This window comes from Dermochelys coriacea, chromosome 8, assembly GCF_009764565.3.
Source record: "Dermochelys coriacea isolate rDerCor1 chromosome 8, rDerCor1.pri.v4, whole genome shotgun sequence".
In the NCBI taxonomy this organism is placed as follows: domain Eukaryota; kingdom Metazoa; phylum Chordata; order Testudines; family Dermochelyidae; genus Dermochelys; species Dermochelys coriacea.
The window spans coordinates 11,394,503-11,466,591 of record NC_050075.1 but is presented as its reverse complement, the minus strand read 5'-3'; the positions used below and the strand labels follow the sequence as shown (position 1 = coordinate 11,466,591).

Here is a 72,089-nt window from a genome sequence, read left to right as displayed (position 1 = left end):
AATGCTGATAAATACCACTTATGTCTTAGGGCTTGGCTACACTTGTGAGTTACAGCGCAGTAAAGAAACAGGAGTACTTGTGGCACCTTAGAGACTAACAAATTTATTAGAGCATAAGCTTTCATGGGCTACAGCTCACTTCATCGGATGCATTAAATGGAACATATAGTAAGAAGATATATATATATATATATACGTACAGAGAAGGTGGAATTTGCCATACAAACTGTAAGAGGCTAATTAATTAAGATGAGCTATTATCAGCAGGAGAAAAAAAACTTTTGTAGTGATAATCAAGATGGCCCATTTAGACAGTTGACAAGAAGATGTGACGATATTTAACATGTGGAAATAGATTCAACATGTTTAATGACCCAGCCACTCCCAGTTGCTATTCAAACCCAAGTTAATGGTATCTAGTTTTCATATTAATTCCAGCTCAGCAGTTTCTCATTGGAGTCTGTTTTTGAAGCTTTTCTGTTGCAGAATTGCCAACCTTAAGTCTTTTACTGAGTGGTCAGAGAGCTTGAAGTGTTTTCCTACCAGTTTTTGAATGTTATGATTCCTGATGTCAGATTTGTGTCCATTTATTCTTTTACGTAAAGACTGTCCAGTTTGGCCAATGTACATAGCAGAGGGACATTGCTGCACATGATGGCATATATCACATTGGTAGATGTGCAGGTGAAAGAGCCCCTGATGGCATGGCTAATGTGATTAGGTCCTATGATGGTGTCACTAGATATGTGGACAGAGTTGGCATCGGGCTTTTTTGCAAGGATAGGTTCCTGTGTTAGTGATTTTGTTGTGTGGTGTGTAGTTGCTGGAGAGTATTTGCTTCAGGTTTGGGGGCTGTCTGTAAGCAAGGACTGGTCTGTCTCCCAAGATCTGGGAGAGTGAGGGATCATTTTTCAGGATAGGTTGTAGATCTTTGATGATGCGCTGGAGAGGTTTTAGTTGAGGGCTGAAGGTGATAGCTAATGAGGTTCTGTTATTTTCTTTGTTGGGCCTGTCCTGTAGTAGGTGATTTCTGGGTACTCTTCTAGCTCTGTCAATCTGTTTTTTCACTTCAGCAGGTGGGTATTGTAGTTTTAAGAATGCTTGATAGAGATCTTATAGGTGTTTGTCTCTGTCAGAGGGATTGGAGCAAATGCGGTTGTATCTTAGAGCTTGGCTGTAGACAATGAATCATGTGATGTGTCCTGGATGGAAGATGGAGACATGTAGGTAGGAATAGCGGTCAGTAGGTTTCCGGTATAGGGTGGTGTTTATGTGACCGTCACTTATTAGCACAGTAGTGTCCAGGAAATGGACCTCTTGTGTGGATTGGTCTAGGCTGAGGTTGATGGTGGGATGGAAATTGTTGAAATCATGGTGGAATTCCTCAAGGGCTTCTTTTCCAATAAAGGAGCCCCGGGCGCACTATCTCACTACCCGTCCACACTGGCAAGGCACATAAAGTGCTCTGACTCCACAGCTACAGCGCTGCTGGTACTCCACCTCGGCGAGTGGAATAACATTTGCTGCGCCCTCGCTGGAATGCCACGGCACCAGTGTGAACGAGCTGTTGCTTTACTGCGCTCTGATCAGCCTCTGGAAATGTTCCATAATTCCCTTAAGTCAAGTGGCCACTCTTGTCATTGTTTGGAATCGACTGTAGGAATGCGGAAATGCCCTTTGAAAGCTCAGTTTCTGACAGCCGGCTGCTTATCTGCTCTGAGACAAAGCAACCATTAGTGTGGAATGCAGTGCGAGAAAGAGCAAGGCAGAAGGGGCGTGGGGGTCTGCTGCTGTCTGAACTTACAAGACAGCATGCTGACATGCTCTCAGCCCCCAAAAACCCACTCTCTCTCTCCCACATACACACAACACACTCCCTGTCACACTCCACCCCCCCATTTAAAAAGCATGTTGCAGTCACTTGCATGCTGGGATAACTGCCCATAATGTGCCACTCCCAATGCCACTGCAAGTGCTGCAAATGTGGCCATGCCAATGTGCTTGAAGCTGTCAGCGTGGACACTGCACTCTCCGAAGGCTGGTTTAATTCAAAGCGCTTTACATCTGCAAGTATAGCCATGCCCTTAGCTTCAGATTTTCTTCTGTCATAGGTCCTTATTATCCTATGCAGAGGGCGTATGTACCCATTAAAACTCCTTAAGGGTGTAAGTGGGACTTAAGTAATACATAGACTTTGCATTGGCCCTTTCCACCAGAGTGATTTTTACATCTAAATATTAGAAAGCTGCCCTACAATAAATTTCTGTATACAATGCACATAGTCAGAGTAAAAGTCTGAGGGTATTAGCTTATTCAAACGGTATCTATGTCCTATAAGCTGGCAGGATGGGCTTTATTCCCAACCAAAATCTTGAAGTGTGTGCATAGGTCCTGGAACTAGGGGTGCTGGGGGTCCTGCTGCACCCCCTGGTTTGAAGTGGTTTCCATTTACAGTTTTGTTCAATGGCTTTCAGCACCCCCACTATAAAAATTGTTTGGGCATGACGGAGCATGTATCAGTGTTTGCTGTGTTCCCCTCTGTGCCTAATCTGGAGGGAATATAAAGAATTTTTAAACCTTTAACATCTTTTTCTAAAAAACACCTTTGCATTTTACCTTTAAGAACAGATGGTTCATCAGATTGCCAAAGGGCTGCAGCTACTTTCCTTGGTCCTGGAGACAGAGAGCATAACCCTGTTACAAAGATCAATGATTAGCCTGAGGTACTAGCTTTTGCTTCCAGTTCTTTCACTTAAGACTGGAGTGGAACCTAGCTCTATACAGAAAATGCAAGATGCTCTTTGACTTCATTGTATATTGTTTGCTTCTGTCAAACTATAAAATGATCATTCCTTTTCATTTACCTACTGAATCCTACCTATAGGTCTGATTCTTCTCTCATTCACACTGGTGTAACTCAGTTGACTTCATTTGAGTTACTTATGACTTGGCCTAGTGTAAATCAGATTAAAACCATGCCAGCATAAAACAGTGGACACTAAGGTAAAAAAAAAAAAAAAAAATTAAAAGCCCAGCAAATATAGTCACACTTCATGTCATGTTGTCTCTGTAGTATAAATATCGGCTTATGCAGTATAAGCTTTCTGCAGTCTCAGCAATAATCTTTGCTACTGTCTCTGCCGAGATCAGCAACAGCTGTGTCTTCAGTTTCATTAACCACATAATGTAGGCTTTAGAATGCTATGTAACCTTGATGTACAGTTACTAATTATGAGACTGATCCTGCAAAATGCTGAGTGCTTTGCCCCCAGTCCTGCAACACATTTCAACTTGTGCTTGACTCAGAGTACACTGAAGTCAACGGGGCTACTTATATGCTTACAATTAAGCATGTGCTTAAGTCATTTTCAGGATCAGGGCCAGAATGCTCAGTATTTTGTTGGGTGTAGCCCTATGCGCTGGGTGTGGCATATCCTGTGCTCAATTAAGTTCTTGAAGATCTGTGCTTGAAGGAGTCCCTGCTATGGCTTGGAGTATTTAGAAAGAGATTTTCCTCCCCCAGATTTTGTTGTACAAACTAGACTCTATCCTGGTCCATCTACTTAACCATGAGCCCTTATTTAGGTGTGTGACGCATAGGGAGGTGGGAGTGTTGACCTGGGAATGTGGCAGGGGAGTTTCACTCCCTGTGGATGGGATACCTGAGAGCCTGTAACCTGATCCAGGAGGGGGAGGGGGAGGTAACACCTCTGCCCTGGGAATGTGGACAAAAGGCTGCAGGAGAGAGCCTGCTGGGGCGGGGGGTGTTTAGTTTCAGTTTGGTGCTGGGTGGTGGAACTCAGGGAACCCCAGGGCTGGGGTCTAAGCTCCCTGCTCCCCCAGAAGGACTTGACTGAGGGGTCCTGGTGGTACCCCCAAGCTCTGTTTTAGACTGTGTTCCTATTGTCCAATAAACCTTCCACTTTACTGGCTGGCTGAGAGTCACAGTGAATCCCAGGAAGAGTGGTGCAGGCCCTGGACTCCCCCACACTCCGTGACAACTGGTGGCAGAGGTGGGATCTACTGCACCCCGTGAACGGTGCTTCCTGCAGTAAGTGACTGGGAAACAGTAAAACGAAGGGCAATTGACGGGGACCAGGCGTGCTGAAGATTCAGAGAGAGACGGTTTCAGGGGGTGGTTAATCCCTGGGAGTGTGTGACTAGAGAGAAAGACTTCTGCAGTAACAGGGTTTCCCGGGGGATTGCAGCAAGCGGTCCCAGGGGTGGAGGAGTCTGCAGCTCGACCCTGGCAAAGAGGTGGTGACCTCAAGAAGGACTGGCACCCTAGGGGTTCTTCCTGGAAACCGTGGAAAGCTTCCCTGGCCTGCGAGTGGCCAGCAGGGAGATGTATGCTAAACGCCTTAAGAGCGACCTGGTGGAGCTGTGCAGGCAGAGGGGGCTGCACATTGGGAGGTCCACCAAGGAACAGCTGATTGCCCAATTGGAGGAGAGGGATCGCTTGACCCAATCCCTGTCCCTGAGGGAAGTTGCCCGGTGGATGCAGCGTGGGCCCTGGGGCCTGACCCGGCTGGGAGGGGTCAGACTGCTGTCAAAGGCATCCTGAGACCCTGCCTACCTATGCCTGGGGGAGGAGTTGGGGGAAGCCAGTGAATACCGAGGGCACCCTGACCCTGCCAGCCAGCAGGAGATCCTCCCGGCGGAATTCCCCATCCCTGGAGTGGAGGCGGCTGGAATGGGAGAGGGAGATGAAAATGAGGGAGCTGGAGGATCATGAAAAACAGCATCAGCATGAGTGGGAAGAGAAAGAGAAACAGAGGCAGCATGAACTGGAAATGGCCAGGCTGAGGAGCAGTGGGGCCCTGTCTGCGGTGAGTGAGGGGGGACCCAAGACTGAAAGGAGTTTTGATAAGTGCTTCCTGGCCCAGCGTAAGGACGGGGAGGACATAGATAACTTCCTGACAGCCTTTGAGAATGCCTGCGAGATGCACAGGTTGACCCTGCAGACAGGCTCCGGTTTCTCACCACTTTACTGGACCCCAAAGCCATGGAGGTGTACAGCCGAATGAAAGGGGCGGAGGCAGGGGACTAAGAACTGTTCAAAAAGGCCCTGCTCCATGAGTTTGGGTTGACCCCGAGTTGTACCGGAAAAGGTTCCGGAGTCAGCATAAAATGCCTGAGGTCACATACCTACAACTGGTCAACCGAATGCAGGGATAGGCCCTCAAATGGACAGCTGGGGCCCAAGCTAAAGAGGACCTGCTTGACCTAATTGTACTGGAGCAACTGTATGAACAGTGCCCTTCCGACCTGAGGCTATGGTTGGTGGACAAAAAGCTAGAGAACCCACAGCATGCAGGGCAGCTGGCCAACGAGTTTGTGAACAGTCGGTCCGGGGGTAGCAGGGAGGAGTCCCAAAAGAAGAGGCCCCCCACAATGCAGAGAGAGAGTCATCATAGGATCTTCCAGTGGGGAAATATGGAGAACCCCCTCCCAAGGGAAACGCCTGGCATTGGGACCCTCCGACCCTCTAGAGGGGACCAATGTGACCTGAGCTGCTATCGCTGTGGCCAGAGAGGCCACGTACGGACCCAGTGCCCCAGGCTCAGGGACAGACTGAGCAGACCCAACCTACCCAGGGTTAACTGGGTAGGGACCCAGCTGGACAAGGAGCAGACGGCCCAGGCAAGGGGGGCTGCCAGCTTACCACCTGCTCAGGAGGGAAGAGTACCCCAGGCCAGCTCCGCCAGAGGGCTGGAGGCTCTGGACTCAGGGTTCTCGGTTTGCAGGGTGGGCACGGGGCTGTCCCTCCGGAGAGAGTGCCTTGTTCCCCTGGAGGTGGATGGGAGGAAGATCAATGGATACGGGCGCGGAGGTGATGCTGGCCCGGCCCGAGGTGGTGGCCCCAGATCAGGTGGTGCCCAACACCTACCTGACCCTGACGGGGGTGGGTGGGACCCCATTCAAGGTGCCCACTGAGGTTTCGATGGGGGGGACCTAGAGGACTGGCCAAGCAACCCTCAGAACACCCTGGTGGTGACCTGTAGCCAGAGCCGGTGAGGGGTACTGCACCCCGACCTTGGGGAGGGTACCACATCGGAAGCGCAGGACCCTACCCTGGTGGGGAGGGAGCGCCGAGGGGCACAGCTCAGAGAGGCTGTGGCCTCAGACCCAGCCAATGAGAGGGAACCGGGCCCCATCCCTTCCCCAGCCGCTGAGTTCCAGAAAGATCCCTCCTTACGCAAGCTCAGGGACCTGGCCGACCTCAGCGTGGGACGGACCATGAGGAGAGGTTGCCAGGAGAGGTTCCTGTGGGAGGAGGGGTGCCTGTACTGAGAATGGGCTCCCCCAGGGAAAGTGGAGTCCTGTGGGATCAGGAGGAAACTGGTGGTACCCAAGAAGTATTGCCACAAGCTACTGTACCTGGCCCATGACATCCCCCTCTCAGGGCACCAGGGAATCCGGCGCACCCGGCAGAGGCTGCTACAGAACTTTTACTGGCCTGGGGTCTTTACCACTGTCCGGCAGTATTGCCGATCCTGTGACCCCTGTCAGAGGGTGGGGAAGGCCCGGGACAAGGGGAAAGCGGCTTTGAGACCTTTGCGCATCATAGAGGAACCTTTCCAGAAGGTGACCATGGACATAGTGGGACCTCTCAGCAAGACAACCCGGTCGGGGAAGAAATACATTCTGGTGGTGGTAGATTTTGCCACCCACTACCCCAAGGCAGTGCCCTTAGCTTCCACTGAAGCAGACACCCTGGCAGATGCGCTGCTGACCATTTTCAGCCGAGTGGGGTTCCCCAAGGAAATCTTGACCAAGGAACCAACTTCATGTCGGCCCTGCTCCGGTGCTTGTGGGAGAAATGTGGGGTCTGGCACAACTGGGCCTCAGCGTATCACCCCCAGTCCAATGGGCTGGTGGAGAGGTTCAATGGGACGCTAAAGATGATGCTGAAAACCTTTATGAACCAGCACCTGCAGGATTGGGACAAGTACTTACCTCACCTGCTGTTCGCGTACAGGGAGGAACCCCAGGAGTCTACCGGATTTTCACCTTTCTAACATTATATGGAAGGAAGGTAAGGGGCCCCTGGCCCTGATGAGAGACGAATGGGAGGGGAAGGCCACTCCCAGTGGAGAGTCAGTGGTGGAGTATGTCCTGATCTTCTGTGAGAGACTTCCTGAACTCATGGGCCTGGCCAGGGAGAATCTGGCCAGAGCCCAGAAGAAGCAGAAGGTCTCGTATGACCGCACGGCGCGGGCCTGTGCCTACGCCACCGAGGATCAGGTGATGGTTCTCATCCCCGTGAGAAAGAACAAACCGCAGGCCACCTGGGAGGGCCCGTTCAAGGTTGTCAAGCAGCTAAATGAGGTAAACTATGTGGTGGAGCTGTCAAACCGGGCCCACCACCGCCAGGTGTACCATATGAATATGATGAAGCTATATTATGCCATGGGGAATGTGGTGTTGGCCAGGTGTGGACATTGGGAGGAGCAGGGAGATGACCCTTTAGTAGACCTATTCCCTGGGACCAGAGCTGGTTCCCCCCTGGAAACAATTCCCCTCTCGGATCAGCTAACCCCTGCCCAGCAAGCTGAGATCAGAGGGGTGCTGCATCCGTACCGACAGCTGTTTTCCGACCAGCCTGGACGCCCTAATCTGACTGTCCACTGGGTGCAGACAGGATTGCACCTGCCGATAAGATGCTCCCCCTTCTGAGTCACAGGGAAAACGGCTCAGGACCTGGAAAGAGAGGTCAGGGACATACTGGCTTTGGGGGTGATCCAACCATCTGCCAGCCATTGGGCCTCGCCGGTGGTGCTGGTTCCCAAAAAGGACGGGTCGATCCGGTTCTATGTGGACTATCGGAAGTTCAATGCCATCACTGTATCTGATGCCTACCCCATGCCCAGGCCTGATGAGCTCCTAGACAAATTGGGAGGAGCTCAATACCTTACCACCATGGACCTTTCAAAGGGCTATTGGCAAGTGCCGCTGGATGGAGATGCCTGGCTGAAATCGGCCTTTATCACCCCTCTGGGGCTCTATGAGTTCCTGACCCTGCCTTTTGGCCTCAAGGGAGTGCTGGCCACCTTCCAGCACCTGGTGGATCAGCTACTGAGGGGGATGGAGAGTTTTGCCATGGCATATATTGGTGACATCTGTGTCTTTAGCGAGACCTGGGAGGACTATGTGTCCCACGTTAGACAAGTGCTGGACCGACTCCAGGAGGCTGGGCTGACTGTAAAAGCGGAGAAGTGCAAGGTGGGGATGGCTGAAGTATCTTACCTGGGCCATCGGGTGGGGAGCGGCCGCCTAAAGCCAGAACCAGCTAAAGTGGAGATGATCAGAGACTGGCCCGCTTCCCATACCAAAAAGCAGGTCCAAGCCTTTATTGGGTTGGCAGGATACTACCGAAGGTTTGTGCCCTGCTTTAGTGCCATAGCCATCCCCATCACCGAGCTATGCAAGAAGGGGAAGCCAGACAAGGTGGTCTGGACTGAGCAGTGCCAGGAGGCTTTCCGGGTGCTGAAGGAGGTTCTGGCCAACCCAGACTTTGACAAGCCCTTTATGGTGTTCACAGACGCCTCGGACACGGGACTGGGGGCGGTGTTAATGCAGGAGGATGAAAAAGGGGAGAGACACCCCATCGTGTACCTGAGCAAGAAGTTGCTACCCCGGGAGCAACATTACATGGAGAACCATCGAGAAGGAGTGCCTGGCCATGGTGTGGGCCCTCAAGAAACTAGAGCCATATCTCTTCAGGCGACACTACACCGTGTACACTGACCACTCTCCCCTGACCTGGCTGCACCAGATGAAAGGAACCCACACCAAACTCCTGAGGTGGAGCTTGCTCCTGCAGGATTATGACATGGACATGGTCCATGTGAAGGGAAGTGCCAACATGATAGCGGATGCGTTGTCCCGGAAAGGGGGCCCTGAACTTCCCTAGGTCACTGGTCAGAGTGACCCCGCTCAGTTCAGTCTCGAAGGGGGGAGAGATGTGATGCAGCAGGGAGGGGGGAGTGTTGACCTGGGAATATGGCAGGGGAGTTTCACTCCCTATGGATGGGATACCTGAGAGCCTGTAACCTGATCCAGGAGGGGGAGGGGGAGGTAACACCTCTGCCCTGGGAATGTGGACAAAAGGCTGCAGGAGAGAGCCTGCAAGGGGGGGGTTTAGTTTCAGTTTGGTGCTGGGTGGTGGAACTCAGGGAACCCCAGGGCTGGGGTCTAAGCTCCCTGCTCCCCCAGAAGGACTTGACTGAGGGGTCCTGGTGGTACCCCCAAGCTCTGTTTTAGACTGTGTTCCTATTGTCCAATAAACCTTCCATTTTACTGGCTGGCTGAGAGTCACAGTGGATCTCAGGAAGAGTGGTGCAGGCCCCGGACTCCCCCACACTCCGTGACAAGGTGGTAAAGTGGTTTCAGAAGCACAATCCTCTCTGCATCCTATTGTGAGAATGCAGGTCTTGGAGCAGAGCCCTCTGTCCAAGTGTCCTTAGGAAGGACACCAAGCTGTAGCTCACGAAAGCTTATGCTCTAATAAATTTGTTAGTCTCTAAGGTGCCACAAGTACTCCTTTTCTTTTTGCGAATACAGACTAACACGGCTGCTACTCTGAAACCAATAAGTGTATGAGTGATCTGAATGATGTTTTTTGGAATTCACAGGCTGGGATCATGTAAACAGCTGCAGTCATAAGGTGAAATTCTGCTCTCTGATTCAGAAAGTAGATCTCAGCTCTACTCTGGTTCTCTTCTGACATGGCTGGGACTCCTGTGGTTGTCAGTGGGACTTCTGGAGAGGGGATTAGAGGACTCAAGTTCTGTCATGCTGATCTGGGAAAATAATTTTCCCCTATGGATCCAATTTTGCCTTGTCCGCACTGTTATATTTCTGTGGCTAGCTCTGTGAGTGAAACATTCACTTCTTTGAAGAAGCTCCCAGTCTTCTCTAATAACATAGTAATGTAGTGCTTACACTGCACTGAAATTTGCTTCTGAATGGGGAAATGGCATGGCGTACCCTGAGCTGTGCACTGTGCATTATTTGCTGTAGAAATGTTTCACTGGGATTGCAATCACAACTTGGAGCCTAGTTAATACCTTTGAACAAACTGCTCCATTTAAGCTCATTAATAGTATAGCCACATAATTCATTCCGTGCCCTTTGAGCCTTCTCTGCCAAAGAAACTTCCTGCTCATTGAGGATCTTATAAATCGCTATTATGTCTCAAATGTGGGGAAGAGAGGTGGAGAGAAACAGGCATCACTCACTGAGGGTGGCCTGGCCTTTATATTGCAATGTTTTGGAAAGAAGGGTCTTTTGAGCCATCTGCTTGTTAAAGCATTGCTCAGGCACACATCCCCTGGGAAATGTCTTCACCTTCATAGGTCACTGGGAGGCATTGATTTCAGTTTGTTTGGAGTTTGCAAGAGCATTCTAACTTGCTGGGTTCCTTTCAAGATGGCATCGCTTCTCTTGTTCTCTGATGAGAATCTTAGCACTGGGAAAGCCTTTGTCTGTGGAAAACGATCAAGTCCAGGATTTTTACGATGTCTCAAGACTTTTCCTACAGGCATTCTGGACAGAGCAGCTCCTATCGCTGAATGGATTGTCGGACACTGCGTGGGAATTTCTTGTGAGATACTTACGCTGACAGTTGGCTCATTGGTCAGCTGTACTCTGAATGTAAAAGATACTGTGGACCTAATTTTACACTGGTGTACACACTGCAAAATCAGTATGGCACTGTGGCAACCAAAGGCAGGATGTGGCTCCGTAGCTCTATTTCAGAATTGTACAAGTTTCTTTGTTGGAAGGGGAGAGTTATCAACATTTGTGGAAAGCGTGCTGTTCTCTGATGACCCTGGGTCAGCACTTGCCACTTTCATTAGAAACCTTAGATCTAGTGATGATGCTGATTCTCTGTGTCATTTCTTAATCCTGGTGCTGCTTAACAACAAGGAAAGATGCTTTCCCCACTCAACACATGATCAAAACAGCTGAGGTATGAAAACTGTACTCTGTCCAGAGGGAGCCAAATGCTACTGATGCAGGACATTACTACAGAAGGAATGAATGTTGTAATGATGGATGTTATGAAGCTAATGGATGTGCCTAGTTATGTAGAGGAATCATCTAATAATAAAGCAGTTGCAGGCTTGTATTACAGATAATAATGAATAATCTGGAGCCCTGACTGGCAATCAATTGGGAATGCAGGTGGCTTTCTCCCTGTGCCCGATTGTAACCTAGATATTCTGGACCTGATTCAATGGCTCTCTTGGCATTCTGTTGGCAGGAACATTGCTAGGAAGGATGCGAAATCTAGGGTGATGTGATTAGCACTAGTACATGTAAATAAGCTATTCAAAGGACAGCAGCTCTAGGCCTGCCCCTGCTCCTATTGAACTCAATGGCTACTCAGACACATTGCTGAATTCTAAGTTAACTGTACCCATCAGGGGAAAAAACCCAGGCATTCCCCTGTGGACAGCTCACTGCAAAACTCTGCTCAATGTGTAGCAGTCTAAAAAGCAAATGAATTGCTCGGTCACGTAAGGAATGGGGTAGAATGTTGTATGAAAAATACTGTAGTGCCATTTTATAAACCAATGGGACACCGTCCCCGAATAGGTTTCAGAGTAGCAGCCGTGTTAGTCTGTATTCGCAAAAAGAAAAGGAGTACTTGTGGCACCTTAGAGACTAACAAATTTATTAGAGCATAAGCTTTCGTGAGCTACAGCTCACTTCATCGGATGCATTTGGTGGAAAAAACAGAGGAGAGATTTATATACACACACACAGAGAACATGAAACAATGGGTTTATCATACACACTGTAAGGAGAGTGATCACTTAAGATAAGCCATTACCAGCAGCAGGAGGGGGAAAGGAGGAAAACCTTTCATGGTGACAAGCAAGGTAGGCTAATTCCAGCAGTTAACAAGAATATCAGAGGAACAGTGGGGGGTGGGGTGGGGTGGGGGGGAGAAATACCATGGGGAAATAGAAAAGGAGTACTTGTGGCACCTTAGAGACTAACAAATTTATTAGAGCATAAGCTTTTGTGAGCTACAGCTCACTTCATCGGATGCATTCCCGATGAAGTGAGCTGTAGCTCACGAAAGCTTATGCTCTAATAAATTTGTTAGTCTCTAAGGTGCCACAAGTACTCCTTTTCTTTTTGCGAATACAGACTAACACGGCTGCTACTCTGAAACATGGGGAAATAGTTTTACTTTGTGTAATGACTCATCCATTCCCAGTCTCTATTCAAGCCTAAGTTAATTGTATCCAGTTTGCAAATTAATTCCAATTCAGCAGTCTCTCGTTGGAGTCTGTTTTTGAAGCTTTTTTGTTGAAGGATAGCCACTCTTAGGTCTGTGATCGAGTGACCAGAGAGATTGAAGTGTTCTCCAGCTGGTTTTTGAATGTTATAATTCTTGACGTCTGATTTGTGTCCATTCATTCTTTTACGTAGAGACTGTCCAGTTTGGCCAATGTACATGGCAGAGGGGCATTGCTGGCACATGATGGCATATATCACATTGGTAGATGCGCAGGTGAACGAGCCTCTGATAGTGTGGCTGATGTGATTAGGCCTTATGATGGTATCCCCTGAATAGATATGTGGACAGAGTTGGCAACGGGCTTTGTTGCAAGGATAGGTTCCTGGGTTAGTGGTTCTGTTGTGTGGTGTGTGGTTGCTGGTGAGTATTTGCTTCAGATTGGGGGGCTGTCTGTAAGCAAGGACTGGTCTGTCTCCCAAGATCTGTGAGAGTGATGGCTCGTCCTTCAGGATAGGTTGTAGATCCTTGATGATGCGTTGGAGAGGTTTTAGTTGGGGGCTGAAGGTGATGGCTAGTGGCGTTCTGTTGTTTTCTTTGTTGGGCCTGTCCTGTAGTAGGTGACTTCTGGGTACTCTTCTGGCTCTGTCAATCTGTTTCTTCACTTCAGCAGGTGGGTATTGTAGTTGTAGGAATGCATGATAGAGATCTTGTAGGTGTTTGTCTCTGTCTGAGGGGTTGGAGCAAATGCGGTTATATCGTAGCGCTTGGCTGTAGACAATGGATCGAGTGGTATGATCTGGATGAAAGCTAGAGGCATGTAGGTAGGAATAGCGGTCAGTAGGTTTCCGATATAGGGTGGTGTTTATGTGACCATCGCTTATTAGCACCGTAGTCCCCCGAATAGTGTCTTCAGTTCTGGAAACCTTATCTCAAAAAGGACATAGGTTGGGATTGTCAGAAACTGTCTCAGTGATTTAGGCACACTGTGCCCATTAAAAGTTAATGGGACCTGTGTAACTGAATACCTTAGGCACTTTTGAAGATCCCTCACATAGAAATACATGAGTGACAAAAATAATTAGAGGCAGGGGAAAAATCTATATGAAGAGAGATTGGAAAGCCTGGAACTCTTTAGGTATTAGAGGCAACAAGTAAAAGGATCCCCTATAGCAATGTAATAAGTGGCAGAGTAAAGGTGAATCTTGCACTCCCATGTACCATCTCTCATAAAGCAAGAACCAGGGGACATGCAGTGAAATTGAAAGGCAGCAAACTGAAAACTGATGACACATTGGGATCCATATCTCAAGACATTACTGAGACCAAGAACTCAGCAGGGTTTTAAAAAGGAGTTGGCATCTATATGGGGAACGAGTCATGTGCGATAGGATGAACTGAATTATAAGGGGCATAAAGCCTCCTTCAGGGCAGAAGTCAACCTCTGATTGAGGGAGCAAGGCAGTAGGAAGAACAGCTGCCTCCTCTCGTCAGTACCAAAGGGGCATTGATTGGGCTCCTGTACGTACATGCCAGTAATTTTAATAGCTTCCACCAAGCATTCCCAATTGATCCTGTGTCTTCTCTGAAAAATGTAATGCCCCAATGGAGCATGTGTAGCAGGCACTAGGTTTTCTTTTTAGTGAAAGGCAGAATCAGGATCTGCTGCTGCTTCTTTCAGCAGATGGCAGTGTCCTAGTACCCCTGGCTGCAATGCTTTGTTCGATTAAATATTCTCCCCTACTGTTTGAGCTTTTTAAGGAGTCAAACTCTGTAATGGCATCTTTACCACTGAAACTGCAGAGCCTCAAAATGATGCAGTTATTAGGACCATTCCCCATATAACTTCCTATGGTTAGTGATGCATCACTACATCTTCAGCCACAGGTCTCCATGCACCATCCAAGTATCGCAATAAGTTTTTTTGACCATGCAAGGGATTTAATATGTTCCTGGAAGCCCCTGTACCATTCCACTGGGGTGAACTCTTCCCCCAGGTAACTGATATGCCCTGAGAACAATAGTGTCTTTCAATGCAACTGATGTGTGTCAAGTCTCACAAGCTTCCTGACCCAGGTTGATAAATCTTAGTTGATGCTTAAGCAAAACACCATCGTTTATCCATATTGCTGATCCTGAAAAGAAAATGTGCATTTGGATCCTAGTCTGAACCCATTAAGGGTGGAGCAGGTAAAGGACTGAGGCCATAGTGTCAGGCAGTGCAGCTGAGATGGCAAAGGGGGACTTGTAATGGGCCATAGAAGATTAGGAGCCCTTGGAGTCAAGGGGTGGTCCAGAAGGAATCAGAGCTTCCTCTGAGGTATAATGCTATAGTGGTGCAGCCCTTACTCTGGGCAGATGGCTAATACCCAACCCAGCCCTTTATTTTCAGTTCATCTTTTGTTTAGGTTGAATATGTCTTTTCAATTTTCCTCCCATGTTTGGCTGGTGTCATTACATCTCTCTTCATAAACTGAGGGCTAATCTACCTACCGCGGCCAAGGACTTGAGGACTACTCTTGGGGTTTCATAAACCACACCGTCTCCCACTCTCAGGCTGGAGGCACAGGAACATTTTGGAGTAAACAGGGTTTCATAAAACAGCTGCTTGTAAAATCAGTTTGCCTGGCTAGTGAATTTCACTGTACGTCAAAGAGGCTAAATGGGTAGCCCTCAAGACTGTTTATTCACAGCCCAGGTACAGCACAGGCAGGTGTCTACCCCTGCCACTGTGCATCAAGGATACCATGGAGGCACCACCTCTGAGAGTGAGAGGATAGTTCAGGTTCCATGCCTGTTTGGTCCTTGGCCCTTTGCAGAGACTGTTAAAAGTGGTGCCTAGATTGTAAATGAAGAATGATCATGGAGCAGGTGTGTGTCTAGTGGTGTCCCACAGGAATCACTTCTGGGCCCTACACTATTTAGCATTTTTAAGACAGATCTGGAAGAAACCATAAACTCATCACTGATAAACGGTGCTGATGACAAAGCAGTTGCGGGGGGGGGGGGGGAATAACGAAGAGAACTGATACAGGTTACTGATACAGAGTGATTTGGATCAGTTGATACACTGGGTGCAAGCAAACAATATCCATTTTAATGTGGTTAAATGTAAATATAGACATTGGGGAACAAAGAATATAGGCTACACTGACAGGATGGAGGCTAACAACTGTGGCACACTTTTGCACCACAGTTCCATGGTCGCTGGTGTATCTTCATACAGTCTGGATTTAGCTGGCAGTCTTTGCATATGATGCTGTCTGGTTTACTTCATTTACACATTGGTTAAATTCATTTTTAGTCATTTTGTAGCTTCATATCATTTTTTTTAATCTACTGGCCTTGATCAATTTTTTTAGGTCCCAGTCATGCAAAGAGACGCAATGCTGTAGACCCTGGGAGGGCTGAATGCTTTGCACCAGTGTATCTGTTTGCAGTATTGGGGTTGCAGTTGTGCTTTTATAAAGAGGTTAACAAAAAAAGAGGAATTAATCCTGGACCAGCATATCTGAAATGTAATGGATCATAATAAAGAAATATTGTACACTTGCCCAATCAATGTTTAACCTGTATTGTAAGCCTGGGAACCCATGCTGCACTTGTTGATGTGCCCCCATCATGATTAAAGCATGGGCCAGGACTGAAGTATCCAGTCTGTTTGGGCACATACAGTACAGAGATGACCTCCATAGAAAACATATGGATCCTTCCAGGGCTGGAAGGAGACTTCTTCACATCCCACAAAATCCCACAAATCTCCTAGTCATATAAATGAAGGCTCTTCCAAGTTCCCATGACTCTCCCAGTGAATCCCTTCCTAACTTTTTGCTGATAGATAACCACTTTACAAGTCTTTATAATTAGCTCCTTGTCAGGTATCTCAGCCCTTTTCCAGCGCTGGTTTGAAATAGTAAAGTGAAGTATCTGATTCATTGTTGGGAGCTAGTTATTCCAAGTGCTGTCAACTGCCCAGCTCATTGCAAATAGATTGGCACCCACTATGTTCAGAGATACATTTCCAGAAATTGAGCTCATCCATTTCAATTCTAGCTTACCAACTCCTTCTGAACTATATCCAAGTTATTTACAGTAAAGTCTGAATAACTGCTGGCTGCAATTCTATTTTACAGTAACATGAAAATCATTTAAAAATATTTCACACTTAATGGGATACTATTCAAAATGTGGTGGGGGAATTTAACTGTGTGACTCCTTTAAGTTAAATTGAAGACGTGGCGAATCCACCATACATCGGTCCTTCTGAATAGTTATCCCACTTGGACAGATTTTTCAATGGTCTTCATGAAAATAATACACACAAAGTCCATGTGCATCCATTTATATATTATTATTATTATTATTTTTATTTTATTATTTATTTTATTTATTATTAGAGCTGGTTGAAAAATTGGGGGGGGTGTCAGAGAAAATTTAAATATTGAAAATTTTTGGCTGAAAGCCACAATATTTTGGTTTTCAGGCATTCTGTTTTAATTAATTTAGTCCAAAACATTTTTTTTTGTCAAAACAGTTTTGATGGAAAACTTCCAGTCAGCCCTAGTCCCAGTGGAAATTTAACCCATTAAAGTATCTCATTGTGTGGAATACTTTTGATGGTGGGGGAGGAATAATCCTTTGGGAAATTCCCTTTTTTCTCATTTTTTTGTCCCTCTCCACCAACGGCATGGCGCACCCACTAGACCATCTGGCTGGCTCATGGTGTGCTTTCTTGAGAAAACGTCCCACGGACTTAATAGCAGTACATGAAGGGTCACTTTGTTTTTGTCATCTCTTTAGATCTCACTTGTGCAGAGTCAAGCAGAACGGTATGATAGCTCAGGGTGCCTTAGTTTAAGTTTAGGTTTAAGTAGGGGCCCTATCCTACAAACCCTTACTCACAGAGGTATTCCTTATGCAAGGGCATTAACGGCTGGTCTCTATAGAGACAGCCAGGAAAATTAATCCACATGAATTAAAGGTGTGAATTTCAAGTAGATTAGTTAAGTGATATTAAACCCCTGTGTGAACATTCTCACTGAGAATTAAGGCCACTTTAATTCTGATTAACAGTGTCCACACAGGGATTTAATGAAGTTTAAGTAAGTAATTTTCCTGGATGTCCCAATGTAGACAAATCTTAAAGTGTGAATGGTCCCATTGGCTTCATGTAGGAATATCGAAGTCAACAGGGCTACTCATGTGGATAAGGTCCACTTATATGAGTAAAAGTTGGCAAGATTAGGCCCTAGATGTACAACTTCCCCCAGGATAGCTGTACTATGTGCCTTTGTCTGTACTTAGAGGACCAGATTCTCAGCATAGCTGTGTTAACTCAATAGAGCTACTCTTATTTACATCAGTTGACATTCTGGACCACAGTCATTTTCCCTAGCATTCAAGGGCCACAATATGAACCCTTTACTCATATTGTGATAGCATATGCTGCTATGTATCACATGAGAGGCAGTGTTGCCTAGTGGATAGCGCAGAGGGTTGCGACTGAGGAGACTTATGTTCTGTTTCCAGCGGATGACCTGGGCAGATCTCTCAGCCTCAGTTTCCCCATCTGCAAAATGGGAATAATGATACTGACTTTTCTTTGAGATCTACTGACTAAAACACTATATAAGAGCTAGGTATTGTTGTTGTTATTATATTGTGACTTGTGTGAGTATCTGCTCACCGACATAAGTAGTTCATACTATGGCCCTAACTCCATGCATGCCATACCTGGAATTTCATATTAATTCATGTTTTTAAAATATTATGCCTATGGAAAAAACCTACCTTTTCAAATGCAATTTTCATCAACTATCATTATTGCCAGTAACATAAAATCCCTTTTACTGATGCTTCTTTCAAAAGGAACAATTAGAACACAAAGTAATTTGACCTGCAATAAATGCATGGTTTGTACTTAGTCAGTAACCTTCCCCATTTGTCTCTAAAAGAAAAAAAAAGTGTGAAAATTCCTATGCTCTGGTTGTACTGTGCCTTTAAGGTTTGGGGGAATGATGTCACAGTGGGCTTTGGAGGCACTTTGAGACAGGCTGTGTGAGAGGTTAGAGTCAGAGTTGTTGCAGTTTTAATTCTGTTGAAACATGTGAAAGACACAAACTCTTACTACAATCCCTTTGGGACACCCCATGGTGTTGGATTCACTTTTCTACATAACAGAGTCAAAGAGACACATTCAAGCTGTCCTCAACAGCACATGCTGAAGAAATTGATTGTGAATTGCAAACTTCCATGAAACTATTTGAATAGGAATTGTCCAGCAGTTTTAAAATATGGGCAGTCTTCAGTTAGAAGATTTTGTAGCTGGTTGGATAGGAGGTAAGTAACGCTGGTGGGATATTTTGGGACAGTAACACCAGAATGCTATAAAAATAGGAAAGTGTTTGTGCATTTTTTAAAATGAAGTCTAGTGATGGATGCATTTATCAAGTTGCGTGCATTTATTCCTGTCTGTGTTTGTATGTGTCATTTGCCACATTTGTACAGAGAGGATAGTTTCAATTAAGCAGTAATAAAACATCACACAGTTTTATCTGTCTGTTCTAAGACTATCAATATGCAATGAGCTGTGGGATATGACATTATGGTGTCATCTTGTACATTACACATTCCTGAGGTAAGTGCATGATCTACAAGGCTGAATGTCTCTAGGTGAGAAATATGTAAAATGATATTGTAACCCAACACTTAAGACTATGGTTTTATAAAGGCATTCTAGTGTTTGCCTATTGAGTTCAGATCCCTATGCATACAGCCTCATATTTAAACAGCTGGAAATCCTCACCAGCCAATCAGATGGCTCCATTAATCCATACCCTTTTATGAAAGGCACAGATCTGGTTCTCAGTGGATCGTCGTGATAAGGATATAAGATTATTATCAGGACAATTCTCACTATCAGACTAGAATTATTGATCAGGCAGTTTTCTGAAAGAATTGATTCTGGCCTTCTGTAAAATAGGTGCTATCTCAATTAGAAAGTGTAGGAAGAAGTATCTTACACTTCTAGAGAGCTCCTTTTATCTAGAAAGATCCCAAAGTGCACCACTAAAATGCAGCTATCACTGGGTTGGAAGATATCTGGCAGGTGGACAACACAGCAGAGTAGAGAAGGAAATTTTGGCTAAGAGCAGGTGGCTACTGTTAAAAAGTGCTAGTGTCATGGATTTTTAATGTCCACACAGAGCACATGAGGCTTTTGTATTGGCACCACACAAGGGTGTGAGACCACTGAATAGTTCAGGTCAATGTCCTCATTTATTTGGGAAAAACTGGAATCTTTTCCAAATTACTGCAAGAAAGGGTGAGGCTTGATTTCCAAAGCTTGAGGAGACTGGAGTGTCTGTTGTGATGTTATTCTGGCTAATTTTCCCATGTCTCCTACTGCAAAAACATACATATATGGGGCAGGAAAACTGGGTGAGCAAATAGCCAGTTAGGGATAAAATTTGCCAGTTGTGTGTGCAATTTTTATGCACAATTGTACTAAATACTCACATAAATCAAATTCATGAATGCATGTGATCCTGAGCTAAGCTTCTGGAGCAGTTTTAAAAAGATTCTCATTCTCTACCCCCCACTTTGCTTCTCTCCTCTCACTTCTTGTTGTTCTCCCTTTGATGGGCCATAATTGAAATGTTTCTCCTGGGCATTGCAGGGCAGTGGCTGATTTCCCACAACTGAGTAATGTGATAATATTCCAATTCTCAACAGAGCTGTCAATTAACTATGAAGCCATTTGTCAGGAGCCAGGGCTTGCACCATAGCTAGTCTCCAGGCGGCCTCATGAGTACAGCTGGCCTGCAGCAGGCTGCCTGATTGGCCTTGCCACCATTGGTCAGGCCAACTGATTGACTGCTGGAGCTAGCAAGTCCGCTCTTAAGCCAGCAGTAGCAGCAACTTGCTGGCTGCTCAGTGTTCATGGCTACCACTGTGTCACCTTGTTCCTGCTGCTCCTGCCTTCCACCCAGCCTAGCTTTTGTCCTCCCCTTGCTTTGGACCCCCTTTGGACTGCCTGCTACCCTGCTTGCTCCAGTTACTGACCCTGAGCTTGAGCCATGGCTTTGGCTTCTGACTACTTACTCTTGACCCTTGGCTCTGGTATCCAATTCCTAGCATCCGGTTTGACCCATGCCTCTGGTTTCTGACTACGGCTTGATCCTCAGCTCTGGTTTCCAGTAACTGTCCTCTGGTTTGATCCATGGCTCTGCCTTCTGACTGCTGACTCTGGTTTACCCCTCAGCTCCAGCATTGAGTCCTTGACCTTCAGCTTGACTCTTGGTTCCACCTTCCAACTACTGACTCCAGTTCTGACCCTAATTGCTGGTTCATGACATCTGCTCCAGCCATGAAGTCTTACACCTGCTCTGATCACTAGGCTAGACTGCCCTTGTCCCACCGTTGAATGACAGAGATTTTCACAAGCAGCCTCAAACGCACGCACACAAAACCTGGTTAAGAGAAAATAGGTTTTGTATGGGGAACAGTGCAGAGGTTGAGTATAAAAATCTGTCCTCCCTGTTGCAGACAGTGCATGGGACAGCAACACAGCCCCTCCACATATGCTATTCCAGCCCCTGGTCTGCAATATCCTCCATAAATCATGCATAGAGCCCTTCATGTCAACTGGTCTCACCACTACCACCTCTCTGGGTTGGCTCTTGGGGATCTGGAGCAGATTATTAGCTCCATCTCACAAAGGTAATGTTGATTCTCCCTGTGCATCTGCTCTGCAACTGACATTGCTTCAAGGTGTACCCTCAGTTTGCATGGTTCTATTGATGTGTAAATTTTCATCAACTAATTAATGAGCAGAATGATGGCTAGTGCTCTGATTGGCTGAGGGGAGCACCTGTGCAACAGGGCATGGATTTGAGTTTCATTGGGTAAATGTTACAAAAGTCTCTCCTTTTAGTTGACTCATCCAAATGTGTTTTGTCTAATGGCCTTATTTTAATCCCCAGGAGCTGCAAGTGTAATTGTGGGACATCCTCTGGACACAGTAAAGGTAAAATATTTTAAGCTGCACTTTCACTTACACAGATTGTGAGATTCATCCCTTTGCAGACAGACAGCAAACAACCCACACACTAGCTTCCTGCTCAGGGATAAATTTAACCCCTAAGGAAAATGCATCCACATTTAGTCATATTTTCTTTGTATGTTTCTTTCTTTGTCTCACCTCTGATTTTAACACAGAAAAAATTATTGAAAGACCTTTCAAAAGGAAGATATGAAAATATGATTATCAGATAAATTCCCTGGATGGGATCAAAACTGAAAGCGAAAACTACCCATTATATAATGTTCCGCTTACTTAAAAGGTCAGGATATCCTTTATCAATGTGCAATGGTTGAGTTTACAAAGGGCAAAAGGCAAGCTGTATTTGTCTTTGCTGAAGAGGTATTTTTAAAGGGTTTTCCTAAAGTTGGCAGTACTGTAAGGACAAAGTACAAATATAGCTATCCCGAAGCTAGGAGCTGCAGTTATTCAATAGCCATTCCTATCCTCCTCTTTCCTACAAGAGAAATCTGTTTTTTTTTCTAGATGGATTTACAGGTGTGATGTTAGAAGATGTTTAACAGGTCCTTATACTGCAGTGCAGACAAGGCAGCATAGTCTTTAACACGGATAAAGCTGGTTGAGTTGAACGTACAACTATTGGGGCACGTTAGTATTTTACTCTAGTCATTTGAAGCTTTAGAAGAACATACCACTCCCTCTCCTCCTCCACTGGAAAAGTGTGTTATACATCCCACTCTGAGGCTGGCCTGCAGGGAATAGTCATCTGCTACTGCAGCTAGCTAGTGGATTTACTACTTCAACTCAAGTGGAAGAGACCTGTGCTTTAGCATCACCCTGCTGTTGACCCCTAATGGAGGTCATTATACTTGTATCTCAGTGCAAGGCCCAGTAGCCAGTAGAAATACCATGGCTCTGCAGCGGGGATGATCAGACCACAAAGATTCTGAAGCCCTTTCATCAAATGTTCCATGGTGGCTATCTCCACAACTGCATGGAGGAGTTGTGGATGGGCCGGGGAGGGTTGTGTCAAGAATCCAAAATGAACTGCCTGGATCAGGCACTCATGAAGCACCACAGTTACTGCTGTAGCCCAATGATCTGCAGAGCAGTTACTGAGGTGCACCATTGGCTGAGAGAGGATTACACAGCTTGTTGGGCAAGAACAGTGGCTCTGAGAACGCTGAGGGAAGTGTAGACCAAAGTGGCCTATGCGATGCCCTTTCTACAGGTTGAAGAAGATTCTCCCTCTCACACATGCTGCAATGAGAAGTGGGGCCAGGGTTCCTCTTTTGCAGGGAAGCTAATGCTGATATCACTATTATCCTGGAGCAATCACAGTGCTGTGTAATAAGAATCTAGCCCCTATGCATGGACCCGGGAGTGATGGTGGTGGGGAAGTAGGGTGGGTAGGAAGGCTTCTTGCATCATCTTCCCAGCCCCTGCAAACCTGTGCAGGGACCTGTGCAACATGTGGCTACATGATGGCACATTTTATTATACTTTCCTGCTATTTTCAAAGCCAGCTAAGAGATTTGGTAGCCAAATTGCAATGAAAATGAACAAGAATAGGGCTTTAAGAATCTCAGCTTATAGTCCTTGTGCTCTTGCTCCAGGAGAGCTGATCTTGTGTTTATTAAGAAGTTAGATACCATCAGACTGAGGATCATTGTTGCTTGAGGTACTTGGGTTTCTTCAGGGACACATGGTGCTGACTACTGAACTGTGTCTGACTGCAGAAGCAGTGCCAGTGCATTAACAAATGACATTGGGAAGCCAATATTCAGAGCTGAGTATGTTCAGCAGGAATTGTGTATTGGCTATGTTGGCTATGAATTCCTCTGGAAATACTGTTTGCTTACATCCCAGAGAGGTGTCTTCCTTTAAGTCCAGGAATATATGGCTTTGATGTCATCATAATGTGTGGGTGATGGACATTGGCAATGTATGTTGTTGGGAGCGTTTGAGTTATGTTTGTTCAGGAACTGCCAAGTAACAAGTAATGCATTTTTCAGTGCTTATAAAGACAACTGTCAAGCTGACACCTCTGTTGCATTTGGTTCTGGATGTCGTTTGGGAATACCAAGTAGGCAGTTTTGTTACTTTTCCAAATTGGAGGGGAAGGAATCTAACCAATATTGAACTACAAAGTGAGCATCTGAACAGTGTTTACCTATGAACATAGTGTCCAGTGGAATAAGGAATGAAAGTTCCCTTTTTCTGGGAGATGAGAAACTTGGGTAAATACATGCGTTATTTCATGTATATTAAGTTACCAGCATGGCAAGTCTCAACAAACAAACCAAACATTTGGTTCAGCAGTTTCTTTCCCTTCCCCATCCCCTAAAATCCAGGCAAGTTTTTTCCCTTGCATTATGAGGTCATGTCTATAAATGGTCTTAGCTTCATTCACCTTTCACTCCACATCTTTCATTTTACCCTTTATACACCAGAACCTTCTTGAGTAGTGTTTAGGCGCTGTTGCTGTTCTCAGCTTTTGATGTGATTCAAGATGCTGGGTCTTCTCCAAGACAAAAGCCAATTTCACTAATGAAACCAGAGAATAAACTAGAAAGCTGCTCCTATGCTCATGTCAGGGGAGGACTCCACATGCACCTTCAAATTAGCAATGATCCCCTTTTGGTCTGTTCACTTTGTTTATTCTAACCAATGGCTTCACATCCTTCTCCATGCTGGCAGGAGCAGCTTATACGAGCTATCTCCATATGGTTGTCCAAAGTCAGGGTTCTAAACTAGAACCCAAAGAAAAGACCATTCTAAGGTTCTGTTAAAGAGAGAGCCCTCCCTAGTCATTTGCTGGGACATTCCCTTTCACTTGTGTCACCTCTATTGGGCCACTGTTTGCTTTTCCTTGCCTCTGCTTACTTTTAGTGACTGTTTCTTTTGTCAATTTTAGGTGGCTTTCATTTCTAATAAGCCACTATATGCATTATAGCAGTAGAACACACTTATCCAGATTCTTCAAGGGCATGCCATCAGTGTCATTTTGAACTGGAGTCTATTTCAATTCAGAATAAGGTTTAACTTCTATGCCTACAATACTTTCACGGCTCACTCATGTGGAGAGAAGGACATTGAATGTTGTATTCACTTGCCACTGCAGTTACCCAAGTCAGACTAACATTTTGAGGAATGCTTTAATTAATGAATTTATTTATTCACAGATATTAGTTTGCATTCTTCTCTCTTATATATCACAAGCCAGTTTCACACACTGGCTATGCAGGTAAGAGTCCTCCAAGTGAAAATATGATTTTTTGCATTCATGCACCATGATGAACCTTTAGCGTGCATAAAAACAGTTCTACATTTTAAGCATACAATGATGATGGCCCTGATCCTCAAGTCTGGCTGACCTGCACTCAAGAGCAGGTGTTATAGTGGTGTGGGACAATGGGATCTTTATACCAGCTATGTGCTCCCAGATCTTGGGATCAGTCAGAGAAGCATCAGTGTAACAAGATGCTTTGCTGAATATTTTTATCCCTCCTTATTTCCAGAAGCAAATCTCAGTACACTGTGGGAGGTTTCACATTCTACCTCCCCTGCAGATTTCCTGCACTGCAGAGTGACTGCTATTGAATGACACTGAGTTTCTGTAAGGAACAACGGTGGAATTTTAAGGCTCCGGGATAGGAGATACCATACTGTAAACCTGGAATAGAGAAATCTAAGAGGTATTGTTGGTGTTAGGGTAGCAAGGCTACTCAAGTCTGAAATCCTTGTTGTGCCATAAATTAAAATGTAATATGGAGGAATAAGTTCCAAAGGAAACTGGTGTAATAAATTCAGGACCAAATTGTCCACTAGTGTAAATCCATTGACTTCAATAGAATTATATCAGCAGAAAATTCAACCCTCACTGTTAGTACACAGAGGACAGTTTAGTTAAAGAATACTCTCTGTGATGAGAAAAGATTATCCTTTGTTACTCCAAAATGCATTAACTTTAACCTTTAGGAACCTGGTTAGTGTGTAAAAGAAAAGAAAACAAACCTGAGGAGATGAAATGGAAAAACCCCATGTTAAGTACGCAAATCCGTACAAGAAAGAATTCAAAGTCACAGTAAGCAATAACCATGATTGCAAGGGCAAGGCTTACCCTTGCAAATAGCCATTCAGGCCCATATCTGTGCAAATATCTGAATTACTCATGTCATAATGGTAACTGGATGCACAAATCAGGTATGCCACTATACACTCATAAAGAAAAGGAGTACTTGTGGCACCTTAGAGACTAACAAATTTATTAGAGCATAAGCTTTCGTGCTGTAGCTCACAAAAACTTATGCTCTAATAAATTTGTTAGTCTCTAAGGTGCCACAAGTACTCCTTTTCTTTTTGCGAATACAGACTAACACGGCTGCTACTCTGAAACCTATACACACATAATTGCAGTTGCAATTCTGTGCCTGACTTTTTGAAATCGAGACTTAATATATGCTGTATATGAACAGCAGCTGCCACCTGCCTATAGAATTGCAAGTGTTTAAAAAAGGCTGGTGAAAATATTTCTCTTTGATTGCACATTTTTTAAAAAATTATGGACCATTCCTCCATGGACTCATTTTGTTACATGAAGAGTTATGTGCATCATGTCCCATACATCAAGACGACAGCATATGGCAATGGCACTCCTCTCAGTATTATAGATAAACCTGCAAAGCTTGGGTTTAGTCTCTCACTCCTCTGAGGCTAGGATCCTAGTAATGATTCCTGCAGGAGCTCATTCAGTGCTTTCAACGTGAAAACTCCTCTCCATGGTTCGTCTGTGGCATGTCCTTTAGTGAGTTCTCAATATTCATCTTAAATATATAGCACAGATAGCTATTGATATAGCGAGAGTAAAATATCTGAGGACTTTTGCTTGCTAAAGCAATTGTGTGCAATATGAAATGTCCCATTCATTCTTGGAGGGAGAGATTGCTGTTGCCAACTATGCTGATTTTGGAGCAACTGGAATGATGCAGACGTTGAGTAGGGATATGGTTGTGTATACGTATTTCATAAGCAACTTTTATCCTGATGTGGAGAAAATTGCATGCGTTCCTTTCTCAGCTGTTAGTGAGGTGCCATAGTGTGGTGGTGATCAGAGGAAGAGGGAGTGGGGAGATGAAGCAGTAGGTAACGAGGGAGAAGGGTTTGAATTGGAGGAAAATGGATAATAGTCTGCAGAAGGGGAAAGGAGTTTTGCCAAATCTGGGGTTCCTGTATATGAAAAAAACGTAATTAAATAATGGAAATCGAAGGCTGGGATGAGGGAAATCACCGTTTGCAACAGAGAGGTCAGAGAGCATTAGTGATGGTTAAATCTTGATCCTACTAAGGCCAATCGCAAAATTCCTTATGTTTCATGTAAGCCTTTGTTTCTTGTTTTTTCAAACCTCCTTCCTTGCCAGTGTCGCACATTCCAATTTTCTATATGTTGTAAATAACTATTGGGCCAGATCTTTAGCTGGTGTAAAATGGTGTAGCTCCACTAAAACCAGTTATATGTAGCTGGCTGTTCTTTTCTGAAATACAGTTTGGAAACTGTTCTGTTATTCAGAGATATCATACCAAACCACCTACTGATGTGTCCATTCTAAAGACTACAGCACTGTGACTATATGCAGGGGGCAAGATATGGTGATTCAGATAGCTAGAGATAGGGCATGCTGTGCAGAGGGGTCATGACAAGGGGGAAAAATGTCATTGCAGATTTAAGGGATGGATGCAAACACTACAGGGCATTTAGGCCATCATTCTGTGCAGCCACTTACGGAGGGAGTAAAGGGGTCAGTGCTCTTGATATTAGTATAAAAAACAGAGACTGAATTTCCCCTAAAATAAACCTGCAAGCTAAGAAAATTTGTCAGTTGATTGCAATGACTTTTTTCTATTAAAAACATGAAAGCAGCTTGATGGATGAGCTATATATGTGAGAGGTGAAATGTCTGTTAAACAATACAGGGTTTGTCATGGTTAATGTGCTGGGTTTCATTACTGCTGTTGGTCCTTTTAGAAAACATATAAATATCTCTTTCCAGAAACAAATCCTCTTGGCTTGGAGCAATGTCTAAAACACCTTTTTTTGCATTAGAAGTTAGATATTTCTGAGGCTTGGAATGATTGCCTTGGCTCCACTTAATGTTTAGACATCTAGCGTGAAATTCACCTAGCACTGTCAGGGCCATGGAAGGCACCCTATGCAACAGAACTGCTGCAGGTCTGATCTGCAGGGTTGGGCAGCTAAAGAGCAGGTAGGTGAGGTACTCTGCACGCCCTGCATAAAGTGACACCAGCTCCACCAGCAATGAGAGTTAGGTTGCAGATGGGGCAAGGCCATTGGATCTATGATCTAGTGGCCACAATCTCCGGTGGAGGGGGTTTAAGGTTTGTGGCACCGATTCAAGCACATATGCTGATGTAGAAGCCATGGAGCCATGACCTAACACATGTTGAGAGTCTGAATTCCAGAAACCTAGCACTCATTTTCTTCTCCTGCCATTTACTTGGACTTTGGGGGAGAGGGTAAATTTTTCTGCTATTCAAGGTTTCTTTCAGGCATATCAACTAACTTAAAGGAGAACACATGATAAATGATGAACTACCTGCTACACTCCCTGAAGTCTAATAACAAAAGGCTTAAAATCATAGGCAAGCTTCCACTTACATTAAATTAATAGAATTTAAGGCCAGAAGGGACGATTATGATCTAGTCTGTCCTTCTGCCATAGAATTTTAACCAGTGATTCCCGCATAAAAGCTATAACTTCTGCTTGACGTAGAGTATATCTTTCAGAAAGCTATCTGATGTTGATTTAAAGACTTCAGGTAACAGAGAATCCACTGCATTCCTTGGTAGCTAATAGTCTCCTTTGCAAATGATATTATTCTGCATAACACATGTGCTAATGATTCTATGCAGAGTTGGGAGGTCTTGCCTTTCCATAATTCAAACCAGTGTGACAATCACGGATTCTGCATGAAGCAAAGAGCCCCGAACTTCTGAGGTTCTGTTTGGATCTGCCACTTTATTGTCCCGTTTGTCCTAGGAACAAAGCCATAATTTACTGTCAAATCAAAATGTGCATTGTTTGCATAGCATGAGCTTTCACTGAATTGAAAATGTATTGTTTCAATTACATTTCATCAATACATCTTGCAGACTCGCTTACAAGCTGGACAAGGATATGGAAATACACTTAATTGTATCCTTACCGTGTACAGAAATGAAAGTGTAAGTACCTTGGTTTGTCTATAACGTGCCAGAATAGAAAATGAAAAAGATATTAAAAGTGATTACAAAACAGGATGCATTCAGTGCAATAGCATTCAAAGCCCTTATGTGAAGAACTGCTAGCATCCATCCATCTCCTCTGCCCCAACTAACCCTGACCCTTGAGGAGGAGGAGTCTCTCTAGCAGAAGTGCCTAAGGATTTTTGGCCCCTTTGAGTGGGCAGGACACAGGCATGTATGACTTTCAATTTCCTTTTTATTTCTGGAACAGTGTTTTTCCCAGAATAAACCTGCTTGTGAGTGGGAGGACAAACAACCTCTTTCAACACAGGTCTGACCTAGAGCCTAAACTTCGGAAGTACAGAAGTGGACTTTATGCCCAATCCTCCTCCTACTGACCTCTGTCACAGAGCTTCCCTGGACTTCACTGGGAGCAGACTAATCTTCTTTCTTGTTACTCTTACTGAGAAATCCAAAGTTGTTCCTAAACCAAATGCTTTTCTACATGGGGAGCTAATGCACACCTGGGAGGCATGAATTCTAATGCACACCAACATGTTGCACATTCACTGGCTCATGCAGACCCATCTGACATACACTAAAAGTTCCCTAGTGCACTTTTCAAACAATACTAGGTTTAATGCACGATAGAGAGCTTTTAGTTTGTGCCAGTCAGGTCTACGTGGGCCAGTGAGTATGCAACACATTGGTGTGCATTAGAATTCACACCACCCTGGTGTGCCATACTGCACCCTGTAGACAAGCCCTAAGGTGTATTGCCCTCTTGTTCAGATTCTGAATTGTTAGAACAGCCAGCCAGGCCCATCGAAGGTAATTTGGAGCCAAGTTCTGTGTTGACTTAGTCCCCATGTGACAACATGGAAGTGAATGGAATGGCCTCGGTGTAAATCAGTACAGAAACCTGGTTCATAACCATGACACAGATTTAGGTCTTATGACACTGATGATCTGATCCTACATTCCTTACTCAGGCAAAACTCCCATTAAACATTAAGCCAAATGATTATTAGAAACAAGGTTACCCTGGGTAGTACACTGCTGTACCTTCACTGTGCTGTCTAATCCACTTTAATGGGAGTTTTGCCTTAGTGAGGACTGAATAGCGTGACAAGATATGGCTTAGATAAAATGGGCAAGTTTTCTACCTGTATAATTTATGACAAAAAATGCATGGGGGAAGGGGGCAACCTAATAAAAGGTTAATAATGCTGAACTGATAGTGCACCACCATCTGCTTTATATCTACCGCATAGTTAACATATCATTACTCGTGACTGTCTCTTTTCTTGTGTGCCTGGTTTAGCTTCCCCTGTTCACCATTTTGCAAGCTGCAGTACCTCTTCCTTGAAGTTTTACAGGCACAATTTTCTGCTGGTATCAGTCTATTGACTCCAATGGAGTGATACCAGAAGAGAATTTGGCCCTAAATATTTATAGTATTTTCCTATGTCTCCAGATTTGCTGTATTAAGAATATTCCCTTATGCTGTATAATCTGTGAAAAGCACTGACAGTAATTTCTCAGTGTCCTAAATTCACTTCCAAGAAACATTGGCTATTCAGTTTTTGCATTTTCAGTCTGACATCCATCTTGGGTTTTAGCTAGCTAGCTAGCCTGACATGACATTAAAGAATTGTCGAGAATTTACTTGGGGCATTACATTTCACATCCAATTAGCTCTATGAAAGGATCAAAGAAAACATAGGTTAAAAAAATGACAAGAGAAGTATTCAGTGATCAATTTCCCACACCATATGAAAGTAGACTTATAAATCCTGGGAAACTGAATTGGAGTGGAGATATGCAAAGTCAAGTATAGCAGGATGTGACCGGAATCCGAGGGGTGCCAGCTGAGGTCACTCAGAGTGAACTGCAAAAAACGGGGCAGACAATCCCCAAAACTGGTGGATATTCCAATACTTAGATTTACCAAGCCAGCACAAAAACTTCTAATATACCGCACTGATTACTCAGAAGTCAATAACACAGTTCCCTTAAAGTAACCCAGCCTCAGGCTTCCAACTAAACACCCAAGTCAAAAATGATGAGGATTAATGAAAATCATATTCATCATATAAAAAAACTCTACCAATCTTACTAATCTATTAGAGTTCTTTGAAGGAGTCAACAGGTGGACAAAGGGGATCCAGTGGACATAGTGTACTTAGATTTCCAGAAAGCCTTTGACAAGGTCCCTCACCAAAGGCTCTTACGTAAATTAAGTTGTCATGGGATAAGAGGGAAGATCCTTTCATGGATTGAGAACTGGTTAAAAGACAGGGAATAAAGGATCGGAATAAATGGTAAATTTTCAGAATGGAGAGGGGTAACTAGTGGTGTTCCCCAAGGGTAAGTCCTAGGACCAATCTTATTAAATTTATTCATAAACGAGCTGGAGAAAGGGGTAAACAGTGAGGTGGCAAAGTTTGCAGATGATACTAAACTGCTCAAGATAGGTAAAATCAAAGCAGACTGTGAAGAACTTCAAAAAGATCTCACAAAACTAAGTGATTGGGCAACAAAATGGCAAATGAAATTTAATGTGGATTAATGTAAAGTAATGCACTTTGGAAAAAATAACCCAAATTATACATATAATGTGATGGGGGTTAATTTAGCTACAACAAATCAGGAGAAAGATCTTGGAGTCATCGTGGATAGTTCTCTGAAGACATCCATGCAGTCTGCAGTGGCAGTCAAAAAGGCAAATGGGATGTTAGGAATCATTAATCTTATTGCCCTTATATAAATCCCTGGTATGCCCACATCTTGAATACTGTGTACAGATATGGGTCCCTCATCTAAAAAAAGATATACTGGCATTAGAAAAGGTTCAGAAAAGGGCAACTAAAATCATTAGGGGTTTGGAACGGGTCCCATATGAGGAGAGATTGAAGAGGCTAGGACTTTTCGGTTTGGAAAAGAGGAGACTAAGGAGGGATATGATAGAGGTATACAAAATCATGAGTGGTGTGGAGAAAGTGAATAAGGAAAAGTTATTTACTTGTTCCCATAATATAAGAACTAGTGGCCACCACATGAAATTAATGGGCAGCAGGTTTAAAACAAATAGAAGGAAGTTCTTCTTCACTCAGCGCACAGTCAACCTGTGGAACTCCTTGCCTGAGGAGGTTGTCAAGGCTAGGACTAAACAGGGTTTAAAAGAGAACTGGATAAATTCATGGAAGTTAAATCCATTAATGGCTATTAGCCAGGATGGGTAAGGAATGGTGTCCCTAGTCTCTGTCAGAGAGTGGAGATGGATGGCAGGAGAAAGAGATCACTGGATCATTACCTGTTAGGTTCACTCCCTCTGGGGCACCTGGTGTTGGCCACTGTTGGTAGACAGGATACTGGGCTGGATGGACCTTTGGTCTGACCCAGTATGGCTGTTCTTAATCCCAAAGGATTGGGCACATTACCTCCCAGATTAATGAATATTCCAGACCTTTTCCAAATACGTGCTTACAGCCAATTCTTATTAATTAAACTAACATCTATTTAAAAAGAAAAGAGAGCGAGAGAGTATAGGTTTAAAGATCTGTTTACATACAGACATGAGTACAATTTTGAACTTCAGATTCACAGCAGAGATGGTAAGCTTTGTAGATGCAAAGAGTTATTTCAGAAATAGTCCATAGGTTATAGTCCAATGTTTGTATTCAGGGTGGTCCAGTCAGCACTGGGATCTCTAGAATATCAGGGTTGGAAGGCACCTTGGGAGGTCATCTAGTCCAGCCCCCTGCTCAAAGCAAGACCAATCCCCAATTTTTGCCCCAGATCCCTAAATGACACCCTCAAGGATTGAACTCACAATCCTGGGTTTAGCAGGCCAATGCTCAAACCACTGAGCTATCACTCCCCCTGCCCTCTAGCCTTGTGGCTTAGGCTTCCCCTACATGAGGACTCAAGCAGATCCGAGATGACAGGACCCAAGCCATTTTTTATTCTGTTTCAAGCCCTATTGTGACAGCTCGGAGTCCCTTGGCAACGATAGACACTCATTTCCTAAGCATCACCAGTAATTATTCACACAGATCCACATAAAGCAATTGCCTGTTTTTCCACCATGTGCACACGATTTGCTATACATTTCAAAGAGAGATGAATACAGCGATATCCTATGTTTACAGTTCATTTAAATGGATCCTTTTGATCTCTGAATTAACAGAATACAACATAGACAGGGACTGTTTGATTACATTATTATTGACTTCTACCAATATATATGTAAAAACACAAAAACATAAACATATCTACCCATATGTCTTTAAGGGTTGAATTTGGGTTATTTAGCCTGCAGGATACTTAACCCTTTCTGGTCATGTGTCACACAGGGATTGTGGAATTCTAAGGTTTGCTGTGAAGTGTGACCAACTAGGAAAAATAATTAAATTGATACATCTCCTTTAATTCTTGCTTTATTTCACTGTTAGGTTGTCGGATTCTTTAAAGGGATGTCTTTCCCATTGGCCAGCATTGCTGTCTACAGCTCGGTGACATTTGGTGTCTTCAGCAATACTCAAAGGTTTATTAGCCAGCAGCGCTATGGAGATTCTAACCATGCCCCGGCACTCTCGGACTTGATTGTTGCCAGCATGGTAGCAGGGGTTGTCTCAGTAGGAATTGGTGGTCCTGTGGACCTAATAAAGATAAGACTACAGATGCAGACACAGCCATTTATTAAAGGTAAGAAGGTGGTTTTTCAGTCTTTTCTGCTTATTCAGATTAATTGAATCTGTGATTCAAGGCTGGATTCACCACTGTCTTGCATCCATTGCGCTTATTGACACTTATGCAAACACACTACCAATTAGAATTCTCCAATCCCCCAGAGCCTGATCAAAAGGCCATTGGAACCAATTAAAAGACTCCCCTTGACTTCAGTGGCCTCTGGATCAGGCCATTACACCAATGGATGTGTTCTACAACTACTTCACACCAACGTAAATGACTGTGCCAGATGCAAGGCAACAGAGAATCAGGTCCATGGTCCCTAAATTAAATTGTATGCCATAAAATGATCATAAACTGCAATGAATCCAGAAAGATTTTAATTTGCAGCAGTTGCACCAGCCAGACCTTGAAGGAGAGGTGATCAGCCACGGATTAGACAGTGCATTAAAGGCACAGTCACCTAAGACACAAGATAACCTTTGTTTTCAGTAATAGTCTGATTTTTTGTTTGTTTGTGGAACAAGTGACCCAACAGGCGGTTGAACAATGTGAGTCAATCCTGCAGTCTTTACTCAAGCTTCAGTTGCAATTTTGCCTGAATAAACACTGATGATGGACTATAGTATTTGGCTCATGGTAGTATCCTCTCACCATTTATCATTAAGATCCACACTCTTGAGAGTGCTTTTTTTTTTCCCCCTTTAGATTTGCTACACAAGAACACATTGTATAATGCAACTGAGACTGCAAGATTGTGTCGAGTTTATGGGCATTTTCATCCTTTGTTACTTAGGCAAAAACTGCCTCTGATGTGCATAGGAGTTCTAGGGGCAGAAAGGAAGAGAATATTCAAACCCTTTGTGTTCATATAACTCCCATTAATGTTAAGAAGAGCAACTATGCTTATCAAATGGATTAAAAAAATTCTCCATTTTCAAGCACATTATTGAGAATCTAGGCTACAGGAAAACAGAACACTCAGGGTAAAAAAAATCTCTAATTCAGTTCTGTCACTAAATAAGTGCTGTATGCTAGGTCAATACAGAGTATCTCCAGAGCATGCCACCCACTCAGTTCTTTAGTTCACATTTAATGCAGTTCAAGGTGGGATTTTTGGAAGTGCTCATTGTTGGCCTAACTCTGCTCCCATTGAAGTCACTGATAAATTGACGTCAATAGGAGCAGAGTCGGCCCAAAGGTGAACACTCATAAAGGTGACACACACAGTCTGTAAAGGAGACAAATATATGAAATTGGGAGGCATTGCATCTAACTGTTAAAAATAAAGTCCTAGTGAATTATCTCCACAAAAACCCCCTTTACATTAAAAGTTTGGACAAGAATTAACTGCATTTTTAACAAATTTAGTTTGTCCTTTGTTCATTTTCACCACCCCACCTCTCTCAGGAAAGTTTACTTCTGCCTGAGACTGTAGCAGCTTTCCTGGAGACAAAATAGATGCATGGTTTAGGGTTTGACATCTCAGTTCAATGCTAGGGGCCTGAATTTTCTGTCTGTTGGCCCCAATGGATGTTACACCCACCCTGCAGTGGAAGGACTGAACCTCAGAACATCCCACATCTGTAGCAAATTGTGCTATTGTCCTGCCACTGAGCATTTTAAAATGAGTACAACACACTTCCAATCAAACCAGTTTTCCTGAGTGAGATTCCTGCAGAAGTTAAGTACAGTCTCTCACGATCACCAACAAGATTTGTGAGAGACAAGGAGGGTGAGGGAGTATCTTTGATTAGACCAACTTCTGTTGGTGAGAGAGAGAATGGATATTACCTCACCTATCTTGTCTCTCTAATATCTTGGGACCAACTCCGCTACAACAAAACTCAGTGATTGGGCAACAAAAACGCAAATGAAATTTAATGTGGATTAATGTAAAGTAATGCACATTGGAAAAAATAACCCCAACTATACATACAATATGAGGGGGACTAATTTAGCTACCACTAATCAGGAGAAAGAACTTGGAGTCATCGTGGATAGTTCTCTGAAGACGTCCATGCAGTCTTCAGCGGCAGTCAAAAAAGCAAACAGGATGTTAGGAATCATTTAAAAAGGGATAGAGAATAAGATGGAGAATATCTTTTTGCCCTTAAATAAATCCATGGTGTGCCCATATCTTGAATACTGTGTACAGATGTGGGTCCCTCATCTCAAAAAAGATATACTGGCATTAGAAAAGGTTCAAAAAAGGGCAACTAAAATCATTAGGGGTTTGGAACGGGTCCATATGAGGAGAGACTAAAGAGGCTAGGACTTTTCAGCTTGGAAAAGAGGAGACTAAGGAGGGATATGATAGAGGTATACAAAATCATGAGTGGTGTGGAGAAAGTGAATAAGGAAAAGTTATTTACTTGTTCCCATAATATAAGAACTAGTGGCCACCACATGAAATTAATGGGCAGAAGGTTTAAAACAAATAAAAGGAAGTTCTTCTTCACTCAGCGCACAGTCAACCTGTGGAACTCCTTGCTGAGGAGGTTGTCAAGGCTAGGACTATAACAGGGTTTAAAAGAGAACTGGATAAATTCATGGAGGGTAAGTCCGTTAATGGCTATTAGCCAGGATGGGTAAGGAATGGTGTCCCTAGTCTCTGTTTGTCAGAGCGTGGAGATGGATGGCAGGAGAGAGATCACTAGATCATTACCTGTTAGGTTCACTCCCTCCGGGGCATCTGGTATTGGCCACTGTCAGTAGACAGGATACTGGGCTGGATGGACCTTTGGTCTGACCCAGTATGGCCGTTCTTATGTTCTTAACAAGATTTTTGCAGTCCCTCCGTTTTACATACTTTTAAAAAAAAGTGAATATGGTTGCTATCCAGTGGAATATTTTTAACCACCGCTGAATTTAATGATGTTCCACTTTTCTGTGCATGTCAGAGAATTTCTCTTACAGAAGTCCAATGGGGAATCAAAACCAAATGAACTCATATTTGCTGAATCCTCCCGCTTGCCAAGAACATCAGTGACACAGTTTTTCCTGTGTGAGGGAGGTGCAAGACTAAATTTTGCTTGCTGCCCTAAGGGACTGATGAACCTAGACTCTTTTCCTGTTCAGATTGTACTTGTTAGTAATTCTAGCACTATTTCCACTCCTCTGGTTTCACCTGTTTTTATTTCAAGGCAGGACACTCTTTGAAACCTTGGACCTATTTGAATCCTCTGTCCATAAACTATTCACTCAGTCCCATGGCGTTTGTGGTATTCTACAAAATATAACATTACACAAAGTTTTCAAAAGCAAAACCTTGTGCCAGTTGATCATCATGAACATAAAATATTGAGGCTGAGCTTATCTGTAAACAGACTTCTCCAACTGGGGAAAAAGCAAATTCTCCCACTTGCCCATCAGTGGAGTACAGCCACACGGCACATTTTTCCTGGCATCCCTCCCCAATATGGAACAAAGTCCCAGGCCCTCCCCTGAGCTCTTTATATATAGAAACTTTTTTGGTTCTCAAAACCAAAAGCAGTGATAATGATGTGCCTGGTCCTGAAAAGCTGCCATGTGCAACCTGCCACAGGCTTAAGCATTTATGGTTATACATGATTCATAAATATGATTCCCACCTCTTTTCATTCCTTCAGCAGTCAGAAGTATTTCATCACTACAGGCAGTTGCATGTAAAACTGAATGAAGATTTTTTAGGTTAAAGGGGAATGTCTTGGTGATATTTTTTATGAGAAATAAAATCACTATAGAAATACACTGCTTAAGTCCATTGGAGGCTTTCCATTGACTTCAGTACTGCCAAAATTCTGAATTATTTAACTTTGAAAAACAGCTACCTACTTCTATACCAGGATAATACAATTGCTACTCTTGGTGTACCATTCTCACCATAGGAATTGTAATAGCTCTATTAATTTGGCCTTGGGTCCTTAGGAATCATAGTACCAATGACTGTGCAAGTCCCATTGTATGGATGTTTATTGTATTATTTTTTTATTACTGTTCTGAAAAAGCTATATTCCAAACCCTTATGCATCACAGAGAGGGACGGCATGCTTTAAGAATGGTGAGACCATATGTCTAATCCAGTTAATACCTTAGAGCACAGAGGTGCTGAGATCTGTCATTGCTGCAATATTACAAAGATATCAGAAATGATGAAACAACAGATAACTGGGTATAAAAGCCATGACAACTTGGCTCATTTCTAAAAATCTTGGACCAGATTCTGTCTATTTCCAGGATGGCTCCAGTTGGCATGTGAGGCATTGCAAATACAGGATTGCTGAGATTTCGGAAGGCAAATACAAAGGACACTGAGTTGTTTTCTAGTGTTATTTTCTTGAGTTGTTTCTATTTATGCTGGGCAGAGCAGGCAAAACTGTGATAGAAACTTGGAGAGCTTAATTATAAGTGTTGTCGATGCACAGTGAGAAGCAGTGACTAAGTCTCTTTGAAGTCTTACTTCCATATTTAGAGGGTAGCTGGTGTTGGAAGGGGAGCAGAATTGTGGTTTTTGTTAATCATAATTTTGAGTGTGTTCCAGTAGTGTATAGAGCAGGCACTCAGGAGCAAAACATTTGCTTTACTGTGTGTCCCAAGATAAAGGAGCTAAGTGTTTTCTAACAGGATACATGTTTAACTGGGGCTAAAGAGGTTTAAAAGATGCTCCTGGTTAGGGAAGAGTCAACTGTTTCTCATCAAAATGTGCATGGTCTGAATACCCAAAAAGAGAGCCCTACACCTTGACCCCATATTATGTGAGTGACAGAGGAGAAGGAGGGAGCGCAGAGGAGGAGAGAAATATATTAAAAACACAGAAACAGTTTGTTCCTTTTTTCTTTACTTGTTTTTCCCAGTCCAAGTAAATAAAGGTTTCAAAGTCAATGACTAAGGGCTGTGGGGAAGGGTCTGAGAGTTCTGGACAGATGAGTTAGGACAAATAAATAAGTACTCCATCCTTGTAACAAAAAACAAACAAAAAAGCAGTGGTGTTTTTCTGTAACCACCCCTGCTCTAGCAAACCGCAGAGAAATGGGCCAGAGAGGAGGCTGTGATTGAGGAGTAGAGAAAATGCCATGCCCTTTAACCTGCGAATAACTAGGGCAAGATATCACGTGGGTACTTTCCATCTGACACAAGCGTTATATATAAAAGGAAACCTATTGCTATGTCCAGGAGGTTGCCGTGTTAGGGAGGTGGTGTTTTGTCAGCAGGGTGGGCAAAGATACAAGACTCAGCTACTGTAAGTCCTGCAACTTTTTGAGCCAAAAATAAGCGGTCTGGGTCAAGGACTGTTTTGTTGTTCTGTATTTGTACAGCACATGGCACAATGGGGTGCTGGTCCATGATGAGGGCGCCCCAGCATTACCAAAATACAAATGATGATAAAAAGGAGAAAAGAGAGAGGTGCTGTTGAAAACTGAATATTATTTTCATGAGTCCAGCAATGACTCAGACTGTAAATATTTTAAGTACCACAGACACTATTAATTAACATCAAAGCCATGGTCGTGGATTATACTAATCACATTATGCTTTGCTATAAATGACAGTATAATGGCAAATGCCCATGGGTAGCCTAGGTGATATTATCTATATTGTTGTGGCATGGAAAGCTTAGAAATACAGTCTGATGTTTTTCCTGGTAAGGTCAACAATGTGGAAATGTTGGGTTTCAGTCCCACGGTTCTTTTTGAGATTAGGTTAGTCATCTCTCAAAGATATGGTGGAACTGTACAGTATTGGGATATGTTTGCTCAGGCAAGCCGCTGAGGCAAATGACCAATGGGCTATCTTAGTGAACTAGGTGTTCTAAAGGGCAAGTTTGAATTTACATCAGGAATCTGATTTCAGGCTTCAGCTTCTCATATGAAGGTAACTGTTGGTCAAAATGGCTTTATGCCTTTGGGTATATGAAATCACTGAAACATTATTTTAATTCTAAGACCAGAACCTTCTTTAAGCAGCTTCCTGAAGTTAAATTTGGGTAGTGCTGAATTCAGACTCTGAAAGTCCTAGTGCCAGCCAAAAGGACCCCTCCTCCCTCTGGATCTGGAACAATTGCACCTAAACTCTTGAGCCACCTCCTCTGACAGTGTAAATCAATATAGCTTCATTGCATTACTTTCTGGGTGTCACAAGGTGATTTTGACAAGCAAGAAGCAGTTCAGAGAAGAGCTACTTAAATAAGGAGGGATTTGTTATGCCTATAAATGTCTAAGGGTATAAACACTGGGCAATGTATAGTGTGGCACTTGAGACCATTCCTAGTCTTCATGAGATGAAATTCAGAAGGGAAAAAGTTGAGTTGGTATCAGGCAAAGCATCCTGACAGCAAGATGCACTAGGTGGTGGAATTGTCTCCCATATGAAACAACGAGATTTAAATAACTTTTTCTGGAACATAATGCTGCCATTGTTTCAACCACTTCAACAGGAGATGGTTAAAGGCCATTCATTTGGGACATTTAATACTAGCTTGGACAAAATACTAATAGAAAATGTGCTTTATGGCATACTGCTGATGAGCAGGAGGTGGGTGGGGTGAGACCACAGATCTTTTCTGTTTTGTATTCCTGTGATTGTTTTTAACTCGAGGCAGGTATTCAGCTGTGTCACTTCAGTCAGCTGCCTGATTGAGTCAGCAGTAACAAATGATGCTCTTTAGAAGGTGGGCTTCTTTTGTGTAGTTCCCCAGTGTGAGCTGGGTTAATCAGCAATAAGCTGGCATTCTAAAAAATTTAATTGATTTTCTAGAACCTCTTATAGGAACAGCACCCAAAATATTGGCTTTTAATTCACTCTGTTGTGATCTTTCTCTCTTTCAACTTGTTGAATTTTGCTCCAGACCAAAGGCCACTGGTAATGGGCTGAGAGACAAACCACGACTGACATACTGTATAAAATGCAAAGAAAAAGGTCCCAAATAGACATGTGAAGAATAGGCAATAGTTTTGCTTCTTGCTGAGCCTATAGGAATACTTGAAAAAAAGCCCACAATCAGCAATGTATTGTCTCCTGACTCTAACTACAGACTCAACTTTTCTTTGCAAACATTCAGGTTCAGATGTACTAGAAGATTGATTCAGCTAATCTCTCATGTTGGATGTCCAAAGTCTGATCTCTCTCCGATCCCAGTGTATATCTGAAGTAACTACAATTACATCAATGACTCTGTTGTTCAATTACACCAGTGTATCAGAGATCAGAATTTGGCCTAATATATTTATTGTAATGAAGAGCTATTTGGAATCATCATTAATGCTGGCAGCTGAGACAGAAAATAAAAGTGTAGCTTGAGCTCCTGGAAAGCTGTCATGTCTGACAATGATTTTGATTGTAAGTAGTGAGTTCTGAACCCAAAGGCCAAATATTGGTGTCCTACTAAGATTCTTATTGTTAGTTGCTATTACTCCTTTAATATAAGTTTTTCACAGTCTCTCTCTCTTTGCTATGTACTGCTATATATATTTCATTAGGATGTGTGACAGAGAGAGAGAGAGAGAGAGAGAGAGAGAGAGAGAGAGAGAGTATCTGTATTTATACAGTAGAATCTCAAAGTTGTGAACACCAGAGTTATAAACTGACTAGTCAAGCACACACTTCATTTGGAACCAGAATTATGCAAACAGGCAGCAGCAGAGGCCAAACAAATAAAAATAAAATGCACAGTACAGTCTTGTGTCAAATGTAAACTACTAAAAAAATTAAGGGTAAGTTTAAAAAAAAGACTCGTAAGGTAAGTAAACTGTTTCTGTGGTTGTTTCATTTAAATTAAGATGGGTTAAAAGCAGCATTTTTCTTCTGCATTTTAAAGTTTCAGAGCTATATTAAGTCAACGTTCAGTTGTAAACTTTTGAAAGAGTGGCCATAACGTTTTGTTCAAAGTTAGGAACAACCTCCATTCCTCAGATGTTTGTAACTCTGAGGTTCTACTGAATCTCACTGAAATACATATACATACCAAAGAGAGGTACTGTGAAGAGCTTAGGGGGAATGATAAACGTTCTATTAGAATACCAATATTTGACATATATGTACCAGATAGATGATTAGATGCATATAGAATTTATTTCTAGTGTTTATCCACAAAAGGTTTGCACATAAGAGAGATCTGGTATCCTGACAATCTCTGTTCATTACATACAAGTGGAATGAATGGTGACATTAAAAATATATTTGAAAAATAGTTGCCCGGGTAGCTGTAGCAATAAACTTCAAAGTGAATACATTTTCTACCAGATGGAAATGACACCCATGGCAGGACATCCATAGGCAGGCACAAGTTAGCCTAGGTCAGCATAATAATGAGCCCATTTCTTTGGGTAGAGATTCAATGAGATTTATATTGCTGATCTCCAATACAGAACAGATTTCTGATTTTGGGGAAAAAATTCTTAATGAAAAACACACACACAAATGAGGGCAAAGCACTCTGCATCTTAGGATTTCCTGGCTTTTGTCAGCTTCTTTAATAACTGTCCTGTTGTTAAAATATTAAGGGGGCTTTTGGTATTTAATTAGCAATACTATATAAAATACAAGAAGTTTACATATTTGCTTTAATTTAAAAAATTGGGTAACATTTTCAAAAGTGCCAAAGTCACTTTGTTGTCAAAATTGCCCATGTCTCACAGCCTGATTTAGATGCCTAAAGATGTCAGTAGGTGCAAAGTGGGGTTGAAGTCAATGGTACATAGATACCTAACGTGCTTAGACATTTTTGAAAATCCTACTAGATGCCTGTCTGCATCTTTAGGTGTTTAAATACATTTGAAATCTGTCCCTGAATACCTAAGTCTCTTTTGAACACAAGACTTAGGTTCCTAAGTCACTTAGGCACTTTTGAAAATTTTACCCACTGATTGTTTTCACATTTCACTTAAATAATAAAGAGGAAAAGACTTCAATTGATTAATTTAAAAAGGAGCAACTACATAAGGGAAGTTAAACAAACTAAAATGTGAGAATACCCAAAGTATGTGCAGTTGTTAAAATGATTTGTATCTGTTTTTGCAGCAAACATAAACTTAAAGCACAGGGCAATTGGGTTTCCCGCATACAGAGGCCCAATTCACTGTGTTAGTTCAATCCTTCGGCAGGAGGGCTTAGCAGGAATATACCGAGGTGCCGGCGCAATGCTTCTGAGGGATGTTCCTGGGTATTGCCTATACTTCATCCCTTATACGTTTCTCTGTGACTGGATTACTCCTGAGGGATCCATATCTCCTAGTCCCTCTTCTGTGTGGATAGCAGGAGGTATAGCAGGTATGGTCATTTTTGTTTCACAAGGTTGGGAAACAAATTAACATGAAGCTTAGTCTAAACTTCAGAAACGTTATAGAAATCGTACTAGTAAGTATTAGTCAGATCCTAGCCATACCCAAAACAGTGAAAAGCAGAACAGCCAAAGCATTAATTTTATTGGCAGGGTGAGATTTCTTTATTGTGTTTAGTCGTTGTATATTAGGCACAATATATGTACCTATATATTGGATAATTTTCTGCAAAAAATCAATCTGAATCATAAAATGTCAGTGTTTTAAGGCCTTATTTTCTTTTCATTTACATCGCCGTAAATCGGGCCTAGTATTGTTGAAGTCAGTGGAATTACCCTGGAGGTTCAGGCCTTTAATGTTGTACTTTTGATGCACTGACTTATGAACTCAGGATATAATCGTGGCCTCTTTCTAGTCAACTGGAATTTTGCCTTTGACTTCAATGGGGCCAGGATTTCACATCAGGCCCCAGTGGGATTGCTCATGTGAGTAAAGTTAAGCACCTATATAACTACTTGCAAGATTATGGCCTCAGGTTTTTATTTTCTTCTCACTAAGGGCCTGATCCAAAGCCCATTGAAATAATTGGAAAGACTCCCATGGATGTCAGTAGGCTTTGCATCAGGCCCTAAGCCTGTGTAATTAGTATCAGCGTCAGTGGACTGCAATTCACTCTCGCCTTTCAGCTTTCTGTATGGCCCATAAGCCTGGAAGGCAGTATGTTACCCTGTATGTACCTCATAAGGATAAACATGCATCCACAGCAGGAGAAGCCACAAAACTCAGGGAGTCATCGTTAATCTTGTCTCAGTGCTGGAGGCTGAAGCCTGCTTTCTCTGTTTATACTGCCAGTACGACTTTTATATATACATTTAGATCTACAAATTTGCCCTTAAACTAGCTAATGGTTTATTTACAATTCCTAAATCTCTGGATCCCAAATGATGACAGTTACTTATTAGCATTGGTAATGATTACAACTCACTGGCTCTGTTTCACTTGCAGACAAACAGAGCACTGGTTGATTTGAACAACTTCTCTAGTATGTCAGGACATTGGCACAGCTCTAGGCACACTCCTTCCATCCATCTCCTCCATACAACCCAATCACATAGTCACAGGTTTCATTATAATACTGAATTAATATGCATGAGATTTTCTCAAACCATTAAATCTCTCAGCATGGAAACATCACAAAAAGGGAGCAAATAGAGGACTACGTGAGCAAGATCCTGAGTAACTGGAAGACCTCAGTCATAAGCGATGTAAGCCCCACTGATCTTTGCAGCCAGGAAAAACATCCCATCCGATTGCGGAGTAATCAACAGGATTCAGATTCAGTCCATCCCCATTTGATTAAACTAGTACCTCATCCACACACACCTTCTTAACCCAATGCCCTCTTTCTCAATATACCCCCAGGATTCCAGTTATTTTAAATTGCTTTTATTAGCAACCTAAATTGGTTAGAAATTGGGTACATTTTTGTAGATTGTGGAGCCTGGGAAGTTTTGGGGTTGGGGGTGGGGGAAGAGCCTTTCTTCACAAATTTGTACTAAGTGATACTTTTTCAAGACTTAGTCCTGGGCACTGCAGCAGTATCTCCACATACAGGGGGACTTCTGATCTGCCTGTAATTGGTTACCGGTCTTGCACTTTACCTGTGTTACACTGACAACCAGTTCCCCAAACAGTTTGTCCAGAAATGTGGTACATTACTCCCAGAAATGCCGTGTTGATGCCAGAAATGCTACTTTACACTATCATTCCAGTGTATTCATCCTTCCTGGAAGTGCCACCAACTGGATGCACTAGGTGAGTGGTGAATTAGTGGGTGTAGCAGGCTGGGGTTAAGGAAGGGTGTGTATAGGCATGCACTAGCAAAGAGTATATTATTACCCACATATCTCCAGTCATAATCACCGTAGCACAGTTGCACCGCAGCAGTATACGGAAGGAATTCTCTTTTCTTTATTTCTAGGAGCAATTTCCTGGGGGACTGCTACTCCGATGGATGTTGTGAAAAGTCGACTTCAAGCTGATGGAGTTTATTTAAACAAATACAAAGGAGTCATTGATTGCATCTCCCAGAGCTACCATAGTGAGGGCTTAAAAGTAAGTGGTATTGCAAGAAAAGAATTGCTACTAGGCATTAATCTTTAGTGAAAAATGTAATGGCTGTTATTATCCAGACTGCAGTTAGACAATCAATCATTACAGCCAGTACAATTAATTACAAGTCATAATATTGATGACAAGAATATGTCCTAAAGAACCAAAGATTTAAATGATGTAAGGTCAGGTTCTGCTACCCATTTTGAGTAGAACTTTACTCCATGGGAAACGCCATTGAAATAAAAAGGTTTAATTGAGACTAGAGTGCTTTTCATCATGAGGTTAAATGCTGGCCCCATTAAAGTCAATGGGAACATTGCAACTGACTTCACTAGGACCAGGATTTCTCCCAGAATTATTATGTATTTAGTTATTCTTGGATAAGATTTGATGGGTCTGTTTCTCTGGTGCCCTTTAGCACCTACAGTCTTTTCACGCAAGGACAAAGTGGGTGTAAAAAGCTGTTAAATCAGAATGGCAGAGAATGAAGCCCCACGGGTTTATTGTATTATACATCGACGATGACTGAATATTGCGTCATTGTCTCTGACACTTGAATGCTGTGTGCATCTTAAGCCTTCATCAAAGCATTATGTAGTTCTTAACTAAAGAGTGCTAAATTCCAAGTTCTGAGAGGAAAAATAACCAATTATAAAAAAGAAAAATAACTGGCAAATGTGCAATTGTCAGCTGTTAAATATTTGGCATCTTTTCGCAACATGCCAGGAGGTCAGACCAACAGCCACAGAAGCTCAGAATCTGATCCTTTTCCCAGAGGAGGGCTGTTTTCACCTTTTATTCTCACTCATATGACACGGGAGTATGGAGCATGGACAAATATACAGCAAGTAACCATATAATACAATGATTGGATATTCACAGGAATAAGGGCTGCAGGAGTTCAGCATTTTGTCTTTCTGATCTTACCCCATCTACCCTCGATGGCCAAATTTCAATGTACAGAGTCTGCAGCCAGTCATGGTTGTGCTGCTATCACTACTGGTGCTAGGAAAGGGAATCTGCAGATCCACCAGAGAGCTGAATACAAGGACAGTCTCATAAGGAAAACCTATTTATGTCAATGTCCTATTGGATGAAAATAAAGTAATGGAGTATTGCTGGGAGATGTCGAAACCTGATTTGGATGTTTTTATTAGGGGAGATAGAAACAGGGTTGTTAAAACCCCAAGTAACCTCGGAGTGTACAAAAAGGAATTGTGGCCTCTTTGCCCACTCAGTATCGTGTGTGTTCATTCTGAATATAAGAAGATCAAGTCCTAAGGCCTTTCTCTGTAAATCTCAGTTGATATTTACCTTCGTCCTTGAATGTGACTTTTAAAAAATGCAGACAGGAGTCACACTTTTGTCATATAAAATTCCATCATCTCTAAAAAACAAAACACACAGCTCTCCTGTGCCATAGTACAAACTCCACCATGTTCAGATACTCTATCGTGCATTTCAGTGGCATAAGGGACTGGGGCGTAGGTGGTTTGGCCTAGAGGTTACAGCTGGGCTCAGGTCTGACCACCATGGGCAATAACTGCTGGGCAGGAGCTGGGCCACTCAGAGGGCCACAGGGTATTGTCACTCTGAATCTCTTGGGCTGTACATCCTGTAGTGCCTGCTCTGCATTCTGCTCTCTGGGTGTACTATTGCTTGGCCGCTGGTGGCACCGTGGGACTATCAGTTGTTCCAAGCTTCGTAAAGCTGGGTTCTATTCCCTGGGTCCTTTTTATTTGATTAGCAAATTTCTGGATTTCAAAGAAAATGCTGGCTAGTTATTTTAAATGATAGACTTCCTAGTACTGGACTACAATCAGGCAAAATTCCTTTTTTCTTTTCTAAGTTTTCCCTTTGTAAGGACTGAAGGATTTTTTAAATGCATTTATTTTGTAGCCAGTATCAAGCGGAGTGCCCCAGGAGTCTGTCCTGGAGCTTGTTTGGTTCAACATCTTCATTAATGATCTGGATGATGGCATGGTTTGCACCCTCAGCAAATTTGCGAACGACACTAAGTTGGGGGGAGAGGTAGATAAGCTGAAGGATAGGGATAAGATCCAGAGTGACCTAATCAAATTGGAGGATTGGGCTAAAAGAAATCTGGTTCAACAAGGAGAGTGCAGAGTCCTGCACTAAGGACAGAAGAATCCCATGCACTGCTACAAGCTGGGAACCGACTGGCTAAGCAGCAGTTCTGCAGAAAAGGACATGGGGATTACAGTGGACGAGAAGCTGGATATGAGTCAACGGAGTACCCTTGTTGCCAAGAAGTCTAACGGCATATTTGGCTGCATTAATAGGAGCATTGCCAGCAGATTGAGGGAAGTGATTATTCCCCTCTATCTGGCAGTGGTGAGGCCACATCTGGAGTATTGCATCCAGTTTTGGGGCCCCCACTACAGAAAGGATGTGGACAAATTGGAGAGAGATCAGCGGAGGGCAACGAAAGTTATTAGGGGGCTGTGGCACATGACTCCTGAGTAGAGGCTGAGGGAACTGAGTTTATTTAGTCTGCAGAAGAGAAGAGTAAGGCGGAATTTGATAGCAGCCTTCAACTACCTGAAGAAGTGGTTCCAAAGAGGATGGAGCTGTTCTCAGTGGTGGCCGATGACAGAACAAGGAGCAATGGTCTCAAGTTGCAGTGGGGGAGGTCTAGGTTGGCTCTTAGGAAAAACTATTTCACTAGGAGTATGGTGAAGCACTAGAATGGTTTACCTGGGGAGGTGGTGGAATCTCCATCCTTAGAGGTTTTTAAGGCCCAGCTTCACAAAGCCCTGGCTGGGATGATTTAGTTGGTGTTGGTCCTGCTTCAGCAGGGGGTTGGACTAGTTGACCTCCTGAGGTCTCTTCCAACCCTAATCTTCTATGATTTTGGTCCCCACTCCTATTCCAAAATTCAGTAATCTAAATTTAGATATTAATGATAATTTTATCAGTGAATTTATTTAATAATATGATTCTGTTAGTAGCTTGCTAACTGAAACACCCCACTAAACATTCTGGAATTAGCTAAATGGGGTGTTCGTAAAATCAAGTTGATATTGGTTTTTAGTACAGTGAGTGCTGTGCAATAGTGCAGAGGTGGGCAAACTTCGGCCCACGGGACTGTCCTGCCCTGCCCCTGAGCTCCCGGCCACAGAGGCTAGCCCTTGGCCCCTCCCCCGCTGTCTCCCCTCCCCCGCAGCTGTGCCCACCAATCTCCCAAGCTTTCCAAAAAGCCTGTCCTGCCGCTCTGAGCGGCATGGTAAGGGAGTGGGGGGAGGGAGGTTGGATAAGGGGCAGAAGGTCCCAGGGGGCAGTCAGGGGATGGGGGCGGTTGGATTGGGCGGAGGTTCGGGGAGGGGGGCGGTAGGAGACAGGGAGCAAGGGGGTTAGATAGGGGGTGGGGTTCTAAGGGGTCAGGGGGTCCTGGGAGTGGGGGGACAGGGAGCGGGGGGGTGTTGGATAGCGGGTGGGGTTCCGGGGGGGCAGTTAGGGGCAGGGGGGTCCTGGGAGGGGGAGGTCAGGGGACAAGGAGCAGGGGAGGGGACGGGGGTTGGATGGGTCAGAGGTTCTGAGAGGGGCAGTCAGGGGGCGGGAAGTGGGAGGGGCAGAGGCCAGGCTGTTTGCGGAGGCACAGCCTTCCCTACCTGGCCCTCCATACCCTTTCACAACCCCGATGTGGCCCTCAGGCCAAAAAGTTTGCCCCCCCCCGCAATAGTGCTGTGTGGGATAGCAGAATTTTAAAACAGGATACAAGTTAGCACTAGAAGTGAAGTTTGTTATTAATACAATGACCCCTTTCCCACTTTACTGTTCAAGCAATCAAAAAATGAGCCTTTTTCACTCTCAGAAACACATATCGGTTCAAAATATGATGACCAAAATTATCAAACCCTGGATATCTAAATCCATATTTTGTCACCCAAATAAAAGACATGCTTAAATATGTACTTAGGCCCCTGACTTTAGGAAATCAGATTTGGAAGTGTTGGCCTATATGAAATATTGCTGTTGAGTCTGTTCTATAGTCACGTGAACTAATTCTCAATAAGACACAGAAACAATCAAACATTTTTCCTTGGATTGGAAATTGTTTTGTGAAAGCAGAAGAGAAAACTACAAAATATTCCACTTGCACTGGGTTGGAACACTTAGCGAAGACAAGGGGGCTATAGATCCTGATCCAGAAAAGCATCTACGCATGTACTTAACCTTAAACCCGCAAGTGGCCCCGCAGAAGTCAATGGGACGATTCATGTGCTTAAATTTTAAGCATGTGCTAAAGTGCTTTGTTGGGTCAGGGCCTTAAAGCTGCCATGAAGGAGAAACTGGGAAGGGCCCGGCTAGGAGACTCTATGTTCCTGGAGCCCCATAGAGCCGGTGTAGCTGGTTCTATGCCACCTACTCCTGGCCTTGCTATGTGGATGGTGTGTTCATGTCTCCTGAGAATAGGAGAGGGGCATTCCAGCTATCCTTGGAAGAGACCTATGGCTTCTCCAGCTTGCAGCAGAGACTGAACCCACATTGTAACACCTCCTCTTCTCTCTCCTCAAGTCCTAGTTGTCTCACACACAACTCTGGTGCAACTGAAGACTAGCCCATAAATTCTGAGCACTTCATTTGCAAAGGCAAGCAGCCCTGTAATCTTGGCTTTCTTGTTCTCAGCTCATTCAATATAGTTTTCAATGCATGTGCAAGAGAGGAAGGGAGAGACAGATAAGAGGGGAGATTAAGAAGACGATTTAGATTTCCTGTTTTCTGGTCACAAAGATTTAAACACGTATTAGTTAGCCCACTTTTTACCTACTGCAGGAAAAGAAACTTCTGAGAGCCACCTCCTGCTTTTCACTGCTGCTTGGAAGGCATTCTGTACAAACTAGCAACTTGCTATTGTGATTTGACCCTCTGGTGCTCAGGCAGAAAATGCACAGATGCATGAGCACAGGAACTAAGGCAATAACTCCTCCAGCTCACAAAATGTCTATGAGCAGATCACAATTTACCATGTTTTGTTGTTCACATTTCCCCGATGATTTAGCTCAGCGTTGCCTTCATAAAAATATCTCACCGATTCCTTTGCTGTCATCTTTTCCCCTCCTGAACAGGTCTTTGTTAGGGGCATCACAGTCAATGCAGTGCGAGGATTCCCGATGAGTGCAGCCATGTTTCTTGGATATGAACTTTCACGCAAAGCACTAAGAGGAGACCAAGCTGAGACCAATCCTTAACACCCAGGTCAGCTTCACAAAGATCTTTATTGATTTCAGAGCAACCAACGTTAATAAAAATAGAGACCTCATCACTGAAATCAGTGGAAGTTGTGGTTGTCCAGAACTCTGAAAATCCTCTATCTAAGGTATTTATGTGGCCCCCTCCCCGTAGTATCTCAGCCTCTCACAGTCATGTATGTGTTTATCCTCATGACACCCCTGTGAGGTAGGGAAGGGCTATTTCCCCCATTTTACAGATGGCGAATTGATGTGCAGAGAGACTAAGTGACATGTCTAGGGTCACATTGGAACAGCTTGGGATTGCCTCAGTACAAACCCGACCTGACCCTGTGAGCCTCTGCCCACGCTAATCCTGGCTACACTGCTATTTTTAGCATGCTAGCTTCAGCTGAGCTAGTGAGGGCCTGTTGACCCATACTGGGAAGGACCCTCCCAGCTGCAGTGTAGACGTACCCTAAGATGCCGAAATATGGATTTAGGTGCCTAACTTTAGCCACCCAGCATTGAAAACCTTGGCCTAAGTGACTTAGTCAAGGTGATAAAGCTCCCAGTAGACCAAAAAGGTTGGCTCTAAAATATGGCTCAGCTTCAAACATAGTGGGCGTAGCTGTAATCCTGTTTAAATCCGTGGCGCAGAACCTCCTCATATCAGATTTCAGTCTGGTTTATTGCATCCCTTGAGCCTTTAGCTTACTTGGATCACCATAACTGCCCTTGCTTACACTTTTAAATAAACTTCATGCTATCTTTCCTAAGGGGTAGGTGTCTGGTGCAGGCTGTTGCAGCCTAGCAAGTGGAGGCAGATGCAAGGTTTCTGGTGACAGATGGGAGTAAATAGGATCCACTGTCAGGGCCGGCTCTAGGTTTTTTGCCACCCCAAGCAAAACATTTTTTGGCTGCCACCCCTTTTTTGGCTGGAATGCCGCTCCTAAAAATGTGCCACCCCTGGAAATGTGCCCATAGGCATCAACTCGGTGGGTGCTCCAGGGCTGGAGCACCCTCAGGGAAAAATTGGTGGGCGCTCTGCACCCACCCGCAGCTCCCTGCCCTGCCCCACCCCCAGCTCGCCTCCGCCTCCTCTCCTGAGCACACTGCCGCTGCTCCACTTCTCTCCCCCCTCCCTCCCAGCTTGCTGCAAAACTGCTGTTTCACGTGGCAAGCCTGGGAGGGAGGGGGGAGAAGCGGAGCGACATGCGCCCGGGGGAGGAGGTGGGGCTGGGGATTTGGGGAAGGGGTTGGAATGGGGGCAGGGAAAGGGCAGAGTTGGGGTGGGGCCAGGAGTGGGGGGAGTGCGAGCACCCACCAGCGCCGGGTACAGTCGGCGCCTATGAATGTGCCGCCCCTGGAAATGTGCTGCCCCAAGCATGTGCTTGCTTTGCTGGTGCCTAGAGCCGGTCCTGCCCACTGTGGTCCTGTACCCCCGGGGGAAGAGCTGTGGGGCCAGAAGCATAGTGGGCAGAAGGACAGTGCATTAGGTGAGCAGAGATTGGGAGCTCTGAGGTATGGTCCCCTCCCTCAAGTTGCTCCATGAGTTTTCGGGGGGGGAAACGACAGGAGCAACTATGCCTAGAATTTCCCCCTCCTTGTGGCCCCTGCAGACAAGCTGAATGGAGTAGCAGCCAGGAGGGTGCTCCCACTCCCCTCCACCAAGCCAGAAGAAGGAAACAGGGAGTTGCAGGCCTCCCTCCGTTCCTCTCTCCAACATTAGAAGAACAGTGACTAGGTGCAGGGCCAAAATGTCCCACCCCCTAAACCCAGAACGGAGCTGCTAAGCATGTGGGCTCTAGGAGGCTTTCCCTATGCCCTGAGACTGGATTGGGTCCTTCCCCTTGAGCCCAAGACAAAATGGGAGTGGGGCCAAGAGGGTCCCTTTACCACAAGGCCTAAAAAGGCCAAAGTCTCACCCCGCTTGAGGACCAGCCAGACTGGGAGGTGGCAATCTGGGCTAGGATGCTCATATGCTGCCTGCTCTTGGGCCTAGCATTTGCTACTGCTGAGATTAACCAGAGTAGTCAGTTTTCCATAAATGAATAACAAAATATATCCAGTGCACGCGCCCTTTGAGCAAAAGTCCTTCCATCACTGATTACATTCAAAGCGTCTTTCTTTCCGCATTACCTACTTTGAAACACATCGTTCTCATCTAAGGACGGTTGGGAATATTATTTCCTTTCAATGAAAACTAAATTATATGTCATTTATTTGCCTATTCTGTGTAAAATGGAACATGAATGAATTAAAATGGAAAGTCATGGGAAGACTGGCTATAAACTGTGTATCTGAATTGTACTGCCATGCATGGCATCTATGCCTTAAACAGCCAGACTTTGGTTTTATTTGCAAAAATGCTGGAAAGAGAAGAATAGGCCAATATACTTCCCTTCTCTTCCCAGCACAAAGCAAAGGAGCACAGAAGACTTAGAAACTAGACCCAAGATCTTACACCATTAGGTCAATAGGAGCTTTACTATTGGCTTCAATGAGTATAGGATCAAGCCTCAGCAGAAGAAAGGGGGATGAGCCAGCAGAACATGCTGCCTGCTGTCCCCATTTCTGAGCATGCCCATCTCCACCAGAGGAATAATGTCTCCACCATCAGTCTAGTCACAGATCCACGTGGCTGGGGCCACTCTTACTGCTGGATCCCAATAAAACCTTCACATTTGTTTGACCTGCAAAATTTCCCTATTGTCTCCTTTATTTCACCCTCCAAGGCTCAGTAACTGGCCATTCCTGTGGGGACATTTCAGCCAAGGATGGCTGGATAGGGTTGCTTCTGTCCCCAGCATTCTCTCAGTACTGCTCCAGGATTGGACACAGAAGACCAGCCCCTGTTTGAGAAACACTGGCCTAAATATTAACTCAAAGCTGGATGCTGGAAGGAGGGCACCAAAAATTGCACTTTCCAGCAGCTTATACATTAACATGTGATTAGCTCTGACACATGAAATTGCAGAGAGCAAAGAATGAAAACGGTCTTTCTTTAACTCTTTATTTCTAGGGACATATCTTTTTTGTGGAAAGATGAAAATATAGATCAAAATAAACAGAACAAAAGCAAACAATTATTCACCTAGTTATATAGAGAATTTACATCACATGAAACAATTTTTAAAATGTACCGAATGTATCTAGAGATTCCATTTCATCCTGTAGAATAGATGTGTGTATCTATTGATTATTTTTTGTGTAAAAATGTGAATTGCTGTGTTAGAAATGACATATGAACATGCCTCAGGTCTAGTGCATTATAGAACTTAATTTTGTGGGCTAAGAAATATAAGCAGAGCAAGACTGCCTGACACTTGCAAAGTCTTTACATCTGTTCATTGTGCCTTGTAATGCATAATATCAGTTAAGGACCTGATTCTGCCACCCTTCTTCATGCTGAGTAGGTGAGTAATCCCACTGAAATAGGGTTGCCAGGCATTCGGTCTTTGACCAGAATGCCCAGTAGAAAAGGGACTGTGGTAGCTCTGGTCAGCACCGATGACTGGGCCATTAAAAATCCGGTCAGTGGCACAACAGGGACCCAGGGCTAAGGCAGCCCGGAGCCCTCTCTCGCACCTCAAAGCCCTCATCCGCAGAGCCTGCAGCCCCAGCTGGAGCCCTCACTCCCCTCCTGCACCCCAACCCCTTGCCCTAGCCTGGTGAAAGTGAGTGAGGGTGGGAGAGAGCAAGCAACAGAAGGAGGGGGGATGGAATGAGTGGGGGTAGGGTCTCAGAGAAGGGGCGGGGCCTCAGGGAAGGGGAGGGGCAGGGTTTTTGGTTTTGTGCCATTAGAAAGTTGGCTACCCTACACTGGAACTATGTGTCTGAATAAGTGCAGGAGAAAGTGAGCAGAAAGGGGTTCTACATGTTTATGAAAGGTACATCCTGGAGCCAACTGTGCTCCTGGAAACACGTGCATGATGGGAAATCTCCTACAGGGCAGATGGGATGTTAAGGCTTTAGGCCCTTTAGCATATGGATAATATTGTTTAATTAAAAAACAAAACAAACTCAAGTGGAATAGGCACTTTAGGCTAGGACATAGGTCCACTGAGATTGCTTAGCATTTTTAAAATGTTGGGGCTATTGCAGGGGAAGGACTCAATCCAGCAAAAACTTTTAAGACAAAATTAAGCAAATGTTTATATGCTTTGCTGGAGTGGGGCCTATGGGAGGAGAGCTGGAGGGATTTGGGAACAGAATCTCACTATAGAATTTCCTTGTATTACAACATTTGTAAAAGTGCTAATCAACGCGTATTTGAAATCATTTGTTCTTTTGCTTTATTCTTTCCAGGGCTCCTTGCATATACAGCACTGAGAGCAACATGGGTTTCTCTGTTATTTTTATTGATGTTTTTCTGTTTGGAGCAGTACAAGCCGGACTAAGATAGGTCCTGCAGTGCTTACTCAGCCAAACTCACATTAAATAGAAGACTGCAGAAATGGGCCATCAAACATAGTAGCATATTACCTAAGTGGCAAAGAAGGAGGGGAAGAGAAAGTTAAATAATAAAACAGAGAAGAGGTGGGGAAAATAATAAAATATAAAACAGGAGAAAGCACTGGCCACATGATGGCACCATACCCTGCCTTAAGAAACCAGAAAAGGCAGCTTATTACAGAACAGCTGAAAGAGTTGAGAACACTCAGAACTCTGCCTGGCTTCATTCAAAATGCTGGCCAGGCACGCAGGAAACAGGTCTGATCAAAACATGGCCCAGTTTGATGGAACCATTTGCTGGCAATGGACAAATCTTTTGATGAGCTTAGTTTGAGTTTAACAAAACCACAAACTAAGCAAAACACTGCAAGGTTGCTTCATGACACTTTCACACAGATTTGCTGCTCAGGCTTTTTGCAGCATTGGTGGTTCTGTGACAGAATTCTTGTCGGCCATGCAGGAGGTCTGGCTTTGAGTCTCAGCCATTGCATCAGCTCTGCGGTGGGCTTGATGCTGAAATTAGGGAGTGAAGTTCCTCGGCTTGGTTATGGAGATCAGACTAGATAATCATAATGGTACCTGCTGGCCTTCAAGTCTATGGAGTCTGACTCTGAAAAGGTTTAAAACCTGTTTTCAAAGTAATAAAGAATGAAGGGCTTAAAACATGTTGTGAGTTGATTTTTTTAAAAATGGTTAAGATATTACTATTGTTGTTGTAGTTGACTGAGATAGAGAAAACGCATGATGGAAATGTTCTCACTTTTTAAGTAAGTCCAGTTACAGTATTTGATGTTACAACTGGAAATTTTTCTGGATGATAACATCTCCCAGTTACTTGTTTTTCTATCTTCTCCTGACCATGTTAGGCTTTTCTGGCTGCAAGGTAGGATATGGGCGCAGCATCGGGTAGTTATAACTCCACTTGCAGATCAGCATTCACAAGATTTTTTGAAGTCCTTATGCAGGGGCTTGAGGATACTCAATTTCATAGGCTGCTGTTTCCCTCCCTCTGTTTAAAATGAGAAAAAATCCTTTGTTTTAGTGTGCTTTTGAACTAAGGACCTGATCTCCCACAGATCCTAGGAGCAAGGCCAAATTACTCCCTAATGATCTGGAAATTTAATTTAAAGGCACTGTCTTTTAAAAAGTTACTGGGGCTGGGACAAATAATGCCTTACGGAGTTCGCTGGTACACATGGGAAGCAGGCCCCAGCTGCTGAGCAGGGATGCAACAGCATGAGAGGGATTCATGAACTCCCAGCCCCTCCTTGCACCCCCATGCGGTAGCTGGATATATCCAGGACCTATGGAATTGATCCCTTTCCCAGTGAAGTCACTGGTACTACTCCCATTGTCTGCAGTGGAGACTAGCCCCCAAAGTTCACCTCTAGTCATCACTCGGGACTTGAAGTAAAAAAATCACTCTTAGGAATGGACTTCAACTTTTGTTAAACCAACGTCCTCTGAAACAGTCTCATAAAGTAGTCCATTCCTGTTGAGTTGTTGGGGTCCTGGATTGTCCTGTTTGCTAGCCAATAGGATGTCTTGCCCACTGCGCCTACATCTCTTTCTGTTACCAAGTGCACCACATGACTAAGGCAGTATTCCGGACTGACCTAAGGACAGTATTTCTGAAATAACTGCTGCTGCAGGTTCAGGAGGGCCAGACCAAGCACCGGGCCAAATCCAAGGGGAGTTTAGACACAATCTAATGTAGTGTAATTTACATTTTCTTATAGCCATACTACATATGTCAACTTAGATTCATTGAGATTTCCTTACTGATATTCACTTATGGAAACTCACTTTGTCTCCTACCCATTACTTACTCCCTTCTTACACAACACCTTTGAATTTGGCTCCTACTGATTTTTATAGATCCTGTTAAAATCATAGTTATGATGGCGCTGCACCAGCCAGGGATTCTTCCACATCTAAAGAATCCCCAGCTGTTCATGTAGGCCAGCTGGATGGCCCTTTTGTTCCAAGAGAGCAGTATAAAAATACGATATTAAAGACCATAATCTGGCCCATTGTCTTCAAATTATGTAACCAAAATGAAATAGCTTCAACAATGGATACTATAGTATGATGCCGTTTACGTTCTTATCTCTAGCATCTTCAAGACCACCACATAAACCAATATTCCGTGTGATAAAATTAATTTACCATGTGTCTCATATTTGATCTTCTCTCCCATGACATCTTTATACTTTGCTTTTAAACCAGATTATAATCTCTCTGTCAGAAATGAAGATATGGGTTTTTTTTTCCCTACAACTCTGAGTGAAATGTTGTCTCCCCAATTTCTTTCAATACTCAGACATGGTGCTTCATAGCAAACAGCACTCTGCTTCGCGAGAGATTTATCATCTCTAACATATCACTGATTTGAGCTAAGAACATCAAATGACTTTTTGTAACTATAAAGGAAAAATAAAAGTGCATTCCAGAAAAAAATAATGAACTCCAGAGTAAGAAGTGGGAAAAAAACCTTAATTGTTAAAATTATACAGGACAAGCATGCACATACCCCATCTCCCCAGAATACAATTTAAATAAATGTGTTATATGTACATTTTGAGACAATGGGAGTTTTGCCATTGTGTTCAGTGGATGCTGGATCCAAGTCTTAGAGAAAATTGTATCAATTACAGCAATTTTTGAAGAAATTCTTCAGAAATTATATATGCTAACAAAGCTCTAGAATCAGAAGTTAGAGGAGGAAAAGACTTATTAAGATCCACATGTCCTGCAGAATGGGAATGTCTTTTTTAATAATAATTCTATGGTTTTTACATGTAATTTACTCTTTAAGCCAAAATATAAAGCAAAACCCGACAGTACAGATGGGGTATTAAGGCTTCAGTATAGATCATCAAGTGCCTAGAGATAATATTCATAGGATCTTGAGTTATAGAGAAAAAGGCCATGCATGGACAACTAGCTGGACCACAACTTCCTGGTTCTGAAGACGACAAAGAGATTTCCAATGACAGGGGCCAAGCTTAGTGTAAGAACTGGGGCTGATGAACATGAGCTTCCTAAATGAAAGCTGTTTAATCCTGTTTAATCACTACCGTGATCTGGGCTCTAGGTTCAGGCATGAAAACAGCAGGTTCCACCACCACGGGACTCCTTCCTGTGACAACAGATGCTGGCAGTAAAAATGATAAAAGGAAAACCTTAAAAGATAAGAAAAAATGTGAGGTTTGGTGACCCCTGCTTTCCTCTGCTGCTAAAGTCTGTTGGGAGTGAGATACTCTTGCAACAAAATATCCAGCAGAGGAGGCTAATTGCTCCAAGGGCTTCATACTTTGCAATGCCTCAAGTGTTACCAGACTTGTGACTGCTGTACGGGCAGAATGGATCACCTGCAATGTTGTTTGTCCTCAGGGTCTCTGTCACTGCACTGGCCTCTACTGTGCTGTTAAGTGAGACCTGGATGACTTAGATCTGAATGTATTTTGGGAACTGGAAATGCGATGGTGTCCTCACCAGCTTGTTCTCAAGGAAAACAGAATTTGCTCCCTTTTCCTCTTCCCTCCCACTTGTGAAAAGAACAGGCTTCAGCACCCTGTTTTCCTTGAAAATTTTTGAATTTTGTCAGAACTTAGAAATTTGGAGGTCAGTTTTTCAATGAAAAGGCAAACTTTTCTGCTGAAAAAAACCCCACACCTCTTTTTTCTGACCAACTGATGTACTATGGTTATTTATTTCTTCATAATATCTAACGATTTGACAATCAATTGTCATTGGCTTCCGGGACTCCAAACCCACAGAGACTATTTCAGTTCTAAGGATCTCTCCAGTGACCACGACATGACTGATTAGAACTGGAGATGCTCTTCATAGTAAGCTCTCACTTCATTGTCTAGAAATAAAGGTAGAGTGGGAGTTTTACTTGGGCTCCTCTTGCTTTTGTCACTTTGAGTCACAGCCAATCTCACCATTCGTTCTGTATGAGTCACACTTTGGTGGAGAAAACATTGTGTAGCTTGTTGCCTTTATTTGTACAGTTGCAGCAAGGTGGTGGCACATGAGTTGGCGTCAGTTAAATGAAAAAAAGTTCAAAGCAGCTTTATCTCCGGAAAAAGTAAACTATTCAACACTATCATGTCCCATTTGTGGTTAGCAAATTGCATGCTCTCTGCAACATCTTGATAAGTGTATACCGTAAACTTTCTTGATACTTAAAACAAGAGAGCATGTCATTTTGGTGTTTTCCATCTGTAGGGAATCTACTGCACAGGGAAAGAATTATGAGAATATTCTTAGAAGCCTGGTGATGGGTGATCTTTAATGATAAGCACTCAAAAGTCCAGACGCTTATCCTGATTATCCACAATCCAAAGCCTAAAAGCTCACTTCCCATGATATGTTAGGCATACAAATTCTCTATATTAATGGTGGCACACATTCATATATTACTGTACATCATCATAAAAATATATCGCTTAGGGTTGATACATAAAGCCAGAACATCAAAGACCTTTGGGCTGGAATTTTCAATGATGCCTAAGGGAGTTAGGTGCCCAGTCCCCACTGAATTTCAATAGGATTTGCATGCCTAACTCTCTTGGGTTCTTTTGAAAAATCCCCCTTACTCTCTAAATTGAACCTAGTTCTGTAACCTGCCTGTCACTGCACTCTGCTACCTAATGATGGTGTTTGCCAGAAATGACATTGTCTAAACAAAAGTAACTTATAGTGTTGCTGCTACTTCTGTATTTTGGGATATCCTGGAAACAATAGTGGTGCCATGTGAGAGACAGAAGGCAGGATGAGCACAGTGCCTTGAATGCTGAATTTACTTTGAATTCACTTTCCTTTTCTGTGTTGAAATCCACAAATTTCTAATACCTCAATATATTTTGGCATATTTTATTTAAAGAAAGGCCAAGGGAATGAAATAGATGAAGACGTGATATACAAAGCAAAGGGCTTCTACCCTGTTTGATTTATATATATATATATATATATATATGTATACAAAGCAAAGGGCTTCTACCCCATTTGATTTATATATATATAAATCAAAGCAAAGGGCTTCTACTCTTTATATAAATCAAACGGGGTAAAAGCCCTTTGCTTTGTGTAGAGATATATATATATATAGTATAGTATATATGCCAGTGGTGCTAGAACAATTTTTATAGTGGGGGCGCTAAAAGGCAGAAACCATGTATTTGGGTTGTTATTACTACTTCAAGCCAGGGGCTGTGGCAGCACCCCTAGTTCCAGCACCTATGGTAGTTGCTCCAGATTTATCTGCAAATCAGACATGACAAGGATCTCATGGAGTAATAGAAGGGGAGAAAGAGACAAATAGCCCTGGCACTCCCAACAAGTTCAGTTTAAAGGGAGGAGTCATGTGGCTCAGCTGGCCTGTGAGGTGTATTTTTCTTTCTCTCTCACCCGCAATGCTCATCCTCCATGGTTCTTTCCCATTCTCACAGGAGGACAAAGGAAATGCAAACCATAAATATTGTTTGAAATCCTTTTGGAGCGAGACCTTCCAGAATTCTCTTCTATCTTCCTCTTTTTAGTCACCTCTAGTCTCATTACAGTGCCCCTCCTGACACAAAAAGGTTGGATACAATGAATAAAATCTAATTGAAGTAATTATTCTTTGAACATTTTTGAAACCATCTTTGTCAGCGCACAATGTATTTCTAAGGTTTTCCTGCTGATTGAACCCTGAGCCTCCCACCTCCTGCTGTCAGAGTGACTGAATGCTACAGATTAGGTAGATAAAGTTTCTCTTGAGAATACATAAATGAAAAGAGAAAGTCTCTTTTATCCTCTATGCACTCCTCCAGTCTGATGCAGTTTCAGAAGTGATGAGTACATTTTCTCTATCCAAATGAATGGAGATATTCCTCAAAAAGCTCAGGGTAAAATAAGTCATGTTCCCCACCACACAGCTTTTTAGAAAGCACCAAGATTTTTCAGTTTCACCTAGGCTGTGCACCCATGGACACCAAATGGGAGTTTTGCCATTGACCTCACTGTGAGCCTGACTGGGCCTTTATTGTGCAAAACATTTCAGAAACCTTTACTGCTGGGGTATCTTTGAAGGACAATGCTGATGGTCATTTCCTTTCATTCTCACTGATGTTTTCTGGTTTTACTTTTGAATCCACAACAAAAGTGCAGCATGTGTCCTTTCTTTATGGTTTACCAAATATTGAGGGACTAAAGTTTGGCCATACACCCAGCACTGACTAGCGATTCAGCCTTGGATCCTGTGACATGGTACTGTTAGCAGCTATAAATAAAGCCCCTTTTGGGAGCCAGCCCACACTGAGAACACACTAGGCACTAGGTAGTCAGAGTAGAAGCAAGTTGGGCTTAGAAGGTTAGTGGGAATCTGGTGAGTTAACGAGGTGATTAGGTCAACAGCTGGACAGTTCGGAGAAGAAAGCAAGCAGTATAAAAGACTGATCCAGAGAGCAGGAAGGAGCCCCTTCAATCTGCGGCTATGTTGTGTTAGACCTGGAGCCTAAGGAAGAAATAATAATAAAGACACTTGATGAAGGTACCCTGGTAGATTATGTGTGCTGTTTAGTCACCAGAAGGGCTTACCAGTCAGGGTTTCCAGGAGGGGAAACCTGTTTGTAAGTGGGGGCTTGTCTGTGATACACCTGTCAGCTAGAGCCAGGAAGGTTTGAGAGATGGCCTGTATGAGGACAAGTTGAGCCCAGGAAAAGATGGAGGAGCTGATACGGGGGCTAGCTGAGCAACAGAATGAGATGCAGAGGATGCTGCAGGCATTCCAGCAGAAGGCTGGGATGGCAAGCACCAGGCAGAGCACCAGCGATCGTTTTAAGAGTTTGTGAAGACAGAGATGCAGTACAGCAGCACATACAAAATTTGATACGTCCTGCTGTCGGAGGCAGGGCTGCAGCTCTGTTCAATGAGCCCTGGGGATGACACCAGTGCAGTCTTACTGACTTTTGAGAGAACAGCTATTGGCCCAATCTGGGATAAAGGGTTATGGGCCCTATGGTTAGCCCCTTATCTGGCAGGAGAAGCCCAGGCTGCTTACGTGGGGTTAAGCAAGGAGAACACCAAGAACTACAATGTGTTAAAGGCTGCTGTACTGGACCATGCAGGCTTGTCAGCTGCAAGGTACAGACAGATATTTAGGGCCATCAGGTGGACTAATGGAGTACGGCCTAGAACCTTTACGCAGAAGTTGACTGATTGAGCAAACCAATGGCTGAGGTTAAGGAGGCAGGATGTGGAAGCAGTCATAGATGCCATGACCTCAGAACAGTTTATGCTCTGCATGTCCCTGCTTGCTCCTACGGAGCAGGTTGGTTGAACAGTAGTGGTTTCGGGAAGGAGAAACTCTAGTCATTGAGTGCATACAAGGGGAGAAAAGAAATTAGTCCCCTGAGAGGTATGGGGAGGTTCAGGTGAAAAAGTGTTGAAGTTGTGAAAACTTTGCCTTATCCCTTGGTCTTAGGGTTGGGACCCACTCCCTTTAAATAGGTGAAGGGAGGCCATGTGGAAGGAATCTCAATAGATGGCAGAAGTTCAGATACAAGTAAATCCTAGATAGATACTGTAAGGGACTGCGAAAGACTTTGTTACGGCCTAGCCAGGGAACTTCCGCTTTCTCGAGCTGAGAGGCTACTGTGGACATAGATAGCTGTTTCGTTACTGTGGGATAGAGATAGTTCTTGAAGGACACAGCTGCTTTGCATGGCCCTTCGCCAGGTAGTAGAAAGCCCCCCCTTTAAGAAGCACCTAACTTTATATTCATGAGATGTTTTTGTGTAATGCTTATTAATGCTGACTGTCTGCCGTCGGACTCCGTCCCAGGAAAAGCTCCGGTGTGCTGGGTTCCCCGCCTCCATGACTGCAACGCTTGGAGTCCCCGTTGCGGGTGGGTCACTAACCTTCAATAAAGCCAATAACTCACAGCTGTGTGTAAGCCTCGTTTTTCTCAGAGTACTCCTGCCAGGCCTGTGGTGCTTCGAGCACCATGGCCAAGAACAGATACTAACAGGCCAAGAAAGTGGGGCCCAAGAAGGAAATGCCAGAGCAGAGGAAAAGCTGAAGAGAGTACAACCTAGACAGGTATTAACAGGCTGAGAGAGCAGAGCCCAGGTGGAGAACACCAGAATGGAGGAGATGTGAATGAAGGAGCAAGGGTCACCTTGTAGAAGGACAACCCAAGAAAGAGTGGAAGCCAAGCCCACTATACCCCAGTGAGAAGGCCCAGAGGTGTGAGAGATCCCTAACATCTATAGGGAAACACAGATCATCAGACTGTGAGGTGCTGGTTGGGAAGAGCCCCAGTGAGCATTGAAAAGGATGGGATAGATCATGGGCAAAAGAGTGCAGGATGTTCATTGTGTGATGACCCGTGGGCCAAAACACCTAAACAGTGTTTATTCTGTGGATGGAGAATGGAAGACCCTCACAGATGGTCCACGAAAAGTCATACTAAGGTGGTGAGGGTTTGTTGCCCCTACCAGGAAGACAGAGCATGGGCAGGGGAAAATTGAGCCCCAGTGAAAAGGAGGTCCTAGTTAGCTAGAGAAAACACAGAAAGGAGAGAGGCATGTGAGAGAGTGCTGTTAGCAGCTGTAAATAGAGCCCCTTTTCGGAGGCAGCACCCTGGTCACTTAGAACAGGGCAATGAGTAGTTAGAGTAGTAGGGAGTTAGGTAGACTGCTTGGTTTTGGAAGGTTAGTGAGGATCACTTGCACCTGTAGAGAGTCTGATGAGCTAATGAGGTAATTAGGTCACCAGCTAGATAGCTCAGAGAAGAAAGCAAGTAGAATAAAAGACTGTGTCAGGGTGCAGGAAGGAAGCCTTTTCCGTCCGCTGCTATGCTGTGTTGTCTCTGGAGCCTAAGGCAAGAAATAATAATAAAGATACTTGGTGTGGGTACTCTGGTAGAGTGTGCATGCTGTTTAATCACCAGGAGGGCTTACCAGCCAGGACTGCAGATGGTACCCATTTATAGTCCCGTTGACCTAGAGTAAAATATTGCATTTTTAACAGCTATTTTCTTTTGTTCTGACTTTGTGCCATCCAGGCATGGACATAATCCCATTCCATGCACAGAAACATCCTGCTTCTGTGTCCTGGGTACACATTAAGTTTATACGCTTTGTCCTGTGAAGATGAATTTTTAGGTAGCTTGGGAAAGATGCATTATGTCACTATGCTAGATCCCACAGAAGGGTATTGGCAGACTCCTGTTGCCCTGGAGTCAGGGAGAAAGATGCTTTTTCCACACACTCTGTGAATAGTTCCTCTTCTGGACAATGCCATTTGACTTTCCTGGAGCACCCAAATTTCCCCCAATGATGAATCAAATCCTTCAGCCTCATAACCAATATATGTTGCATACCTTGATGACATGGAGAGCTAACATGTTGACTTGGATACTTATCTACAGAAGATAGCAACCATATTGCAATCCCTAACAGAGGTAGACCTACTAGCAAACCCTGCTAAATACTCCATCAGAAAGCATGAAACTTATTACCTGGGGTATCCCCTGGTAAAAGGCCAAATCTGGCTGCCAGTAAGCAAAATCTATTGGATATGCCTTCCCTAACACAGCAAAGCAGTGGGAGAATTCCCAGGTTGTTACTGAAAGTTCATGCCAGGGTTTGTCACCACAGCAATTCCTCTGTGAACCTTACCCGGAATAAAGCCACCAGACAACTTTACTGCGTGAAATCCTGTGAAATAGCCTTTTCATCTCTCTGAGACATTGAGTAGCCTGCCAATGTTACATGACACCAATTTTATTAAGGGATTTATACTTCAGGCCAACACCACTGAATTTTGCCGTGGGGCAGTTTTGTCCAAAGAAACAGAGAGGCACACCCACTGCTCTTCCTAAACTGAAAGCTCTTTCCTCAAGAGACAGTCTACATTGTAATCAAGAAGTGTAGCTGTGAAATGGGAAGTGGATAATTTCTTTTCAAGACAATCTTCAGAAAATTTCCACTCAGGGTTCGCTCAGACTGACCAGTGGAGGATTCAAGATCTTGTTGCATAACAGAAGCGGGGAAACTTCAAAAATCTATATAAACCTATGAAGGAAAAGGGATGGGGACTAACTCTTGCACTGCCAATGAGTGCAGTTTGAAGAAAGGGTCTTTATGCCCCAGGAGCCTTGGTCCTGTTAGGCTCAACCTGATTCACAACTTCTGCTATTGTTCTGGATTTGCAGGCTAATCCCTGTTTGGTCACGTTTTTGTATCCAATTTTTCCTACCTGCTCAGGAAAGAGTGGAAAAGGGACTGTCCTGTCAAAGTTCTGCACCCATGAAACTGAGATCAGATTCAAGTGCCCGAAGGAGGCACATCACAAGCTTTGCAGCTGTAGTTCACTGTGGATGCAACTCTACCTGTGGAACCTGTAGACAGGACTTGGGCCTTTTTACAGCCATGTTGCTGTCAACAAGATCCTGCAGCCTTTTTGCCTCTTACAGAAAGGTTCTTTGACTGAGGGGAAAAGCCACAGTCTGTGTGCCTCTGTACTGTCTTCTCAGACACTTTGTATTGGGCAACATTGTTGTGTATTTGCTTTCATGGTACATGATTTGAAATACCATGAGAGGCAAAATCCACATCTGAACAAAAAAATGCTTTTGTGGAAGATTTTTTTCAACCTTTGTGTTTCCTGCTGTGGTCTGATAAAACAATGATAAAAATTAATCACTTCAGAGGAGCATTCATGAATTTCCCAACCATGAAGGAAAAGCCACTTCACTAGGTGACTCAGTTACATATTTGATTCTTCCAAATGCAGTCCAAACTTAGAGGGAAAAACAGTGGGCACTTGGTATCAGTTTAGTAGCAGGGTTTTTCCCCATTAGAAAGGGAATTTTATTCAAGACTCAATTTAAAGGAGCGTCTGCCTGCTCTTCTGTCAACCATCAGACTGCATTACACTTGAACACCAGAATGCTGTCATACGTAGTCTTCTGTTGTGGCCTGCTCTATGTGCAAGCACAAGGGTATTGCAAAGTCAATGAGATTATTAGGAATACACATGAGCTACTTGTAAGTGATGTGATTATTTGGTATTTTGTGTAAAAATAGATATTTGCAAATTATAAAATGATAGTAATTGTGGATCTTTCGCTCATTATCATTTTAGGAAGAAAAATTTGAAACCTGCGACTGTAGTCTGATTAATGTAAGTGGCTGAACTCTCCCTTTGAAATTGATTACAAAATTAAATTGCAATTTGTATGCAAAATATATACTAGGCTGGTAATACTGAATTGTAATGATTACTCTTTTCATTTTCAGTCATGTTTATGTCTCCCTATTTCTTGGGTAAGTAAATATGCCAGATTTCTCTTTAAATACTGCAACTGTGCAAAGTGTTCAGTTTCCATGTTGAAATTGGTTTCGTTTGATTTTTAAAAGTTTGTGAAGAAGTTTCTTAATATATGAACAACAACGAAACATATAAAGCTTGATCTTGCCTCCACTGAAATAAATGGCAAAAAAGCTCTTCTAATGTCAGTGGAGCTGGATCAGGTGCATAATCAGTTATAAATTCTATATGGGCCAGATTTACAAATGCATTTAGGTACCTAAAGATGTAGACAGGCTCCTATCTGCAATTTCAATAGCAGTTAAGTGCCTACCCTATTAGATGCGTTTGAAAATCCTACCAGGGGCCTATCTGAATGTTGGGGTGCCTAAATACCTTTGTAAATCTGGGCAGAGAGGCTAAGTGATTAGAGATCAAGACTCCTGGGTGTGAGGGTTAAGCTGCAACACCAGGCCTCCACATTTTTGAAATATCCAGATATAGTGAAAATTAATTTTAGCCTGGATTATGTTTGAGTCCATATATCTTTAAATTTTCAGGTATCCAAGTCTTAAGTGAAATATGGCACTGGTTTCTTACTAAAGATAGGATGCTTTTCTGTTTTAAAAACTAGCCAAAGTTCTTCAGTCAGTGTGCAATATAATGCAATCTTAATTACTTCAGTTGTGACATTCTGCTATGTTAATGAATTAGCACTTCTCCTTTCTTGTAATAATTATAGTTTAAAGTAAATGTAATCCAGCCTGCATTAGGTTTTCTATAATACATTCTTTATTTACCAGACTGGTTGTGAATTGTCGTGCTTTGTGGATGGATTTAAAAGAATGAATGAAACACTGCAAGTTGGTGTCAATGTGAGGGACAAGATTCGTCATGTTCTTCGATCGCTTTGGCTACTGCAGAAGAAACAGTGCAACAATGTAAAAATTTATTTTATTATTTTCTTTCTTTTACATAAGAGATTTTGAATCTAAATATTTTATAATTAATTGTTTGACTAAATTTGTTGTGCCAGACAATAGCAAACTGTTTGCATAGGTGCCCAACTTTAAGACTTGTCCAGCTGTGGGAAAGAGGTGTGAAAATTGGCAGCCCCTATTTTGGCTCCTTTCAAAACCAAAGAGGATTTTACATGGTCCTTTGTTGACAGAAGGTGCAGAAAGGTGTTCTGGAGTGACACCAATATGAGACAGGAGACGATCCACATATCAGAGCATGTGTCTCCTGACTCAACAATGTGCATGGACCCTTATATAGATTTTTCAGGCTCCTAAAAGGACAAATCTTCATGTTTCTGGGGATACCCGTGGAGCTGCTGCCTGACAGAATTTGGGCATATATTTCAATGCTGATTTGGCAATTTGATTTTTAAATACTTTTTTAAAGTATTGATGTGTAAAGAAAAAAAAAACTTCCTGTGGTTTTGATTTACACTTAGACAGCTCAACTGACAACTTCTGGATGATCAGGAGCCGTATTACTTCGGTGCTGAAAACAATTCAGTGCAGCTTTCCAGGCCAGGCTTCAGAGCCCAAGCTCCGGCCTGAGCCCAAATGTCTACTCAGATATTTTTAGTACCCTAGCACGAGCACGAGTCTGTCAACCTGGGTTCTGAGACTCATTGCCACAGGCTTCCACTCGCTGCGTAGATGCACCCAATGAGGTCTGTGCATTTTTAGTACTAGGTGAAGGGTATACAGAGGGAAAAACAAAAGTTCACCTGAATTCCCCTTTTCTGGGGAGTCAGGATTCATGAACCAACCGTTCTGTCTGTAGAAGGCTGGCCAATATTAAATTTATGACAGCTGGTAGCAATATGCAGTAGCCCTGTCATTCCCAGGATATTAGAGAGACCAGGTGGGTGAGGTAATATCTTTTATTAGACCAACTTCTGTTGGTAAGAGACAAGCTTTCAAGCTTATGCAAAGCTCTTCTTCAGGTCAGGGAAACTTACTCAGAGTGTCACAGCTAAATACAAGATGGAACAGATAGTTTAGCATAAGTATTAATACATATTTCAAGGGACCATTCAAGGTGAAGTTAACATTATATTAGAACAATCTACAACCTACTAACAGCTCCCCCACAGCTTCTTTCCACCCACCCCCCTTCCTTTCCTCCCTATGACTTTTCACCTTGAATGGTCCCTTGAAATATGTGTTAACTACTTATGCTAAACAATCTGTTCTGTCTTGTATTTAGCTGTATGCAGTGTAGTTGTAGCTGTGTTGGTCCCTGGATATTAGGCTATGTCTACACTAGGGACCTTACATCTGCACAATTGTACTGATGCAGCTGCGCTGTTGTAAGATCTCCCACGTAGCCACTTTATGCCGATGGGAGAGAGCTCTCCTGCCAGCATAATTAAATCACCCCCAATGAGTGACGGTAACCTATGTTGGTGGGAGAAGCTCTCCTGTCAACACAGCGCTGTCTATACAGGTGCTTCTGTCAGTGCAACTCATGTTGGTCAGGGGCGTGGTTTTTTTCACACTCCTGAGCGACGCAAGTTTTACCGACAAAAGTGCTAGTGTAGACATAGCTTTAGAGAGACGATGGCTACATGAGCACGCTTATAGCAGTGCAGCTGCAGCAATGCACCTTTTTTGTCTCTCAGGTGGTAGCGATGGCAGTTTAGCCAAGAGTAATGTGCAGCATTAAAAGAGGATACTGGAAACTCTGTTGGGTTAAATCAATAGTTCCAACAGTTCTAATGCGAAAATAATTAGACTGCTCGTAGCTTTTCCTGGATATCCGGGAGAAAGAATAGTTTGTCATAGGATATTGATTGAGGGAAAGAAATTATTTTAAGATTTTAACTTGATTTGTGGTCATGAGCCAGATGTTGGTCTGACACTCACAGTAAATATAGCGGCATAAATACAATTTTTAAAAATCCACTGGTATCCATCGGACAAAAATAGTGGCTAGGACATATCAGTTGAGGAAATGGTCAAATCATTGAAACTGCCAGAAGAATTAGGGTTTGTCTTCATGTAGAGCTCTACAGCAGTGCAGCTGCCCTGATGACGTTTCACCACTGTAGTGCTTTAGTGAAGACTTTACTACGCCAACTGGAGAGCTTCTCCCGTCAACATAATTAATCCACCTCTCCAAGAGGCGGTAGCTATGTCGACGGGAGAAGCTTTCCTGTCAACACAGCACTGTCTACACGTGGAATTAGATTGGTAAAACTACGTCGATAAGGGGTGTGGATTTATCACACCCCTGAGTGATGTAGCTATACCTATATAGGTCTGTAGTGTAGACCTGGCCTTAGGGAGATGTGGAAAGAATTAAGGTGATACATTGTGATAGAACTCATCACCATCCACACCCTCAACCCAACCTCCCTTATCACAGAGGTCTTTATTCAGAGCCTAAGCACTTAAAACCACAATGTTGAGGTAGGGACTTTATTTTTCTTTCCATTTTTTGTTGTTTGTTTAATTGCCTTTTTTTTTCTACCACAGCTCCTGTTCTGTAAAGGGCACTGTCACACAAATTCCACTGGGAACATAGAGAAATTCTTAACACTTGTGAAAACAACCTTTCAGCAAGTGAAAAAGGAGAAAAGCGGGAAAAAATGACAAAGAAGAAAAAATGTTATTTATTGTATTTATTATCTAAATAAAACATGAAAGACAGTAATTTGCTGAAAACAATAAAACTATATTTTACATGAACACTAATGACTTTCAATCATCCTTTTTTTTTACAATTTTTTTTTCCAGTGGCACAAAAGAATTTATGTCTGGTCATATGGAGGCTTGGGCCCAGAGTCACAAAACTATTTAGGCTCCTAACTTCCATTGAAATCAGTAGAATCCTTGATCCTTAGCTAAACCAAGCTAATGTTCAGCACAGCTAAGGTGGTGGTGAGAGGGAAGGCAAAGGTAGTTCTAAATAACTTTTCCACCTTCTCCAGTCCGGAGGCTGAACCATCCTCTAGCATGAGTTAGAGCAGCCGATGGCTGTAATTATACTGAATAAAGATAAGCTTTCAGTGATGTCTGAACCCGCAGACTGCCTGAAACAATAGTCCAGAGAGGTGTGAACTTCCCCTATGCAACTAAGTCAGTGTTAACTCTGAATGCTAACAAAGTCTTAAATGTCAACATTGTCACTATTTCACTAATGAATAAAGCTCTCAAGAAAGAAGGGGGATGATCCTATTATACAAGAAAGTGATTTTTTAAATCTTCATATCTCCTTTCAGCATCTTAAGTGGGTGAAGTTATTTGCACTTGTAAGCTTTGGAGAGCATGTGCCACTAGTTTTTTTTCCCTCTTTGATGGTGGCATGGACTTTCAATTCCCATTTTAAGTGGAAAACTGAAGTTTTCTTTCTGCATCATTGTCCTACTCTTTGATGATGATATCTGTGTAAACTTAAGACAGTGGCAGATTCCTTTATGCCCTGTTGCAGATTTTCACTTAAATGTCCACTTGAGTTGTTTTCTGAATTTCCAGTGGAAAGAAGGTCATAAAAATATTTACATTCAAAAACAGCAACCTGATGCAAACCCTGGCACACCTGTGCTGCAGATGTCATGTAACATTTCAGTTAAAAAAAGAAACTGTAAAATAATAGTTTTAAAGTTTGTGATAGTTGTCACAGGGTTGCCGGTCCCTTTCCATGAAATGTGTCTGGAGTGATTGTACCAGCACAGGTGTTTCCCAGGTTGACCTGATTAAGACAGCAGGTATCTGGGGTAAATAAATGAGAAGACAGCTGTGATTGGGATGAAGACCTTTGGAGAGAATTAGAGGCACAGCATTCCTGGAGAAGGCTTATAACAGAAGTGTAAGGAAAATAGCAGAAGGGCTAGTCTGCTGACCTTTCCTAGGCAGAGGATTGCAAATCAGAAAAAAGCCTGGGAAGGACTCCATATGGAAGGTCTAGGGTGGCTTCTTTTAGTAAAAGAACAGGTAGGGACCAAAGAAGATCTTGTTGGTGGGTATGGCAGAAGATGCTGGAGCAGGGGTATGAAGTGAAGTGTGTTTTTGGACTGTGTTTTGGGATTTTATAGACTATGTGCACTGTGTGTGGGACAAATTTACTGTCTTGGGCTTTCAAGGACTACTTGCACTATATGGGATAATAAACTGATCCTGGGCAGAGGTAATCTCAGATGCAAGAGAACTTGTGGTGGAGTTTTTAAAGCAGCTTGAGAAAAGAAACTGAGATGGTAATCCTGTGTTACTGCACCCAGCTGCAAGGCGGTGTGGGGGATTGTGACAAAGGCCAAGGAATCAAGGGGAAAAAACACTTTTACCTGATACTGCTTGTATTAGAGAACACTTCTTTGCAGAAGTTGTTAAAGAAATGCTCTACTAACTTCACTTCTCAAAGAACTTACAAAAATCAATTTTCCACAATAACTTATAATTGCATGCTGTACCGAAGGCTGGAGTGTGAATAGTGGGTAGATCAGAAGACTGGGGGACAAGGCTCCTGGGAACTATGCCTAGCACTGCCATTTACCCACCATTTAACTTTGGGTGAGTAATGTAATCTCTGTGCCTTGCTTGCCCATCTGTAACATGTGGATAATACTACATACTTCAGATGAGTTATGAAACTTAATTATTTAACACTGTTTGAAAAGCAGTTTGAAATCCTTGGAGGGACAGTGCCGTACTAATACAGTGATTTTAATATGGGTCTGCACACATAGAGCTTTTTTGGAGGATCAGATTTTAAAGCAGCTATTGTATATGCACATTAAGAACTTTTTAATTAGGTCTCTCTGCATGCAAGTGGTCCCAAGGGATTCAGGGCATTTGTAGGACACTGCCCATGGTCTCCTCCTGGCTCTATGGTAGCAGGACTCTGTGGATTTCACCCAGGACTGCCAAGCGTGGTTGACTCCCCGGAAAAAAAATTAAAGACAAGGTGGGTGGGGTAATATCTCATACTGGATCAACTTCTATTGGTGAAAGAGACAAGCTTTTGAGCTTACACAGAGCTCTTCTTCAAGTCTGGGAAAGGTACTCCGTTTCACAGCTAAATTAGTTAACACATTCTAAGGGACCATTGAAGGAGAAATGGGCAGTTAATATCTCTGCAGTTGTACGACAAAGGAGTGTTAATGGATTATAGACTGCAGTGAGCAATAAATCCAGTGTCTTTCCTGAGTCCTTGATTTTTACTTCTAACAAAGTTATGAATATAAGCTCCCCAGGAGTTCAATAAAGAAGGCACATTTCCTGTAACTTTATTTGGTTGACATTTGTGACATCCAGCTTAGTTTCAGTAACTGCAGAAAAATAATGCCTCTTCAGTTATCTATATTTTGGTTTTTTTACCTTTATGTGTTCACTGTTAACATACATGAACTTTCAATACAAGTATTAACAAATCTTATTCATAACTCATATTGTTACCTTATTTAAAAGATCCATTTGTGTCTGATCAACCTCCTATTCTGTTCCAAAAAAGTAACCAGACCTTATAAAATGGATGTGATACTGACATAATGTCTGGTGGTTGATGA

The 72,089-nt window shown here is 43.3% G+C and overlaps 1 protein-coding gene across 5 annotated transcripts; it reads left to right on the top strand.

The window, feature by feature from the left end:
- The first annotated feature begins 18,157 nt into the window (after positions 1-18,157).
- On the top strand, positions 18,158-69,276 carry SLC25A48 (solute carrier family 25 member 48). 5 transcript variants are annotated; one of them, XR_005294286.2, is made up of 11 exons: positions 20,191-20,980; positions 21,244-21,287; positions 28,474-28,545; positions 33,003-33,255; positions 42,238-42,486; positions 44,479-44,612; positions 49,703-49,832; positions 65,405-65,443; positions 65,560-65,586; positions 66,373-66,510; positions 69,064-69,276. XR_005294286.2 is itself a non-coding variant. In XM_038411947.2 (8 exons), the coding sequence occupies exons 1-7, from the start codon at positions 18,553-18,555 to the stop codon at positions 49,823-49,825; spliced, it is 921 nt and encodes a 306-aa protein (XP_038267875.1). In that variant the 5' UTR covers positions 18,158-18,552; the 3' UTR covers positions 49,826-49,832; positions 54,116-54,921. The 5 variants fall into 5 exon arrangements, 4 of the variants coding, with proteins under 4 accessions (XP_038267875.1, XP_043346844.1, XP_038267873.1 ...); XM_038411947.2 differs by lacking the exons at positions 20,191-20,980; positions 65,405-65,443; positions 65,560-65,586; positions 66,373-66,510; positions 69,064-69,276 and adding exons at positions 18,158-18,598; positions 54,116-54,921; XM_038411945.2 differs by lacking the exons at positions 65,405-65,443; positions 65,560-65,586; positions 66,373-66,510; positions 69,064-69,276 and adding an exon at positions 54,116-54,913.
- The last annotated feature ends 2,813 nt before the right edge of the window (positions 69,277-72,089 follow it).

What these genes read in the sequence shown, in the direction of transcription:
- SLC25A48 (XM_038411945.2), top strand. Translation starts at nt 20,842, where the DNA reads ATGCTATTCCAGCCCCTGGTCTGCAATATCCTCCATAAATCATGCATA. An exon ending in ATCCTCTGGACACAGTAAAG is followed by an intron (nt 21,288 to 28,473) that starts GTAAAATATTTT and finishes TACATCTTGCAG; the next exon opens with ACTCGCTTACAAGCTGGACA. An exon ending in ACCATAGTGAGGGCTTAAAA is followed by an intron (nt 44,613 to 49,702) that starts GTAAGTGGTATT and finishes CCTCCTGAACAG; the next exon opens with GTCTTTGTTAGGGGCATCAC.